The following is a 70789-nucleotide window of genomic DNA, read 5'->3' on the forward strand; positions in this document are numbered from 1 at the left end:
TGTCTCTGGAGCCCGTGAGGCTGTGTGAGTGTGCAAACACAAACCCGGGCAGTCTGTCATTACCCTACTTAGGCAAGCAGTCTGTCTGACCGGCTGGGCTGACTTTGCAGGGTTAAACAGAGAGAATGGTCATTACATCTTTTTACACTTTCATTCACAAAATCCTGTGCACCCACATTCTTGGATTTCCACCCCACGCCTTGATAGCTAGTTTCCGTACTGCTTCCCTAGTATTAACCAAAAAAAGGTTACTAATTGCCTGGCTTACTGAATGACACCCTAATACCAAGCACTTTACAACTTGATAATTTATTGTGAGTAAAATTATTTGTTAATTATTGTCTTTTCTTGGTCTGTCTGTACCATTGTTCCTGGGGCACAGGTATGTGTAAATTGATTTTGCATCATCTGAAAGAAGCAAGTGTATTTCCTTATTTCACACTATTTTGCAGGACAGCTCATTTTAGTGTGTAATTAATTTGCAAACAAAGGCAACCTACTTAAAGTTTTATTAGGCAGGTTGCAAAATATTCTTGATTGTAAGAAAATGAAATATTTTTTTAGGAATATCTTTGTTATTCATACTGTGGAGTAACAATAGGAGTAGTCTGTCCTAGTGTGATCTGAAAGCTACCAGAAATTAATTCATCTGTTGTCCAATTCCTTTTCTCTGGCCCTTCTTCCTGAGAACATTTGCAATTCTAATGAATGGTTTTCATCTTTGTTTCAGGGCTCAAGATTTCAGGTAAGTGATGTCTCAAAATCTAGCTGTTTGCTAAAACCTATTTCTCCTGTAATACATTTTTACCTGATCAGGTGGTCAGTTTGCCACTGAACTTCTGCACACATCAGGGAGAATTTTCTGCATCTCACAGGGTAAGCACTTCAAGTGCCACCTTTTCCCAGCATAGAAAAGAAAAAAAGAAAATACAAAAACAAACAAATGGGGGAAAAAAGGAGGAAAAAGACCCCAACAAGGAATTCTAAGGTATTTTCTTGACTCACGTATTGAAGGAGGAGTCAATCAATCTCCATCACTCCATCAAGTACTTGATTTCCTGTGGGGATGTGTGTGTTTCTGGGTGGAGCAGGGAGTCCTTTGTGTACAATCTTTTCTGAGTTTTACTGATTTTGAAAAAGAAAATAGCAGGATGGGTGGTGGGGAATGGAAAGTACAACCCAGGGATAATAATAGTGCTTGACAGGTACCTGTGTCCTCAGTCAGTAAAGTCTCAGGTAAGGCAGGCAACTGCAACAATGCCCTTTCCACAGGGAGCTCAGAAAAGCCAAAAAACCCAATTTATTTGATCAAAGCAAATGAAGAAATCAGTGTTGCAGAAACAGCAGATGTGTTCAGCTCTTCCCACTGTCCTCAAAAGGGCCTGCCCAGATGCTCCTACAATTGCATTGAAATGACTGTGAATGGATAACTTTGGGGAAAGATGGAAAACGACTTGGTATGTTTTGGTAAGATTTTAATCAAATTTTCCTCTTGTCTTTTTTCTTTCTTCCTCTCCCTTTATGCTGAGGCTGTTTCTGGAACAGAGTGAATGTTCCAACAAAAATAACTGAAATCTTGAGACTTCATGGGAAAACCAAATGCTTCACGCTTTTTGGCACGTGCAATGCAAGTGCATCAAACAGCAGAAAACAGATTTGCTTTCTTGTAATTTTACTTTTTGGTTTGTGATTTTCGACTTTTGATGTAAATGCACATTTTCTCACTAGTGAATCTCCATTTTTTCCCCTTTCCAGATGGCTCTGAAGAATCACGTTTGTGCTGGGAGAAGGGAATTCCAAGGAGATTGGTGGCCCGTTTCACAGAGTAAGCATTTTCCACAGGCGGGGTTATGCCAACCATTAAATGACTAACATGTAATTAGGAGGCTGGATACTTATAGTTGTCTTGTCCCTGATGCCAAGGGAGTCCAGGACAGCTGTGGATGAGTGAGCACCGAGGTAGATGAGGCTTGGCTGACCAAGCTATTTATGTCCATATTTGTTTTTGTGTGGCTCTCTCAGAAGTGACCTAGCGTTGCGGACAGCGCGGTGCCTCTCCGCTGTGGGTTTTACAGTGAGCACGTGGTAGAAGGTGCAGCCACTCAGGGCAAGGCCTGCAGTAGGGATACAAGCTGGACAGAAAGGGAGTGCTGGAAAAGGGAAATCTCAGGCACTTCCTGTTTCGCTGTGGCGAAGAACAAGTCTTCTTGCTTGGGCCGGTTTATCTGCTCACTCCATCTCTGCCTGGGGAGCTCTTTGATGCGGAGCTGATCGGAAGGTTGCAGTCTCCTTATCAACTCCATGCTTACCTCTGTTTGTTTTTATTCTGAAGTTCGTTCCCTCATTTTGCAATAACCCACAGGGTGCTGGGTGTTGCGCCAACCGTGCCTCAATGAAGGATCTTCATTCAACAGCTTTCCCTTCCCGTCACACCAGTCAATGCGACTCCTGCGTTTTTCAGCACCATTCTCTGCGCAGCCCAGACTTTAGCCAAGCCTTCATTGGAGGCCAGAAAGGCTACCAGGCCTACCGGGACCTACCATGGGATCTTCAGAAGTAGGTGGCATGCTTGAACCTGGCAAGTTTAACTTGGAGGTGTAATGGTGGTAAAGGGTACTGTCTATGGGAAAGCTTTAGGGCATCAAGGACATAGATCCAGGGGAGAAATCTGGTTTTTCTGACCTTTTCTTCTCAATGCTCTATCTATGCCTCTTTCATCATTTTAGACCTGGGGTACATCCTGGATCTGTTTGAAATGTGCATTCTGAAAAGAGATGATAAACAGAGGGAAAGCTGAAGAGGAAATTGCAGGATGAAAGGGTGGTTTTGGAGGTTGTGGTCTGGATGAAAAGAGTAACGTGGCTGGAGTGAGAAATGCAGAAGGAAATCCTTCTCTAGCATGGTCAGGAGTACAATGATTTGCTGTCTGTTTAGAAGGATGATGTCAGGTTGACACTTATCTTTTCTTCCTTCTGATCATCTTAATCTGCCTACAGCAGAGTAGGGGAGAAACCAAGAAGCTCTTTTGTCAAAATCAAGTGCTAGTAACATGATTTTTGAAAAACATGGGGTTTGGTCAGGTGTACTTGCAATATTATTTCCCCCAAATCCTGCAAAAAATCCTGGTTAAATAAGTAATGGCAGCACAACTACATAAGGGGAACACTATCGGTGTTCATCATTCTGGTTTTAACCCTTTTATTTTAACGAAGAAACCATGATTTTCAGGAGGAATGATTAGGTGGTTTGCATCAGAAGATATTTCAGGCAGTCAGAAATTCTGGATATCCTTAGTTTTGTTTTACCATAACAATACTTCAGAAAGCACTGGAAAGTTCAGAGTATTTTTACAAAAATAAGTCTTCCAGGTGCAACACTCTGCTATTGTCTCTTGGGTCAGAACAGAGATTGGGTTCTAGATGTACAGTAAATATCTTGGAATTTGTAATTTCTGTTTAACTCACTGGATTCTGGATTCCTATGGCAATAGGGGAATGCTCAGTCTCCCAGGAATGTGGGGTTTTTTTTGTTGTCCTAGCAGTTGATGAAGCTGAAAAGTATGACTTCAGGGACAAAATTCAAAATAAATTGAATTATTTTTTAGCATACTAATGATCTGGCAGGATGGTTGAATTTTCGTGTGTGATTGTTAAAGACTACAATATTAATCTCTCTGTGTTGCTTTGGGCAAATGGCTGTGGATGATTGCAAGATACTACTTATTTTTTCCATCGTCAGTATTTTTAAAAGTTGGGCTTTTAAAATAATTTCAGGGCATGCTGAAATAGGAACATTGTTTCTGGATGGACAAAACTTATTCTTTGTGCCCACTGAAGTGTTGTTCTCATTTTGTGGAAACAATATAATTTTAGTCAATAGTCTAAAATTTGCCAGGAGAGGATGAAGTTCATCTTTGGGCTCTGTGCTGCTTAGTAGTATACCTGCTCAATACCCAAAGATTTTATGCTCCATTTAATATCCATAACTTAAAATATATGCTACTCTATCTGTCAGGAAAAGAAGAAATCCCCATCAGTTGTGATTATCAGTTTGTGTTTATTACATAAGCAGGGAAAACTAAAAGAGAGTTCTCTACCTAACAGAATTGAAAAGCCTTTTTTTTTTTCTAGTTAGATGTAATTCTCCTTGCCATGCCCTTGTGATATCAGCAATGGTGTAAATAATTTTAATGACAGTGTGCTAGAGGGTAGTTAAATAACCTCTGAGTACAGTTCAGTTGCTTCCTATTTAGGAAAGGATTTAATTGTTTCAATGGTTGTTTAAATTATTATAAAATCTAAAGTACATTGGGGGAAATCTGTGTTGGATATTTACATTTGGGAAAGGAGGGAAACTGCCTAGTCTTAATCAAAGCCCCTGTGTGACCAGAATTCTTTGCTGGGCAGGGATGTGGCTCTGAGTGTGGAGCTGTAAGCTTTGCTGTTTGAGCTCATCCCCCTCTGCCTTAGTCCCTTGTAAGAGTGGGGGTTCACAATTAGCTTTATCCAGTTCCCAGATGTCTCTTTTCAAAGCATTTCAAGCTAAGTTGGAACATGTGCTCTGTAAAATCCTTCAGGAAGCAAAGCTGCTGTGGAAACCTGGGTGGAGTAGACGGCCTTGCTGGTCTTGTCCTGCTGTTGTGCTGTGTCCTGCACTCTGGGAAGCAGGCGCAGTGTCCTCTCTGCAGCTTCCTTGTGAAGCTCTCGTGCCCTGGAAGGGTGAGGTGCAGACCTCACTGGTGCTGCATATGGCAGTCCAAAAGTGAATATGCAGGTGGAAATGCAGTGCCACTTGCACCAATTTGTCATGCAGTAGGTGGGCAAAATGAATGCAAATTACAGGCTGCTGAGGTGTAGCAGGAAATGGATGCCAGGCCTGGTGCAAGGACACTCATGTGCCACTGGCATTAGTGGGAGTTTACCTTGATTATTGCAGGAGGCAGATGTGGTTCCTGCATGGTGCCAAAGAGAAACCTATCCTGCCCAGATTGTCCCAGAGCAGATCCTGAATTCAGGAAACTCTAGTGAAATATTTTTGCTTCTGGAACTCACCACACAGCTGATTTGACTCATATTGGAACCATTGATGTTTCCTTGCTGATTTCCCTCAGTTTCTGGCCAATTTAGACAGGAAAACTAGGATGAGACAAGACCTCATCCTGAGCCTTAAAATCTTGTCATCTTCATCCCTGAGCAAGCCCCAGGGTAATCCCAGCAGCTTTTCTGGCCTCTGCTGTTCCTTTTAGAGGGTGTTTCAGAAGTATTTCCCTTTATTGTTTTTTCTCCATGCAGTTTTATAATTGGGCATTTTGGGTCAGCATAAGCTTTGCAAGTCAAGGCATTCTGCTTCTACCACATACTCCTTCCATGTTTGTGTTTTTTTACTAAATGCAGATCCTCCTTTTGAATGAAGCAAAGCTAACACAAAGCTTGGGATGGCTTAATTTGACATGCTTCTGATACTAGACAATCTGAAAGCTTCATGTAGTCTGTGGACAGATTTGGTGATAACAGGGAGACAGATTTTATGCAGAATTGAACACGGAAATTATCCAATTTCTCTGTCACTGGAGAGTTTCCTGGGGTTTCAATATCAGCTGAACCACCTGTCTAGGGACATTTCTCTAATTTCAGCAGCATTTTTCCCATGAAGAAATTTGTCCATCTCTGTTCAGTGAAAATACATTGCTGGATTACAGCATTTCACTGTTTACCTACCCAGCCTAACAACTGTTTATTATATATTGTGGTTTAACCTCACACAGCAGCGAAGTGCCACTCACACCCCATACACACCACCCCTCATCCCAGTGGGATGGGGAGGATATTTAGGGGAAAAAAAGGTAAAAACCAATAGGTTGAGATAAGAGCAGTCTATTAATTGAAATTATTATTATTAATAATCGAGAGGGAACAAAAAAAAATCCCAAGAATGACAACTGACGTACAATGCAACTGCTCACCCACTGACCAATGCCCAGCCCATGTCCCCTTCCAGCCAACCTTCCCCCCATTTATATACTGGGCATGATGCTCTGTGGTATGGAATATCCCTGTGGCCAGTTAATGTCAGCTGTCCTGGACATGCTCCATCTCAGCTCCTTTCCCATCTGCTCACTGCCAGAGTGTGGGAAACTGGAAAGTCCTCGACTGACAGTGAGCACTGCTGAGCCACAACCAAATCATCACTGTGTTACCCACAGTATTCTCACACTAAGCCTAAAACATGGCTCTGTACCAGCTACTAAGAAGAAAATTAGCTGTATCCCAGTCAAAACCAGGACATAAAGTATAAAGCACAGAAATAGGTATTATTATCCAGAAATATGAGCATTTAAACTACAGAGGAAGGTGGAGGCTTTGGGTCAGATTCTGAGTCCACATAAGCTGTCACAGGTGCACACCAGCAGAAGAGCTGTATCAGAGTTGCAGAGCTCCTTGGGAGTGATGTTATGTACCAGTAAAGAGATTATTTCAGTAAACAAATTGAAGCACATCACTGCCCTACTATTTGTGTATTTGTTTTATTACATTGCATTGTAATGTAATATTAAAACTACTGCTATAGTGATTTTTATCTTTTTTTTTTTCCTCAAAGCACCTTAAGAAATAGGTACTATATGTGTCCTAAAACTGTGGTGAAGTTTTGTCAATCTAAGCATGCCTCTCTTATAGGAAGGACGAAAAGCAGAGGACATGTAATAGCCCACAGGAGATCATCTGCAGGTGACTGTTTTGGGTTTGGCTTTTCATCAGCCTGTCCTGTCAGCACCTTTCCTGAGCAGCCACTGCCAGTGGGTGGGTGCCAAAGCAGAGCCTGTGCTCTCTTTCCTGGTGCATGCTGACTTGGCTGGACACTGCCTCTGGCACAGAGCTCACTGCAGGTAATGGAGAACCTCCACTGGTGTCCTAGAGTGCTTCCAGCCCTGGTGAGGAAAATCTTGGAGGCTTTTCCTCTGAAGCAGGCAGTTTGACTCCTAGATGGCAGTTTTAATTCTGCTTCTTTGCAAGAAGTGAAGCTGAATTTCAGTAGGCAAAATATACTAATTTCTTCTATAAACTAAGAGTTTCAGGCTGCAGTGAGGCAAGTGCATTTATGATTTATTTAATGCAATGTTTATCATTTATTAACTAAACATCCTTAAAAACCCAAGTTTGGATATTAGGCAATATTTTAAATTTTCCTTTGAGACTGACATTTTTCTTTTGATACATTTCTGTTACTAAAAGTCAGACATAATTAACTGTGTTTTTCTTATGCCTTCTACAATGCAAACAGGAGGGATCCCTCTGGCTTTGCATTCATTGGTGTGAGCTCCTTGTTGAGGAAAAGGTTCCTGAAAGGCTTCTTTTTGTATGATGTGAAGGAACCCAAGTATGGAATGCAGGGCTCCAAATCACATACCACTGTTCAGGGGAGGTTTCAGTGGGTATTTCTGGGAAAATGTCAGCTGAATTTCAGTTGAAAAAGCTGCGACAATATTGGGAATTACTAGGAAACCAAGAGAGGAGAAAGAAGTAAAATCATTATGTCAGTGTAGACAATTCTATGGCAATTTTTTTTGTTTCTCTTTGCCAGCAAGTATTTCAATCCTCTTCCTCATTGGAAAAATCTTAATCTGCGACATAGCAGTCTTCTGTCAAGAGATGAAATCCAGTCCTTGTTTGCAGTGCATTTAAGATTACTGCACAGACATGGTTTCCTGGGAAAGAGCAGAGTTCCTGGGGAAGAGGGACAGGCCACTTAAGCTGCAGGCAGAAGGGACCTTGTCAGAAAGCCCTCTGAGGTCAGTGGGGAGCTTTCATCTTCAGGTATTTGGTTCAGGCATGAAAGTTCCACTTCTGCTCTGGAGGACTTCAGTGACTTTCCCAGCTGGAGTGTTTTTAGTCTTAGTGTGCATTTCATTCAGTTTCTGTTCCCTTGCTTTGAGCACATAGCTCCCATGGAGTAAGCAAAGACTGCTTGCCTCTTTGTCTGAGAAAAATAAATTCCCCGTGTTGAACTTTTATCAGCTCTCTCCAGAGTGTTCAAGCCCTGACAGGTCATCACATGGATCTCAGTTGTTTCAGTTCTGGCACAATAACTGTTCTGGCAAATAACAAATATTTCTCTTGTGTGTACTGAATACCTGTAAATGCTGTTCAAGTTTACACAGTGGGACATGTCAGATAAAATAATTAATTTCTGAGGAATGAACCTTAGAAAGTGCAGCAAAGCAGTAAAAACATTCAAAGTTAATGAGAATAAAAAATTATCAGTTCAATAATCTTTGTGGGTTTGTCTCACAGATATCTTTGAAAAACTGGATTAGAAATCCTCTTGGTCTGCAGCATGTTTGTGCAGATGATACAGCCTAACCAAGGATGTTTTGCTCAAAAATACCTTTTGTTTTTAAAACAAATTTTCATTTTTAAAAGAAATAAGAAGTGGAGGATAAAATTTAACAGATGTTTCTTGTTTATATATAAAAGGAAGGGGGAAAGTTTAAGATAAAAATCAAGAAAAAAGATATCCAAATCCCAAACAGCACCTCCTCCCCCCGTTAAGTGACTTTCTAAGATTAATTTGTCAAACAGCTTCTTGTTTGAGGAAATTCAGTTTAGAAGCTGGCACTGAAACCCCTCTGCACGTCTTTGAAATGATGTTCTTAAACAGGTTTCATGAATTAGGTGAAAGTCATATGTGTGAGTAGCATTACACGTGTGAGTAACTGTTGTGGACTGGGGCTTCTGTTAATAACAACATGGAACTTGAAATACAAGAAATAAAGAATAAGAGTTACAAAAAGTTTTACTCTCTATACAAGAGAACGTTGAAAAGGTTTCAGATTTATAGTACTCTATTTAACTGTGTCCCAGACCAGACTATTTAACTGGTCTGAAACTGCTGTTTCACTGATGTGATAGGCAGTAATTTCTTCAGGCTCACCCTGCTGTGGTGCAGAGGTGGCATTCAGCCCTTCAAATGGGCTTCTCCAACACAGCATTTTGGTCTGAGGTTATGCCAGGGTTATTACAGCTGAAAGACCTTCCAAGTGTTTTCCTTCTGTGCAGCCTAATCAAGACAACTGCTTTTTAAATGAGAGTATCTACAAGATTATAAGAGTAGGTTAAATTAAATGCACTTCTGTGTTTGTTTTGTTGGCTTTTCTTGTAACTCAGTTTCATTTCAAACATAATAGACACATTTGCAAAGCATTTAGGCCATGCAAAAGACTATTACCTGGAGTGAGAGGAAAAAACCCCAACAAACCATAAAACAACAAATGCATGTTGAACTCACCACTGAGTGATTCAACTGAGTGATTTATGATTTCACCTAAAAGCTACAACTTAGAAATTTTCTTGTTAGTGAGGTAGAGTCCTGACTATTTATACTTCCATATTTTTCATTTCTCCAGCTGAAATTTTAAGGCAATTTTCATACAGTAGTTTCAGAAATAATTTTGGAGGTGCTTATCTCTGAACTGTTAATACGACTTTAATTACAGTCTTTGTTTTTTGGAGGTCTTCTTGGTTGGTCGGTCGGTTGGTCGGTTGGTTGGTTGGTTGTGTTTTGTTTGTCTGGCATTTTGGGGGTGGTTTTTTTGCTATGGAGTCACAAATGAGTTTTGACGCAAACTTGATGAGAGGTTAATGGCTGTCCTACAGGATAGCAGGAGGGAAGGAAACACTAAATAGGACGTGCAGAACAAGTCAGAACAGATCCAAGTGACAAATTATTACTCCATTTTCATTCAATCACGTATCATGATATTTGGCCTGAGTCAGTTGTTTTCCAAGCCAAAGTAATAAGATTGTAATTGTAAGGCATTGCACTGGAATTAGAATGAAATATCAGGATCTGCTTTGCTACTTATGAGCCATGCACAGTGTCTTGCTGTCCTTTTCCTGCACCAGCTGCAGGGGTCACTTGCAATTATTTCAACTTATTTGAATGCATTTAAACTTCTGGCTCGTGAGGTGTGTGCTCTGGGAGTGAGCTGTGTGTACTTTGTATGTGGGAACTCACTGAGGCATCTCACACCCAAGGGAGAGGATCCCTGCAGCCTGCTTTCCTGAGGCGGGCTGCAGGTGTGCATGTCTGCATGGGTGAGGTGTCTGAAACAGAATGAAGGACTCTTTACCAAAAATAGTGGCTTCTTGTTTGTGTTTTGTCATGGCTGATAATAGAAAAATAGCTTTAAGTTTCTTAAAGAAGTCTTTGAGTTTATAGACAAAGACAGAATTTGCTCTAACCAACTTCTTTTTTTGTGTCCATTGGCTTTCCATGAGTTAATTTTGATTAGTACCCATGTAATTAAGAGCACAGCAGAAAGAAGCATCTGGTGAGGTTCCTACTCACATGTCTTTTCCCATCCCTGTCATTCTATCACTTCAGCAAATATTGCTTAAAGCAGTACTTGCCTTTGTGTTTAGATTCAGTCTGAATAGGACAGGAAACACAGGCTGGCTCTCTGAAATCTCTTTCTCTTTTTTGTTCAGCTCTGTTTTGCAGGCTGAAGTGGACTGAGCAGCTACAATAATGTACAGATATGTACTATACAAAGTATGGGGAGCTTTTTCCCAATTTTACTGCACAAAGCAGTTTTGGGAGCAATGATGCCAGTGTGTCTGATAACTGATTTGCTTAACCAATTGAAAGCTGTATACATTGCTGTGTGAAAGTTCACCTATCTGAAAAATAAGTTTTGGTCTTGCAAATTTCTAGTTGGGAGTCACATGAGAATCTTAGTTAAGACTCCTATTTGATTTGGCCCTAATAATATCTAAAACTGTCAAGCCTGTCTGTGTTTGACTTCTAGCACATCCCAACACCTATTTCAAAATAGTCTTGTGTCATGGTTTCATTTTCAAGGGTGTTGGGTGAGAAGTCAATTAGTATTGCTGGGAAGAAACAACTAATGTTGAGGGACAAAACTTTATTTTAATTTTTTTGGGGGGGAGTTGAGGGCCTTAAATAGAAAAGGATCTCTTAATAATCTACCTTTGTTCTTATTTTTCCCCAGAATTCGTCAGTCACCTATCAAAATAAGGCATCTTGAGCCCTGGAAAATCGCTGTAATCGTTATTGGAGCAGCAGTGGCAGCAGCTATCACCATTGGTCTCCTAGTTTATTTTCTGGCATATGGTAAGTTTTGCATAATGTATCACTATTCCTATGCTTAGTGAATTTCCTCTGTCCCTGTTGTACCAGATGACACTGCGAGTTTTCACCAATCTGTCTAAAGCTTATTTGGGGAAAAAACACTGGCTTCTCTAGAGCTCTCTTTCCTTCCTCATTTAGCATCTTTGCAGATCTCCTAGGAACATTTCCTGCTCTGCAGGGTCATTTAGGGCTGTGGTTTCCGTTGGTTTTCATTTACTGTCACTCGTTTCACATTTTTCTCATGATCTACTTCTGGGATAAAGTCAACACACCAGTGTCTGGTCTCCCTTACGTGAGTGCCAAACAGAGCTTTCTGCATGTCTACCTGGGGTCTTTCTCTGTTCCCTTTCTCTGATCACTAGCAGCTTCCTGCCAGGGCTTGGTGTTGAGTGGACAGGCCAGGAAGGAAGGTAACTAAGCAGCAAGGTGCAGCTTGTGTGAGCCCCAAGTGCTGTTGGTTGGCCAGAAATGTCACTGCTGGGAAAACTTGGATTAGATCACCTAACTGGATCAAGTGATTGCTCCTAGCTTTTGGAAGCTGGATTTGAATGGGTTGGATACAGCTGAAGGCTTATCCACTCCCTAGATGTCAGGATATCAGTCAGTGCCATGTGTTTCTCTAAAGTTCATTCATCTTGGTACTTTGAGTATTGCCTGTTCTTCTTCTTTCCCTTACAGATCAGAAGCTGTTCTATTACAGTGCCAATGTAAAAATCACCAACATCCGGTACAAGAATGAATTTTCCAGACAATCCTCAGGAAGGTTTAGAGACCTGAGCGAGAGGGTTGAGAGACTGGTAAGTTTGGATCATTGTGCCTTTCCATTAAGGACTGTGTGATAATACAAGAGTCATTAATGTGAACAGTGCACTTGGGGACCACAGAGTCTGGTGTACCCTCAGTTCCCTGGTGGGCAGACCTAGGAAATGGATAGCAGGAGAGACATGATTATACCTGGCACACCAGGCACTTGCCACTTGGCATCTTCTAGCCTGTCACTTCTCTCTGTCTCTGCAGTGGTGAAGCAGATATTTAACATAATCTCAGCTCCCTCCTATATCACTGGTCATAGGATCACAGAATACTCCCAGCTGCAAGGGTCTCACAAGGACCGTGAACTCCAACTCTTCAGTGAAATGCCCATACAGTGATTGAACCCACAACCTTGGTGTTTTTAGCAACAGGTTCTAATCAACTGAGCTTATCTCATTGTTTGTGTGTGTTCTCTTTCCATGAGTCTGGCTTTGTGATTTGTGTCCCATTGTCTCTAAGGAAAGCATTCTTTTACACCCTCTCCTTTACAGGGTGGGGAACTCTACCTGTTGGGCTGCTACTATGTGTTGAGAAAACAACACATGAGACCTTTTCCTGCGCCTTTGGTATGTTTTGTTGGGAAACCCTCCTACAAATAGCAGAGGTTGCTGAGTGGCTCTCAGTCATACAGTAGCTATGGAAATAAATAGACACATTGCAATTTCCTTTCTTGTTTTCTCTTTGGGACACTACCCCAGAGATGCTAATTACAGAGTTCATCTCTATACAACAATAAGCACGTGATTGTGCTTGTATCTTTTTGTGTTTCATTCATCAGAATCCGATGCATATCTCTTACCTCCTGTTTGGCAACCATGCACAGATACCCAGTTAATAGGACAATACTTTGCCCACCCCTATCATTTAATTTAGGGCAATGTCACTTGTCCACAACAAAATGTGAGCTCTGCTGGACATTGCTCTGGAGAAGTAGGGTGCTGTGTAGGGACTTGGCAGTGCTAGCATTCTTCACAGCTCCACTGCTGAGGGCTTCAGTGATCTTAGTCAAGTTGTGCTCTTCTCTGTATGTGTCTGTTCTCTTTCTGATCTCTTTGTCTAGTGGGACCCATTCCAGATTTCCCAGGACGTACTTCTGGTGCATATCTGTATGCATAGAGTCTCACACGGGCTGTGTTGGCTTAGGTGGTACCACTTTACAGCTATTGCCTAATAATTGCAATAATTTTCACCTTGTGATATAGGACCTTGGAGAGGGAATGTTCTCCCTGACCAAGAAGACACTGTATTGCTGAGGGGGGAGAACAAAGGCAAGGACTGAGAAGGAGGCTGAGGAATAACACTTCACTGTCTACAGTTGTATCCCTTCCTCCCAATCCATTCCTTCTTCATTTTCTTTTAAAAACATGTGCCTCCTTTGGCAAAGAAACACCCATTTTAGCTAAGGAGTTATTTCAGACAGTGTCCAATGCAATCAGATTTCCTCTGAACATGGCTATCAATTTAGATGCTTGAATGGAAGCCAATGCTTTAGAAACCCCCTCTCCTCTCTGGGTGTTGAGCAGTTCTGACAGTAGTGACAGTAAATACCAGTGCAGGTTGAGCAGTGAGAACTATTATATCAGGGCATGTTAATTGCACCTGATAAGTAACACCATAACAAACATACACAGAACTGTGCTGTCTTTCCTTCATTCCTGTAATTTTTCTTAAGAGCTTTCCTTAATTCAGCCATTAAATTCTATGTTCCTCTCTCAAATTTTATGAATTCTTTGCTTCTATAAATGGTCCCTGCTGTAAGTTTGACTTTTTGTGGTTTTAGTTCCAGGTGTTCCATTTAACAAGGATGTATGAGATGGAGAATTGTCTGTAACCTTATTGAAAGCAACTCCATACAGTAGTGAAACAATATGTTCCTTGTAAGTCTGATTTTATAACAGCAAAACTCATCTTGTGGTGATAAAAATCAAAGCAATCTTTCCAGACACATGTATTCTCTTAATAGCTTGACAGACAGCTGTCTCAAAACATTTGCATTTTTATTCTCAGCATCTTCACAGCAACTCTGTGATACAGGAGGAAAGACTTGAGTTCTTTATCACATTTTCTAATTTGCCTGGATTTACCAAAACCCTTTGCAGTCTTTCCCTGGCTGGTTTTGGATATCCAAGCCTTTACATTGTCATAGTAGTAACGATACCCTAAGCTCACGTTGTGAAACAGTGAGTCAATGCAGATAAATGCAATGTCTTTCTCAATACTTGGTGCAAAGTGAACAGAAGTGAATCATCTCTGATAATCAGAAGCATTCAAATTACCTGAGTTAGTGCAACTCCCTGCCAAGTGTTCCCTTCTCTGACTCCTTCCTGATGAAGCTCTCCTTCATTTGTCTCCAGAAAGCTCCAGAAAAGAGCTCATTTGAGAGCTGGTGTTTCATCAGGAAAAATGTTTTTGCTTCCATATGGAAGCCATGTCGTGACTTCCTTGGGACCTGCCACAAATGCCCGATGTTTGCTTCGGTTTCCAGATTTGAATAGAAACACCCATTGTGTGAACAACATTCCTGACTCTTATCTCATTGAAGGTGGGAGGGAATGCAGCCAGATCATGCCAGAGAGCTGATGAGGCTGGTGCACCAGTCAACATCTCAGGGCTGACTGGAAAGTCTGGAAAATGTCTTCTGGGGTGGAGCTGAGGGGACTGAGGAACAGATGATGAAAGGTCTTTGCTCCTTGACTGGCTTCCTGTAAGTGTCTATGAGCGTTTCCTTTGTGCTCTCCTGAAAATCAGACTTGACTGAATGCCACTAGGGAAAGAGAGATTCCAGCTCACCAGAGCCTCCTCACTTTTCGAGTTGGACCAGCCCCTCTTCCCCTTGCCAAGCTAAAATGTTCTGTGCCAGACTGTCTCCTCTTACACTGGATAAAAAGGGCATAGTCTCAGCCTTACAGCTCCTTCTCCAAGGAGTTTCTATTTTATAGTGGGTTCACTTATTGTGTGGCTCCTCTGCACAACTTTTATGCACTATTTTTCTCCAACTCCTTCACCAGACTTGGATTTCCTTTTCTTCTCCCACAAAATGTATTAATTCTTTTGGATTTCCCAAGAATGCCTTGGAGACACTAACTACTCTCTTACTAACAGTATCCTGGAGGAGATTTCCAATGCCCTGCTTTAAGCTTTGCTTCTTCAGCCTCTCTGGCATGCCAAAGGGCAGAGGGAGCTGTGACAATCAGATAGACCTGGGTGATTGGGATGATCCCAGTTGCCTACTCTGGGCAGCTGCAGTCAATGCCCTGTGTGCAGGAAAAAGGGTGGAGGGGTGTTCTGTCTTGTGTAGAAAGTCATCTTTGACCCCAAGGAAAGAGGATGTGCAGTCAGGAGAGCTTGAAATGAGTTTATCAGTCTCAGTGGAAGTTGTCTCAGCTGAAGGCTGGCAAGTTTCTAGCTGTGAGAGAGAGGTGATCTCTGCAGTACATGGCTGGTTGCTCAACAGAAATAGATATCAGCCTTTATCAGGGGTTTGTAAATGTACCTGTTGGCTCTTTTTTGCCACTACCATAAATTTCTGATACTTCCTCCTAGAAGTATGTGGGCTTTCCCCTCCTCAAGGAGAGCCTAGGAACCTTTCTTCCTTCTCAGGCACCTTGTTATCTCCCTGTCTCCTTCTCTGGCCAGAGCTGTTCCCAGCTCTGCTGTGTGGCTGCTTCTCCCTGTCTGAGTCCATGTGTCTCTGTGGAACCTTGTGCTGGACACTGTACCCTTCCCAGCTGTCTTTCCCTACTCACTCCTGCTCCCATGTGCTGGTAAGCCTGGCTGTGAGCTGGGTGGAGGGATGTTCCTCAGGTGTGAGTGTAGCAGGGCTCCCTCCTTAGTTGGTTGGGTGGCTGAGGGAGAGTTGAGGTGTTTGTTTTCCCTCCTGGAGTGCCTTGAGCCATGGAATGGACTAACTTGGGTTTTCCCTTTTGTCTCATAATCCAGAAGGCACCTGGACTACCCCCTTGTCCTTCCACCATCTGAAACTAGCACAGAACTAACTGGCTGGATCTGGGCAGAGGGGTTGGGGATTATATTAAAACAGTACCTGGATGCTTCCACTGAGAAACCACTGCCTATACAAATATTTCTATTGAATTAATGGAATTTCATGAAGTAATTTTCACCTCAGAACTCAGCATTGTGTGTCAGGACATCTCCTTTAGAAACAGATATCTTGCTTCAGCTACTTCAATGACAAGAGAATCTTCTATGTCCTTAAGTACAGGTGTTGGGGGAAAGTTTTTAATTAATGCAGGTCTTGAAGTTTGACCTATCTGATAGAGCTGTATTAGTGTGGGTTTAATTTAATGCCTCTACTGGGTATTGCAGAGACACTTGAGATTCCACTGGAAAATGCTGCACATCAGTTCTTATAATAGTGTCTGTTCTCAGCAGGTTGAAGGGCTCACTGGTGAGTCCCTCTACTGGAACTGGTGAGGAAGGAGGCAGTTTTCTCCCTTGGGAGATGATGATTTTAGAGGTTATTAAGACAAATCTCTCACTGTGAATTGGGTGGAGAAGAAACAGAGAAGCAAGCAGGTGTCATGCATCTCCTTCCCTCCCCCCCAGCTCTGATACCTGATAACCCTGTTTGGTGGAAGGGTTAGCCTTCAACAGGATGCTTGTGACTGAGAGGCTCTCTGCTTTATACCCAGGGATAAGCTTGCATCATCCCAATATTGGGAAGTATCTTGAATCCTATAAGTTGTGAACAGATTACTGTCACATCTGCAGGGCCAAAGGATCAGTCAAAGTTCTGATTAGGGTTTCCATCTGATCTGGACTCCAAGGAAGTCTGTCTGAAAACACCAAGAACACTGGTGAGTGAGCAGATGAAGCTGCTGCTTTACAGCACTTGGCCTTTTAGGGTCACAGATGACTCAAATCTTCCTGGGGAGCAGAAGTGTGTGTATTGAGAGAGAGAGGGTGGTGAAATACAAATCCCTTCAGAGCTCATAGCTGCAAAACCAGGTGAAACTGTGCATGAGGTGTGTTTGTCACACCTTCCTCGTGGGTGTTTAGATAAAGCTCAGAAGTCTGGGGCTTGCCCATCAGTGCCTTATGGTCCTTGGGTTGGGAGGTTAATTCAGTAGGAGCAGATCCCCAAGGCAGCAGGTTTTTGAAACACTCCTAAAGAATATTTTTTCTGGGAGACCAGACTGTGAGGATCATTTTAGAGATAAGTAAACATGCCCTGAGAAAAAGGAGTATGCTAAAGTTCAAGGGAGTCCAACATGAGTTTCCATTTTTACAGCAAATGGAAAAGTGCAGGTATCTACAAATACCATGTAGCTTCATTTGCTGTGTGTGCAAAACCCCCACTTATTTTCCACTATTATTAGCCCCTAAAACAAAAGAAAATTTAATATAAATTAGACAAATCAGAAATTATGGTATCTGCAGCAGCCAGATCTTTCCAAGGACTTTTCAGAGGTTTTCAGCATCCAGCAGACCAAAGTGAGTAAGAATGTTCTGTATGTAATACATTTCAAAAGAGATTTGGTAGTGTTTATGGATAAAGATCCCAAAATCTAAAACCTAAGTCTCTATTTAAACTCAACCATTCCTAGGCTTTATATGTGCTCCCTCAAGTAATTACATAGTACCAATATGAGATAAAAAGAATAGAACTTTAACTAAAGATTTTCTTGTTCATCACTAAAGGCAATTTTATTTACAAAGGCATCTATAGAACAAAAGCCAGAATAATTAAGTTTTTTAAATTTAGCTTTTCAGAGACTTAAAAAAAAATAGTATTTTTTTTTCTTCTGAAAAACAATAATGTAAAATCAGAAAAAAATCTTTTATCTATGTAAAAAAAGTTATTTAAGGAACATTTTGAGAAGAAGAGTACCAAAATAAATTTAGGGGATTTGATAACTTCCACTTCATAACCTTAGTTTTAAGGGAATGATTCTCACAAATAGGAAGCATTGTCCTTGGACTGGTGTGGTACAATCGGGGTGCCCTCTATGGGTGGCTGGGGCTAGAAACAAAGCAGAAAGGATTTTCCATGGTAATTCAGCTAAGAGGGAAAGAGCAGTGGATCAGTGGCCAAGATGACAGCCTGGCAACATGTTTGTTTAGCTCTGGAATTAGAGGTTGACAGCACACTTGACTGTCAGTATGTATATATACAGGTGTGGCCCTAAAGAGGTAGGTGAAATGCTGTGCTCAGAGAGAGGAAATACCTCACAGCAAACACCTGCATCTCACTTGGGATGCTGTTTTTAGAAGTTCCTATTGAAATTAAAAGAAGAAAAAGACAACTGGTGTAGGTAGATAATGCAGAGATTAAAAAACTGCCATACTTTCTTGCTTTTAAATTTTGTTTTCAGTTTTTCCTGTTTCCATGGGTCACATGGAAACAGGAAAAACTAGCACAGGAAAAAGTAACACAGGAAACGAAATTCTGAAGAAAATATAAAGCACTTTTAAATGCTGGTGGGAGTTGATGCAGTGTAACACATGGGCCTATGGCTTAGTACTTTTCATCATCTCTAAGACCTCAAACTTTCAGTGAGCTCTCCCTAAATTTCATGAATTTTTAAAGATGAAATAGTTATCAAAAATATGCCTAATATCGAACTTTTTTTCCCATGTAAATTCACTGATCCTTCAACTTCTTTCATTCTTTGACTTACTAATGTAATACAATTTTCTCAAGTAAAAGGCATGCAAGTTGATTTTTCTTTTTCACTTCTTGGTTCCTGAAAGCAGAAGTTGTAATATGCATGTACAAATCCAGAAAAATCATCACACACTTCACCCCAAATAAACAAGTAACTTTAGTATTGATCCAGTGTGCATGATGAAAAGCTCTAAAATGTGCACAAAGAGAATGGATGAGGAAAAAGGAATTCAAAATAAAGCAAAGCACAGCTATCGATAGTGCGTGTGATTAAGGGTAGAACCTTATCTTAATTATAGACTCACAATCCAGAATTACTGCATTGTTTGCAAGTAATTATATCAATGAAGTGATTCAAGATGCAAACCAGTGATCAAAATCTGGCTGGTCAAGAGAGTGGCTGCTTAGATCCTGGTGTTGTCCAAAGGGGGAAACTAAATTCAATACTGAAGTTGTGTGGTTGATGGTATTTGGGCACTTGTAAGCTGAATACATAACCAATGATTTTCCTCAGATTTTACAAAACTGTTATTTTCCTAAGAGGTATTTGCTCTTGTATTTCAGCTCCTTACCTTTAAGTATTGTTTAAAAAAACCCCAGAATGCACTTAGTAATTTTCCTGGGGAAAGTGTGTTGTTTTGGGAAGAAGAAAATCCCCAACCACAAAGCCCTTCTCTGGATATTGGCACAGATGCCTTTCTCACTAAACCTGATTTTCTCTCCCAAAGTTGGAAATTGCCCCCCTAAGTGGACAAAATGTTAATAGCAGTGTGAAAGTTTTAGGAAGCTAATTATGGATAATTGAAAGCAGGGAGTAGGAATGAGAATACTTAGGTGACCTTAATTCCAGCTGTCACTAATACACATAACTATAATGAAACATTCATGTCATTACATGCCTTTGAAATTGGTTGCACCAAGCATAAGCATGGTACTTTAAATCCTGACGTTATCCCATGTATTAGTCCTCTTAATTTCTTTTATCCGAAAGACCAATCTTTTTAGGAACTACAATTATACAAGGACAATAATTCCTCTTTTGCAGATGTGGCCTCTGGGGAGCATCCAGCTGAGCTCCTTATTTCAGTGCAGTCAGGCAGTGCTTACTCACCCCTCAGCTTTAGCAGGCCTGTTAGCTTAAACCCTGTGAGGAGTTTGTGATGCCGTTTGCTGATGTTTGGGATCACACAGCTCTTGCCCGCTGTGAGACCTGCTGTCCTTGTGTGTGTGGTTTCTGATGGGCAGGTCCTGATCCTCTGGTTTGCTGGAGGCAAGGGGACCATTGAACTTGCTCTCCTTCAAGTCTGTTTTCTTCACCTCAGGCAAGGACTGTGGCTGTAGGGCTGTGGTAGTAATTGGAATGTCTGTTTCCAAGGAGAGTGTGATGTCCACATCCTGGTTTGGAACAGTGCCACATTCTTTTTTTTGCTGTCCCTGTCAGTCTTTCTCTTTGTGTCCTCTCTCAACCCCTTAGTTGAAATCAGGGCAGTAAAAATGTCAGGTTCTCAAAGGAGCAGCTATTGGATTTGTATTATGGTCTGCTCTAGGGGTCTCAGCATGTTAAACTGTAAACTGGGGAGAGTCACTGAATCAAGTTGTATGTTGCAATTTCTATTTATGGTCAAAAAGCTTTAAATATCACTAATAATAGGCTTTACATCCTAAGTAGCTACTGAGGCAAGAGGAAGAATGTGGTATGAGGATAGCTGTTGAAGGACTAAACTGGCAGCAGGCAAAAAAGCAACACTATTGAGCAATGAGAGGCTTTGTGCTCCCATGTCTAATGAATGCTTTGGAACATCCCATGCAAATAACTCAGTGCATCCAGCAAATATTCCTGAGGAGAGTTCTGTCAAACTAGATTTAAGATAACTTTTTGATGAACCTTGTGACCCAGCATGTGGTGGCAGAGCAGTGTGTGGTGGGAGAAAGCGAGGGCTTGACACGGCCAGCCTTGCTGGGGCACTTCCAGACACAGCCACACATCTGGACAAGGCCAGCTCATGTCAGTTCCCACTACCCAGGAGCAATGGGATCCCTGTTGTGACCTATTTCCAGAGTTTGGGTGTTTTATGGGTCCCAGGGAGGAAGGACATATTGTGAGACTCTGAAATCACAAAGATTTTTACAAAAAGAATCACCAAGATTTCAGTAGGTTGCTCACGGGCCTTAGAAGGTTGAGCATGATACGACACAAGAAAAAGAGTATGATGATGAGATCTGGAGTTTTTTGAGACAGAATAGGAAAAGAAGTCTTGTTCATCAAAGTATAAAACAACTTCGGGCTACAAGGAGCAAGGAAGAATTTCCTTTTTGTCTGGGTTTGTACAGTGGGAATGTTTGGCCCTCTTACTGCATCTTTGGTGCTGGCCACTATTTGTTACTGTATTGGATGGACCAGCACTCAGGAACAAAGTCCAGTTTGTCTAAGAAAATTGTTCCGCATAGAGAGAAGTGTAGTAAAAAGTTTGGAGAATATGAAATTAAACTGAGGAAATTACAAATGTCATTTTCTAAATAAAGACTGTCGGGAAAATGCTTCTCACTTAAAAAGGAGCAGGACTTGGCACTTGGTTCAGAATGTACATAGACCTTGTCTGCAGCAACAGCTGTAGCAGTTGAGCTGTTGCTAGACAAGGGCCAGGAAAAACAGTGAGATGCACTTTAACAGTGGTGAATTGAAGGGATCTGGTCATGACAGTGTCACTTTTGAGGGGCTGTAATCAGAGCAAAACATTTAAAATGAGTTTAAATGCTTCTCCCAAGCAGGACCAGGTCACACCTAGTCACTGAACAAAGTCCTAGTTGCTTTTGCTCCAATGGTTGTGACTTAAACTGAAAAGAAAGCTATTAGCAGGCTGGAGAGAAATGTTTTCTGTTTGGTGTGTGAAAGCCTTCACCAAAAAAAGAACTGTAAAAATATAAGGCAGAACATTAATCTCTGAAAGTTTTTATCTGACAGCATCTTCCTTCATACTCTCCTCTTATATAAACTCTGTATGAATATAAAAATTATGTTTAATAATTCAGGTTACCAGAATCATTGTTGAAGGAAAGAAGAGGTTTGGGTCATATTTGCCAAATGAATTCATCAGCAGTTGAGTGGTAGGCGACAGTGCAGAGGTTTGGCTAGGGCTTCTTTCATGATACAACACAGTAGTTTGCAAAAGTAAAAAATGTTAGCTCACATTTGAAGGTGTTAAAGGCCCTGCAAGGTTCACTGAAAACAAAGCCAACCTTCAGTTATTTTTTTGTCTGTGGGTGATGTAGTGCTAAGGCAACACTTAAGGGTGGGAAAGTCAGTGACAGTGTGTAATGGAAAAGGTGTCTACTTTTTCATTCAGATATGAAAGTGTGAAAGAGGATGGAAGTAACACAGATTTGGTATAATTTTAAATCATATGCTTCCTGTTCTCCCCATGAAAATTATCTAACACGCCTTCTGGATTGAATGTTCTGAAAACAGTGTCTGTTGCTGATAGTTTAGTTGTGTTTGGACTCCATAGAGTCTTTTTGTTAAAAGTACAAACAAAAGTTTTGTGAGCCACCACTGGAAGTCCTTGTCTCTGCTGCAGCACATGGTGTTCCTAATCAGACTGAATGGAACATCTTGGAAGCAGTCCAGGCTAAGGAGAAAAGGAGAAAGCTGAACATGTTGGGAGTACAAAAACCACAACCACACAAGCTGCTTAGGCTGTAACATAGATACACAAGAGAATGGATGATAGAAGTAGGGATCTCTGTATCTGCTGCAGAAGTGCAAGTGGAAAGTGTAGCAAAACCACTTGACATCTGAGACAGTAAGGTATCTTGAAGATCCAGCTGTCAGGAGGAGATAAAGGACTTGAGAATGTCAAATGGACACAACCCTCTCTTGCAAGGGAATGTGAATTCCTGCCCTCTTCACTCCCAAGCTGAAAGTCCCTCTGATTTCACTGTGCTTGTTAGCAATGCAGCAGCTTGAGGTGTATCTCAGCCCAGCTCAAGGCTCTCTTTTGATTGCAAAGCACTCCTCAAAGAAGTCCCTGTCCCAAAGATCTCAAAAGTTCTCAAAGACGAGGCAGCTGAAGATAGCACATGCCACTGCATGCCAAAAAGCTGCAGTGCTGCTCAGCCACATGCTTCTGCTTACACAATCACTGGTGCAGCAGTTAACACTGTGACAGAAATGATAAGCAAATGTTATCATTAAAAAAAAACAAAGCAGAAAAGCTCCCTTTTTGTCTAAGGAAACTGCTTCCAATAACCAGGGGAGGTTGTGGTGGAACAGGATGTGGAGTTATAGGAAATAAAACTCTTTTTAACTGGATGCATCATCAAATGCAGTGGTAGCAGCAGGCAATCTGCAAAGTGAGAGAATAAAAGGCATTCTGCCTATCTACAGCAGCTTGTTGTAGTTGAGATGTCTTTTTCCATAGAATTTTGTCTGTTTAAATGTCAAACTAATTGCAGATAACTGCCAGTAAGAGCAAGGTACAACATCAGCGAAATGCATGACCATTAAAAATGTTTCTTTTTTTCCTTACTAATGTATGCTTAAAATCACCTTAAAATAATAATTGTGCAGTTTTCACCTTATAATTATTCTAATTAAATATCCCTGTGCAATGCCATGAAGCTTCATATTGTGACAGCCAAGGCTGGAAAATAGGGGGTTTGTGTTCCTTGGGAGGAATCACCCCCAGATTTCATGCTTACATGCTTGTTTCTGTATCTGACATATTTCCACATATGAATAGTTTGAGAACCATTATTTTTTTCTTTCCTTTGGAAAACAGAACATCTTGAGACTTGGCTAAAATAGACTGCCTTTAAGGGCTAAAAACAAAAAATAAGAGACAGCTTACATGATGTTGCAAAGCATTTCTGTGCAGTTTTTCCTGTCATGCATTTGATGTTTACAGGATATGTACAATTTACTGGGTCTTGCTGGTAGGAGGAGTTGCTGCATAACTCACCAGTGACTCTGCTATTTCTCAATCCTTCGGTGATCCCAAGCCATTCCTGGCAGAATTTCATGCCATGTTATATCACACTGAGCTGTCTCAGACTGATCCTGCAATCTTGAGATGACATCCTGACAGGATGTAGTTGAGCAGGAACTGGTAAAGATGTTATTTGGGGATCAATTCCTTAGGATTCCTGGATTTCCAGTTTCCGATGAGAATTGCTTGACAATTGTCCAAGCATGTGGAAAATCACAAGGGTGATAGTGGAACATGATAATCCAATAATAACTTGGAATTATTGGTGGCTTTACTATAGATTTCTGTAAGACCAAGGGTAAAGGCTGTGTCAGAAAGGACCCCGACAAGAGAGGCTGAGTGCACTGCAGAGCACAGCATGCTGTATCCATTCTGTGGGCAGTCTTCAGGAAGCTGTGCTTTGGAAGAGTGCAGCAGTGTGTTCCAAGGATGTTCATGTATTTTTCATTATGCCTGGGAGTGGATGAGACAGCACTGCAGTGGCACACTGATGTAGCCATAGGACATTTAGAAAAATGAGCTTGCTTTTTTATGATATGCCTTAGGTGAAAGGGGAAATGATTATAAAAGATCTGGGACAAATATTATCTAGAGGCTGGGCTGCTCTATGTTTCTTGGCTCTGTAACCTGTGAGTTTGTTACTGAATGCTGTTTTCTGAATGCTCCTTCCAGCTATATGTCCACTTCCCTCCTTTTTTGTTGTTATCTTATATTTTTCTTTTTTCAACAGATCGACAAGACATTTTACAATTCCATTTTAAGGAAAAAATACATCCGTTCACGCTTAATCAGAGTGAGGTATGTGAGATAATAATAAATGCACGCAGCTGAGATAAAATTAAATGTACACCAAGCCCAGATAGATCTGATTCAGTGAAGTGTATTGTGCGTAAAACCAGAGCATAATCCCTAACTGAGCATAATCTAGTTCTGAACCTTGCTCTCCTTTGGATCTTAATGCAGAAGATACCCTTCAGTCAGTCCAAATTCCAACAAGTTTGTGTTCAGATTCTGAACAAGCTTTAGTCATTAAAGCAGAGATAACTAAAGCTATCTAAAACCAAAAAGGATTTTCAAAACTATTTCTCACACTGTAATGCAGATGTCATTTCTAGCATTTCTATTGCACTGGGCTTGTCAAGTAAAACCAGGCTGTGCTGGCTCAGAAAGTCCCACTTATCATTGTGGCTCTGAGAATGGGCATAAGTAGGTGCCCAGGAAACAGTAGCAGCACGGCAGAGCTGTGATAACTGCTTCTTGGTATGCTCCCTGCCTCCAGGTATTTACAACTTGGGAGTTCTTGAAGTGGCTGTGGTTTGTTTAGCAGCTCTCGGTGGCGTTATTTCCCAAGGACTTGTCTGTTGTCTCCTGGGCTCTTGAAATCCGTGCACCTCGGTCCTTAAGGAAGGAGAAACTTAAGAAGAGCCACCTTCTTTGGATCATTCAATGACCCCTAGCTCTTGTGCTGAAAGAGATGATAAAAAGTTGATCACTACCCTCCTCTCTGTGCATTTACTGATACTGGACACTCCCATCATATTTTCTCTCTTGTATACAATAAGATCCACTCTTTTTTAATTTTTCATTTTTCAGTTGGAAATCCCAGTCTACTCAACCTTCTTTGCATTTCAAACTGTTTCTTATCACCCCATTCCATACATCTCTCAGGTCTGCTGTTCCTGCTTTTTTGAGATGAATAGGTCAGACCCATAGTTGAGATTATCACTGAGCAATGTGGAACTTTTTTTCCTCTTTTACTCTCTGTTCAACTGCCAATAATACATAATGTTTAATTTGATTTTTTTAACTACTGTTAAGTGCTGAAAATTATCTTTTTACATAACTGTCTATTGTAGTACTAAGATCTTTCTCCTGAGTGACAGTGCCCAACACTTTGCAAAGAAACCTTGAATGTCTTCATAATCATAGACTAAAGCTACAAGACTAAGATCTAAAGTGCTGAATGTACTCCTCTTTGTTCTTACATGGTTTGTGACATCCTGCCTCTTCCTCTGCCTTAGCTTAATCCCCAGTGACATACAAGCTTTAAGGATATTTTTGATACTGTCTAGAGTGTTGCAAGCATAGGCAGAGTGATTTAGGGATCTGAGAGGCCAATATATAGGGATAAGTGGTATTTTTCATTGCTTCTTTTTCCCAAGGACAGACTGAGGTATTTGTGATGTTTGCTATGTTGGATGCAAGATTTGCATGCGCCAAAGCTTGTTTGCTTTTTCAGATATACACTCTTTATGCCTCTTCAAGGGCTCAGACTGCAAGTTCTTTTGAGCAGGGTCATGGTTGTGAATTTACTTGGAAAGGACTGTGTGTATCTTTTGGCTCAGTATTAGCAATGCATTAATAATAATGCCACTGCTCACTGAGAAAGACAATACTAATCTTGAAAAGGTGTCCTTGGCTCTGGATCTCTGCTATATAATAAGTGAATCAGGGTGGGCAGTACTTACCTGAGGGTTTCGAGAGGTGTGGTTTGCTTGCAAGAGTTGATATGGTAATTCCAGTGTGGCATAGCACAGGAAGAGGAGTGGGGGGAGAGGTGAGGGAACACCTCAGAAATGCAGAGCAACACCCACAGTTGGATCAGATAATATCTGGAAAATAAATGAAGTGGCAATCACGCTGAAGTTGGAACAAATTGAAAAAACAGTCTGTTGAAAACTTCACATACAACTTCTCAGTCTCAATTATGAGATCCTTGAAGCAAGGAGTGTGTCTTTCTGCTCACCTATGAACCACTTGGCATGCCTTGGTGTGCTTAAAGCATATGGCCTTTTCTTTCCCTTCACTGGCAATATCAGGAATGTCTGTTTCAATTTTGCACATGTTCCCTTCAAAGATTAAAGCCTGCTTGCATGAGTTCTGGATAAGCTGTCCATCTTCTAGTTTTCCTTTATGTAATTACAAATTTCCAAGACGGTGATATATAACTAGGAGATCTTCTCTTTTCCTTTCCTATCCAAAGAAAGAGAAACCTGCTTTAAGTTCTCCCCCTGTATGAAGTAACTGTGATTTCATCTGTTGTGGCTTGTGTCTCATTGCTTCTTGGTTCAGGTGGGAGGAGGCACAGGAGAGAAGGTTCCTGGTGCAAGCTCTTACCTTCCCTTTGTGATGACCAGGGATAAGACATCTGCAAGTACAGAGCAAGATTTACTATGCCAGATTAGTCAGTTTGATGTTTGTAGTCTATCATTCCATCTCTTGCAGTATCTGATGCTTTAAGGAAAATGAAATACAACTACCAGGTGAATTCAATCTGTTACAAGACTTTTCTCCCTTTTTTTCCTCTGATCTTACATTAATATTGTGGAATTATGTGTCTCAATGTGTGTGCTGCTTGAACTTTTCAATGAGGCATTAAAGGCCCTTTTGTGATCCAGCTCTTTGACTTTAATAAATATGCTGTGGGCATGTTGCCAAGTTTCATTTATTGTTGCACAACATGAGGCTATTAGGAACATTCTCCAAGAGAGTGCTATGGTGGAATTAGGTTGTGTGGTCTCTTCTCATCTCCCAAAAAGGTCCAAGTACCTTTCTGATGATGATTGTAAATTTTTATTCTGTGTATGTGCAGGGCCATTGAAAGGTCTGTGTAGATACTGTTAATCATCTACCTCATGTTTCCAAGTGCTGTTTATCCAGCTTTTCATTGCAATCAAATTCATTCCTTCCTCTCTTCTGTCTCAGGCATGTAGTCAGCGACTGCTTTTTGGACTCTATTATAAAATTGGTCTGGCCATTTGTTCACAGAAAGCATGATGCTGTCTTCTAGCCTATGATGCATTTGACCATTCAGCATTCTTGGATTTCTTTTGGAAATTCCTTCTCACAAATGCTTGAAAATGTATCTAATCTTTTATGTTACATTGCCATTGCTAGAGAAGCTAAGATAAAAGCTAAGAAATGCAGAAGTGGGCTGGAGGTAACGAGACTCTTTCATTGGTTTGTAGCCCAGATACTGATGGTGTGATGGCAGAGGCTTTGCTCACATTCTGGTTCTCCGCTACGGACTCTAGAGAAGCACTGCGGGAAAGAGTTGGGAAGATCTTACGGAGGGGCCTGAAAAGATACACAGGGCCTCTGAGGATAAACGTCCGATCTTCCTCCATCTCAAGTAAGTATGTCACATTTCTTTTAAAAGTAATTCTTTCCATTTTCTGATTGATGGGACTTGGGTTTTTTTCCGTTTTGATGATAGCTTTTGATGTTACTGTGTCTGAATGGTGGTCTTTCATGCTCCTTAAGTTAGACCAAAATCAGTGGAAAAACCTCTCTAAATCTTAAAAAAAATCTTAAATACAGATAACTGGGAGCAGTTACTTTGTGGTTTCTTAGTACAGCCTCAGCCTTCCTCCAAACTGCAGTATCAACTTTATGTTACTGTCATGGAGCCTGAAAGTGCAGGAAGTATATATGGATGACAAGGGGAAAGAACCAATGCACTGAAAAAATAATATTTGGTGTGAGGATCAAAAGCCTTGCAAATTCCCCAGAGGAAAGGGAAAGAAAGGCATAATGTTGTTATCTACATGACTTCTCAGGTAGGGATTTTCCCTTTTCACAAAGCAGACATAAATCTGCAGGATATGACCATTAACTGCACTACCTTCTACACTTTAGTTCCACTACAGAATTTTTGTGCAGGCTTAGAATTTTGTCTCTGTCTTGGCTTCAGTTATATATAGTCAGCAATTTTTCTGTGTGTCAAACTTTTCAAGGATGAGTTCCTGGCTGACAGCTAGGGACAGATACTTGCTCCATTTGTTTTTGCAGAACTGCTTGCTCCTAAGTGCAGGGGTGAGAGTACAGTAATAGGGTGAGTGCTTGCTGCTTGCTGTTCCACACTAGGCTACTTGAACCAGCAGAAATCTGCAGAGGTTAGACAGCTGTATTTAGGGAACAGGAAACCTCAGCCAGATTCCATACTGGATGGATCCAGACTTCCTCCCACACAGAAATGAGCAGGAGCAACTTCTTGTTCCTCCTCTTGGTGCTTGAACTGGGCACATATTTGCATTGTGGTAATGCAATGAAACTCAAATATGAGCTGTCACACTCCCATTGTTTCTTGATGGGCCAACCAGCCTTCCCCTTTGGAATGGCTCAGGATGACAGGTGACATCCCTCTGGGCAGGTAATCACCATTTCCCTGCAGTGTTGTTTATATGCCAGTAGTTCCTGTTCAACAAAGTGTACATGTAAATTCTCCCAGATAAAAATACTGTGTGGGTATCAGAGAGATTCGAAGAGATTTGTTTTTGTTTACACAGTTGGGGGATGAGTTGGTGAATTTTGAATCTTCACTTTAATTTGATGCTTTACATGAAGGATAAAATTGGAAAGAGTACACAAATTATTGTTAAAAAAGGACTGTGACCTAATCAAGTCAAGCTGCTTTTATTCAGTCTGGAAAATGTGGGAAACGAATCAAAATTGTTTTAGTTGACCTTGAACTGCACCAGGAATGTTACAGTAATGCATTAATAGCTAATTAAAAAATTGGCTAATGCAATTGAATTGCAATGTTTTCATTAAATAGTCCCACTAAGAGATGGCATCTGTATTACTTTATCCAAGTTGTGTGACAAACTTTGTGCTGCTTTTCTTGGCTCTCCCAGCCTAACCATAAAACACTGACTGCACAGGTCAGCTACTCATTACAGGACTAGCATTGTGCAAGGGCTATGAGTGACACAAAGGAACATAAACAATACCTTGGCATTTCTAAGACACAACAATAAAAGGCTGTCCAAAAAAAATTTTTGATCTTTTTTGCTAATAGGATTTCAGCAGTGGTATGAAGCTTAGGCCAGATCCTGAACAGTGTTGCCATTTCAGGTGGACTCAGGAGAACAGTATAGAATGGAGAGCTCCTATGCTTTTAGAGGAGGTGCTGGTCTCAATTTATAAAACTCATTCCTCACACCAGGGAGAAGTGACAATTTTCAACAGATCCTAGAGGTCCAGAGAAGAATCTAGGTTTTGCCTTTTCTACTTTTCTCTCCCCACAAGTGGAAATATTTTGTCCACTATTAGTATTTAAACCATAAAACCTAAGAAGCCCTAGATATTTTCCATGCTCTGCAGGCAGCTTTCTAAATATTGCTTCATTGTACCTTTTTGCCAGCTGGAATCCTTATTTATCCTAAGGCATTTTAAGAATTACATTTTCATAATGGCTTGTAAAAAATCATTAACCTGTTCTTTGTAACCACCTTATCAAAATATTCTAATTTAGGGGCCATGATATAGCTCATTTTAGCTAAGCATAGCTCACTAGTTGAACAAATCCAGGTCAGGCACTTATTTATATCACATGCTAGGGGGAGTCTGATAAAGGGAACCTCCTTAAGTCTTCCTCCCCTGAAATAATCACCTTGTTGTTCAACACCATGTCTCAACCTGCGCTTCACTCACAAGTATTTGCCTTGAGAATCAGTTCCAACAAACTCTTCCAAACTGGGTGCCACACCTGGGACATTCAAGCTGCAGTTCAGGGCAGCACTACAACATTAAGATGCCAGACCAGGGTAGAACTTGCTTTACCTCTGCATTCCTGAGCATTGGGAATAAAGAGGGGATAAAGTCTACACTGACAATATATTCTTAGTTTTTTTCTTTTCTTTTTTTCTAAAATAGAGAGAAGCTTGATCATACATACGTGAGAAAATAGAAAATGTGCAGAACTTCAAGGAAAACAGCACAATACTGTCTCTGGTTTTTCTGTCACTAAACTGTAGATGTTCTTTACATAGGACTGCAAAAATACATTTTTGTCAGAGTACCTTCAAATGTATTATTACTGAAGTTCCTGCTTTCTTATTTAGCTAGACATCAGAGTCCCCTGGTCAAGGATGGTTTACATCCACACATTCTCTCTGATTTTGATAGAAAATAAGAACTGATAGAATTCTTTGCACTGGTGTACAAACCCCACTAGAAGCCAAATTTTCAGTGAAGAACTAAGCAAACCTTCCCTGAAGAGCAGTGCAAGGGCAATCAAAGTGAGATGTCAAAGTGTCAGATGGCTTGGAAACACCCATGTTAGGACTTGCTTTTCCACTGGCACTGAAAGAAGATGTTGCAGTTTGGCTTCTATATAGTTCTGGCAACAAAGAGTTCTACAAGGCTGATTTATTTTCCTGAGGGTTTCTTGGTTAGAAGTAGAGTCACCTGACAGTCTGGATCCGTATTAAGTAAAGTGTAGAGCAGCTTGCCAGACTATTTCCCTTTGTCAGGTAGGTTGGAGGTATCCCAAAATGTATTTTTGGGAATGTACTTCTGATGTCAGAAAGAAGCTGGTTGCAAGATCACTGGCACTGTTCAAAGTGAGTAGGAAGGATTCCCATCTGTTGCACAGCCAAAGGTTTTGGCCATGAATAATGAGTCATGAATTGGTTTTGATCAACAAGCCAACTGTTATTGTTTCTGTTCATCTGGAATCTGGGGCTTGCTAAAGCTCCTAACAACTACAAAGTACAGAACCTGGCAGACAGATTCTTACTTCTTTATCGAGTTTTCTGTGGGAGTTATGCAGATGAGTGTCTGACAGGGTTGATGAGGAATGTTCTGTGTCAAATAATGTATGGAGCAGTCTGGATAGTTGCCCTTTATCAGCCACAACAGCATCTCTGGGGAGTGGAACTGAACATGCATCTGTACGTTGGGAAACAGTGGAGATCTGATATTCCTCCACTTTGAGGTCACTAGTTTGGCACAAGGTGGTACATTTCAGTAAGAGTCTAGAGAGAATGATTGAAATGGGAGGGACTGAAATGTATTTTAAAATTAGTATTTTGCAAGGATATGCTTGTGATAAAGGCATTAAGCACAAAGTCATCTTGACCTCTCTTCTCATGACCCAGATACATTAATTTAATTGATTTTCTCACTCAAACCTTGGTTTTCCCCTGCCTTGTCTGCAGAGGTTGAGAGCAATTTGGGCTGCCTTTACTGTACATTGATTGCAGCTCAGGCATGAGTGTAGGTCAGGAAGAAAAGTAATGCTAAAATTCATATCTATTTTGATGCCTGCTACAGAACTGGTACATAGCAGATCCCTCCTCAGGCTGCAGGACAACCAGATGGAGCTGTGAGGTATGGACCCATGTCTGCCTCATGGACAGGATCAAGATGCTGATGGGGGACAGCGGAGGGAGTGACAGATGTGAGGACAGGGGCAGTGAACACCAGCAGGGAGGGAACAGCTGGGTGACAGGGACAATTAGAGGCACAAAGCAGTTGTTGTGGCTCTATCAGGTTACTCTACTCTGTTGAAGGAATGAGGATTGCATCACCTGTTTCTAAGCCATGTTTTGCTACTTCTACAAGGGTGCATAAATCTGGAGAGGTAATTCCTGTTGTGAGCAGTGAGAATATTGCAAGGTTAGTTGAGACACATTTTAGGATGTATGAACTATGTTACCACACAACAGCATGCCTTTCCTGCTAAACCCAAAGCTCATGTTTTGCCATCTTTCAGGAAACTCCTGCAGTTCCTTTAAGGTACAGTTTTTGGAGCACAACTGAATCTGCTGTTCAGGGCTCTCATTCCCATCTCCCCCAGTACTTCAGACCTTTGTGGTCTTCACTGTAATTAAAGAGCATTAGTGTAGAGCTGATATCCCCACCTCTGTCTGCACTGCAGGACATGCACTCTGTGACATTGCTCTCAGCTGCCCAGTTTGGTGACCTACTAAAACTTGCCAGTGATCCTCTTTTTGTCTGCATGTGTAACTGTTACCCTGCATACCTCTGGGTGAGGCCTCTGTTCCTGATGTAGCTGAGAATTTTGTAATTCTCACTCCTTTCAAGAAAGTTGTTATTATAATGTGATGAAGGGCAGTGGGAAAGATGCTGTCTGTGCTCCCTGGTGCATTTCCCAAACTTGTGCTTCAAATGCATTTCCAAGAATTCGTTATAAGTATTGAAGCACATACTCTTTCATTTCCTCCATTTATTTCCCTTTTAAGATAATTTCTACCTTACCTTCTCTGTGTGAAAAAACATCTTAGACCAGCAAGATGCAGGAACTTGAAATAGTAGAGGATGGAACATGCAGTTTGCTTTTGAGACTAGAAGTTATGTTTTCACATCTAGAAAATCTGCAAGTGTAGAAACCTATGAAGAAAAATCAAGTTTCGTTTATGAATCAGCACCTGTGAAAAATTATGTAATTGAGTAAAACTGCATCAGATTTTTAAAGCATGTATCATCTTTAATTTTGCAGCCATCTGGCCCTTTCTATGCTGAAAATGCATAATATCCCCTAATAATTAATTTGGTTGCTTTGCTTGCACTATGTCAGTTTAAGGTCTGATACTCTTACATCATAGAGTTCTGTCTGATCTTTTCCTTTTAATACAAACACTGAGCTCTGTGGATAAAATGAAATGAGGCAGTGGGCACACGACTGATTCCTCTGATGCAGTGACACTGACAGTATTTAGAGATGTAGCAAAGTGAGCACATTTTTTCATAGGAACCTCTGAACCCCTCACAGATAAGATGTCCCATTCACTCTGCAGTTAGCTATAAGCATTTCCTTCCAAGTTTGCTCAGACACATATGCTGAGGAGTAAAAGAGTTTTTTACTGATTATTTATTAGCCTTAATTAAGTTAATCAGAAATTAAGAATTTAGGTGTGTTTTAGAGTTATTTTGTTTAATAAATATAAAAAATAACTATATTAAAAAAATTGCTTGTCCAGTTGGAGAACAGAGCCCTCTTCTAAGAGATGGAATCCCTAAGCTGCATTTCAATAGATTGCTGCCATTTTAATTTAAACATACATTTTATCATTAAAGTTAAGCAAGCTTGAATTCATTAGCAAGCTCCATTTTACAGGTATTCAATGCAGGTTCAAGTCAAACTTGTTTACAGTAGAATCTTGAACACTGTTTTCCTAAATGTGGCACAAAGAACTACTTTTGCAGCCATATGTGGTTAGGGCAAGATACGACACTTTAATTGTTACTAATTGATGCTTTTTCTTGGTAGTGCAAACAACCAGGGCAACTAGTAAATGAGCAGGGCAGCGAAATTTTCTCTCGTGCCTTACAAGCGACTGCTTCAAGGCAGGGCTTGCAACATATAGGCTAGCACAATATGAACATCTGTGCTCTTCAACAGGCCAAAATGTGAAGCTGGTAACAAATGAAGGCAAGCCCCTAGCAAGGTAAACCAGTAAGGAACTTTATTTTCAGTGGTGTCATGGAACCCAGAGTGCTCCCTGCTTTTGATCTACTGTGAGCTCAGCTTATCTGAAAATAGGGTCAGTTACTTCAGTTTTCCAAACACATGCATGTGCTCTGTGTTTGGGACCCTACCCTAGTGAATACAGCACTGAATTTTCTAACAATAATTAAAACAGGGTATCACTGGCCTTTTTCCTTCAGCAGTGGATGGGTAGGAGAGTATAGCAGTTGCATAGTAGTGATATATTATAAGACATGCTGACATTCAGAGCTGTACAAACTGGAAGTGTGTGCATGGAAGGCTTGTTTCTCCAATTACACAGAAGTTGATCCAACTGGAAGCAATGGGTAAAATTTTCGCCATGTCAGGGTTCTACTTTTTTCTAGGTGCCTGATAAAAAGGCAAACAGAGATAGATGCAGGTGCCTTGCAGAGCACCTGTGACTCACAGCAAAACTCGATGCAGTGGGAACATGCCAATTGAATTGCTTCCGGCACTGCACTTGAACAAGCTGGTTGCTCCTTTTGTCTTCTCAATGAGCTTTGCAACATAATGTAAGTGATAATAATTGGCTGCAGGCTTTATAATTATGAATTATGAGGTAAATGTCTCTCCACCCAGAGAAAAGCTAAAAAACACTCTTGTCAGTATTGTACTTAAAGGCAAAAAGTTCTCTTTCATTGTGAATTACATTTGTTGGTTTCTTACCAGTTTATAAAGTAGTGGTGTGACTCAAATGATGAACTAGTTCTGAAGATTGTTTGAATTTCTAGGAAAACACTGGCTCATCATAGTTGAAAGAAACTAGTAGGGCCAAATTTTTCAAAGCACTTCTAGCCAATATAAAGGTACAGGGGAAGTGGCCAAAGCCTTAGTACAATTTAGCAAACAGTAATGTTTATACCACCGCTGAATCCCTCTGCTGACCTAGCTTTTGCTCTGTGGTGTTATTCCATTTTGATGTAAAGGTTCTAGGAGGCAACCAACCATATAATCCAGGGAAATTCACATAATACAACTAGTGTTACTGAAATGCAAAAGTAGTGTATTTTTAATGTTTTCTTCCTTTTTTTCATATGAATTGAAAAAGTACAAATGAGCATTTTTATTTGAAAGAGGACCTTGGAAGTTGTGTCCTGCCCAGCAGTGAAATGTAATTATCTTCATCATGTGAACAGTTCCTGTTCATAGTGAATAAGACTTCAGTTCCTTCTACAGTGAATAGACTGTGCTGCTATATAAATGTCCAACTTTAACTCATCTCCCATCCTTATAAAATAAAGCAGTGGTTGCACACACACGTCAGCCCTAGCACTGCCTTTGGTCTGTAACATTCCCTGCAGACAATCTGCATGTGTGCTGGAGTTCTGCTTGTTTCCTTTCTTCTATCACAATCTGCTCACTGTCACATTAAGAAATGAGTAAGCTCACATCTGGTACTGGTGGATTGCAAACAGACAATTCACCCAGCATACCCGAGGGAGTGTCAAGCCTGCATGCAAAACACATGAGATACAAACCCAACAGGTGACAAGTGTGAGCCAGAGCCCTTTGCATTCAAAAGGGACTCCTCCTGACTTGGTGTGGGTTTAGCTGAAAACCAGCATATTATTCTGTGTAGCAGTAAAGGGAAAGGAAGGAATTGATAAGGATAGGGATTTGCTGAGAAAGCCTATCCAGACACAATATATGAAGTTGTTGACACCAGTATAGAATCACTATATGAATAAAAAACTACATTGAAATTATGATTTTTTAAAAATTAGTAATATTTTAAAAATGGTTTTGAATGCTGGAAACTACAGTGGTAGCTCTAGTGAAAAACAGCATTCTGGAAGAAAAGGGATAGATTTAAACCCTGAGCCAATGCTTGCTATTGTCAGCATGGGTATGCCATATTTTCAGTGAACACACAATATGGGTGTTAAAGGAGGGAACGTATTGCTAGCACCTGCTGGGCCATGCAATAAATTGCTATGAACTATCTATTTTAGTATTATTAGTGTACCAATAAGATAGGAGAAAGGAGAGTGAGCCACTGCTACTGTAAGCTTCCATTGCTACAGTGAAGTTAGTGCCTTCTGATCTTGAAGAGGGCATAGAGTACCAGGTCTTCTCTGGCCCTCTCTTGGATGTAATATGTGAACTCTTGATTTTTTTTTTTTTGCAAAAAAGAGGAGCTTCAAAAATTTCCACCATAATAATTTCTCCCCAACAAAATTGTAGATCTTGAGTAATACAAGATTTTTTTTGTCCATACTCCCCTCCAGAAACACTGAGGGGCAGCAGGATGGGCTGAATGAGTGCCTGGTCCTCAGACAACACTGCAGAGGAGGCCAGCAACCAGCACATGAACATGAACACATATGAGCTACCCTGGTTTCTCCAGCAGCTCCCACAGCCATGCCTCCTGTGTGCCCTGTGCTCAAACAACTGTCAGAGGGATGACCATGAGGATGGGGAACCTTGTCTGTGCTGGCCTGGCCTTACCCTGACTGTCTGTTTCTTTGTTTCAGATGTGGAGCCAGTGAGAGCAGAAGCCATCTTCAATGACAGTAAGTGAGGCTTTTTTTAAACATCAGAAGTCTCATCTCTAGCTTTTAAAATTAGCGTCAAGAGTCCCTGAGCACTCTTCCTGGCCCTTAAGAGCCTTTTCTCATCCTTCTGTCTAATGAATGTAACCTTGTACTCTCAGAAATTGGGACTTTGTCATTTGCTTTAGCACGCATTGAAAGGAGAGAGGTACCACAAGGAAATGTATAGAAGTTACATCAGCCTGTGATTACAATCAAAATGTTCTGGAATTTGGAATGGCTGACAGCAGATAATTGTTCCTTGTGGAAATATATGGAAATGTGACTGGTCTTCTCAACACATTGCTGTAGGGGTTAGATAGAGAGACCTTGTTTTAGAGATGTTTTTTAAGTTTTCAGAGAAAGAGGTCAGCTTGCTTGGAGATAATATAGTCATAAAAGCTATCTTTGCTTACAAGTTGTGTTTCTTTTAATTCTGAGAAGGTTTGATCAGGTGCTTAGCAATAAGCTGTCAAACAATTGAAGATTAAATTACTTTTTGGGTCTGATGGTGCTGGTGTTCTGGGACACTGATAGAACAGAGTTTATTCCCTGTGTTTTGAACATTGACTGCTCAGGTGGTTGATAGGATTGTGCAGTTTTAGGACCAGTTACTGGGGGTTACAAAGAGCTTTCAGGAGGAAAAAATGTTTGTTCAGACAGTCTTATGAACTGTGGTATATTCTGAAGTTTGTCATTTAGACAAAACTTTTGAACAGGTTTCACTGATTTCCTTCATTTTGGTTTTAAATATCAGAAGAGGGCAGACTCTACACTGAGCTCACGAACTCCTCACTGTGGTGTAACTTTTCTTTCTTTTTCTAAATTTATGAACAGTTTTCAGTCTGCTGTGGTATTCCTGCCGCTTTTGACCATGAAGTACTGTTAACATAATGTTGTGCAGATCCTAGCAGGAAAGGGATGAGATAACACTCTCTGTGGCTCCAGTTCTTAACTTCTGAGGACTTCAAGGGCCCTGGGGCTGGCAGCTCCTCAGTGATGAATTACCAAGTTCTGTGTTGGCCCCCTCCCAGGTCACTGTCTGGGAGATGAGCCATGCAGCAATGGTTTGGACTGTGTGGTCACTATGCAAATAATTCTCATCCCTGTTTCTTTTTCAATTAATTGGGATAGCCCTGTGTGTCAAGGGGCAGGAACATGGGATGGTAGCTGTTGGTAGCAGTCTGCAGTGGCAGCAACCCCATTGTAACACAAAGCATTTGTTTAAGAAATGCTTTCCTAATGTCTAGCTGAAATTGGGACCTGGATGAAAACTAGTGGGTCTTGGTCCAAGTAGGATGGATTTGATGCTGTTTGGATGGGAGAAGACGGCTGAAGTAGGTCTGTTCATTGAGGAAGTTTCTAAAGCTATACAAGAGCTTCAGCTACTCCTGAATATCCTGAGTTTAATAGCTGAAACTATGGATATTTCAATTTCTCTCTGGGTTTGGATAAAAATGCTCGTTTTGTGTCATGCCTGTCTCCAGGTGACATCTTGCTGATGTAATCTGTGTGCATGCATGGTCAAACCCCACAACTTAGATTGTACCCATTCTAGGTTCTGCCTTTTTCATATTTTATCCTATGAGAAATTACCTGAGACATTAAAGTTGGCAATGCCTCTATTTGGGAATTGTCTTGGGTGCGTGGTGAAGGTTTTGATTCCTGATTCAGGCTGCTCACACAGCTAAGCCTGAATGTTTGACAGTCATGGCTTTCCATGATAGTCAGTTGTGCATGGGTTGTGCATGAGGAGCTCGGATTTGGGGGCACTGGTGGAAGGTATGTTTTCTTGTTGATGTCAATACATTTTTACAGAACACAGGCGGTGTGGAATTTTTCATATGTTTTCCACAGCCATTCACAGGATTTCCTAAACAAAAGAATAGCTAATACTGTCTTTGTCCTTTCTGACAGTCTGTGGGTTACGGCAGAACAGATCAGTCAAGTCCATGGCAAAATCCTCATCGCTGCGGATTGTTGGCGGATTGTCCTCTGCAGAGACCGGGGACTGGCCGTGGCAGGCCAGTCTGCAGTACAACAACATCCATCGCTGTGGTGCGACGCTCATCAGCAACACATGGCTGGTGTCTGCAGCGCACTGCTTCAGAGAGTAAGTTCCCACCTTGGACTCTGCAGCACAATGTGCCCCTTCTGTATCAAGTTGTGTGGTTTTGCAGATTTGCACCACACCCCTGACTCTTTCCCAGACAAACAATTTTGGAAGAGAAAAGTCAGAGTGAAGTAGGCCCATCAGCTGGATGTTTCAATGAGAAATCAAAGACTGGCCCTCAGGAGCAGAACTGGCAATTTTATGAGTGAAAATCAGTAGTCACTTGGCTTACTGACCAAAAAAGTGCAGAAAAGGCAAGGCGAGCGAAATGGTGGAGTATTTGTTTCCTGTTATATTTTACATTTCTTAAACAAATGCTTTGGGGTTGCTGCCACTGCAGACTGCTACCAACAGCTACCATCCCATGTTCCTGCCCCTCTGCTCACCCATGCACTCCCAGCATTTTTTGTTTAAAGCATGGCAATTGTGAAGCTGCAAGGTACTTTAAGATGGAACAGTTGGTGGAACAGATTATCAATGTGCAAAAAGAGTGAGGGAAATGAAGAGTTTACAGCAGAAGAGCTTTTGGATTTGATGACACCCTATGGCCACACAATGGTTAGATAAGGGACAAGGAACAGGGGACGAGTACAAGACTATGGCTGAGGAGAGAATGCAGGAGTGCCCTCTTCTAGCAGCAGCCCACAGTTCTGTTATTGAAAGTGATGGATGCCACAACTGTCTAGTAGGGAGCTAGCTTGAAGGAGTTTTACAGTAAAGGCACTCTGCAAATTTAAAGTCCCAAACACATATATACAGCGAAATACTTATAGCACTCTTACCTTTTTCAGCATGACTCACCCTCAGAAGTGGACTGCTACTTTTGGAGCTCTTTTGAAGCCCCCAAGCTTGAAGCGATCAGTCAAGACAATTATTATCCATGAGAAGTACCTGTACCCAGAGCACGACTATGACATTGCGCTAGTGCAGCTCTCCAAACGAGTGGAGTTCACAAGCAGCATACACCGCGTCTGTCTGCCAGAGCCATCTCAGACCTTTCCCTACAATACTTATGCTGTCATCACAGGCTGGGGAGCTCTCACCAATGATGGTGAGTTCTGAGTCTGCCAGGTGACCTGCATGGGCCATAAACAGCAGCTCTGGGTGAACTGATATGACTTCTGTGGCCTCATGCGATATCACAGCAAGCCTAGGTTTGTTTAGTTGTAGGCATCAATTTCTTTTTCTAAAATTTGAGTGGATAAAGACAGAACTAGAGTCCACTGGAGCAAAAAAAAAGAGAAGACTCTTCTGTTTTCCCAGCCTTTCCATTTCGTATTGTAAATTCTTAAGACAGGTAGTCCAGCCATGCACATGTTTATATAGAACCTAAAAAACTATTCTGCCAGCACTAGTCAGAAGCTACAGATAACTGTGAGCTTTCAGGTAAATGTGAGTGAGCTGTGCATTACCCAAGCTTACACTCTCACCAGACCACAGTAAGAGCACATTTAGCAATGGAATCAAGATGTCTTTATTTTGTATCATCTGCTCAAATTGCTAGGTAATTTGTGTTCCATGGAACATGGAATTTGTGTTATGGAACATGTGTAAAATATATGGCTTTACACTTAAGGCACTGTGTACCATGCGATCATTACTTCAGTCTTAATGGTTCCTGTGATTCTATGTACTTTCTCCTTAAGGGCCTGACCTAGGCAGATCAACAAGCAAAACCCCCACATTAAACCAAGTCAAGCTGGTGCTCCATAAGAGGACATTAAACACTCCTACTGTACATTAACTACTGCAAAGTAATTATGTTCATAAATACCCAAATTGTATTTTCTTTCAGGTCCAGCCCCAAATGCTCTTCAGGAGGCAACAGTGAAACTTATTGACTCAGATACTTGCAACAGAAAAGAAGTGTATGATGGGGACATAACACCCAGGATGTTGTGTGCGGGATACTTGGAAGGAGGAGTAGATGCTTGTCAGGTAATTGTAGCTGAAAATTAGGAAAACTATTTTAATGCTGATTGCAGTATCTGGTTGACCACATCTTAATGGACAGTGTATTAGTCCTTTAAATAGGCTCCAAGCAAACAGCAGTTTAGGTGTAAAGTAGAATAGCATTTAGCACTAAATGCTGTTATACTAATTATGAGCTAAAAATTAAATGTCTTGAGTAGCTAACATCAGACATCTGTAGAGATGAGAAGGAAGAGGGTTAAGAAGGTTAAATTACCAAAAAAAATGCACTGTCACTCACTGAAATTAAATTCTGGACTGGATCGTATCATAACAGATCTGTTACAATGTGATCTTTGGTAACAGACTTTGCTCAGTGAAAGGAAAACTGTCTGAAGCAAAGATAACTATAAGGAAGGCAGGTGTAAAAGAATGGGAAGGAAATATGCATGCTGCAGGTTTGCAAACATTCCAAGGAAATGCTTATGTTCAAAGAAAAATATTTCCATAGTGTTAACTTTTAAAAACATAATTTCTATTTATGTTATTTTTAAAGATTTTGGTCTTAAAGTGCTGATTTAATACAGACTCTTCCCTTAATCCCAGTCCTATAGATTTTTGCCAAAAACAAATTCCCTGCAGGATAAGCCAGGGAAGCTCATTCCTCTGTTCCTGGCTCAGCACAGAAAAGACCTAAGCAGAAGGGTGCAACTGCTGTTTAGTTCAGTAAATAATTTTGGTGAAAGTTGGGGAATTTGGTCTGTTGTGTGAGGATTGCCTCTCAGTCTGTAAGGTTTCCAGTTTAATTATTATTACCATGTCATACTATTAACAGTATCAAAACTGAGCCTTGGAAAGTGGATAATACCTTAAGGAGATATCATCTGACTAGAAGACCAAGTTCTTGATGAAAGCTCAAAGCAAAAAGGAGTTCTAAGCTCATTTTTTAATGTTATTGCTTAAAGTGACTAAAATTGTTTATTTTAAGAATAGCAATTACTATTAAAACCTGTTAAAAAAAAGGTTCATGCTCTCTTAGATTGCTGCCTACACTGGTGTTTCCATACTCTGTACAAGGAAGAAGACAAGGCAGGTGGGAAGCAGTGTATCACAAAACAGAACAGAAGCTTTTTGTTAGGTTTTTTTAACCAAAACAGAGGTCAGGAGGTGCCCTGGCAAACAGGAAAATGCCACAGACTTCTGACTTGAGTTTCAGAAACAGTCTGGATTCTGCACAAATGGCTTCTCTTGAAATACTGCTTGTTAACTTCTCTTATAGGACAGACACTCCTGTCTATGGAGAGAATTGTATTTTCTCTTCTGATCAATTAAATATTTCTTCCCCCTCCTCTTTTTCTAGGGGGACTCTGGGGGACCACTGGTTACTCCAGACTCTAGACTGATGTGGTACCTCGTGGGAATAGTGAGCTGGGGAGATGAATGTGCCAAGCCAAATAAACCTGGAGTTTACACACGAGTGACTTATTTCCGTGACTGGATTACCACAAAAACAGGCATCTAATTCCAAAGTAAAAAATGGATTTAACTACATAGACTACATGTAACTCATATTTGTCTCTAATTCTGAATGGTTATTTTTTTAGTAGATACATTCCTATGTAATTTTGTTTGAAGCAACCTTAGTTCACAGCAAGCGCTATCTTTGCTGTCAGAGACGCTAACCCCTTCTGAACTCATGCTAAATGTATGAAATTGTCTGCCTCATCTTTGAGCTGTGAAACTTTCTCCCTTACCAGAAATTATGAACTGGCATCATTAAAATTACATTTAAAAGCTACCAATTTACCTGCTTTATAAATGCAAACATTTTCCAGTGGGAAAAAAAAAGAAAAACCATATTTTTCTTCAGCCACGGGCAAGGTCTGCAGCTGAATCTTCCTCCTCCAATGAAGCAAATGCTGTCACAGCTGTGTTTCTAGCAAAGTGGATCCTTGATGATTATTCTTCTTAGAGACTATCATCTGCACTGACTCCAGCAGAGAACCTGGATGCTCACCTTGCTCTGTGGCCTTGGTAACTAAAATAGCATCAGCAGGACTGAGGTTTGGTCCTAGCTGAGGAAAAGAAGGATTTCTGTGCTTGCAGGAGGTTAGAGGGGGAAGGAGAAAAGCTTGATATTCTTATTGCAAAGTACATTTTAAACAGGAATGTTTTTGTGGATTCTGTGAAGTTCAAGTTGCTTGAAGTTGCTATTGTCAAAGTGCATCATCACAACATTGTGCTGCTACCCCTGTACCTGTTGTCTTCGAGACCTACTCTGTTCAACACACAGTATGCTTAAAATGCAGAAACACAAGATCTACTCAAACTGGTTTTTTTTTCTTTTAAAGTCTGTCCCCATGAACAATCTCACTAGAAATAAATATGGCATTTAAATTTGTTCCAAAGGAAAAAAAATATTTGCCACAAATGAACTGGGAACTACCTTTTTTGATCAAGAAACAGACGCTTTTCCAAGGGCATGCCAGCCAGCAGAAACCATCTCACTGCAAAGCAAGTGATTACTGATACTTCACTGATGGATTCATCTCTGCCATGAATGAATATGATCCTGAATATGAATGCCTTATGAGGATGAAGAGTAATTTCATATTGAAGAACAATTCCAATAAGAACTTCAGAGTAAAGGCAGTCCTTACATATTGGTTAAGCAATTTTCCTACCCCTGGGCACAACCCCTCATGGATTGCTGGTGGAAGGGGGGTCCTTTAGAGCCAAGGCCTCAATGTGGGGATCCAAAATGCTACCTGTAGTCTTCAAATGACCACTGGACTGCTTAGGCTCTGAATGCAGGACTCACAAGGAGTCTGTACAAGACGTAAATGAAACTGCAAGTCCCACACCTGCACCTACTATAGCTGAATATTCTGCTGAAACATCCTGCCTCCCCCACTGCTCAGGACTGGATCTCTCCTCAGCCTTCCTACTGTGCAAGCTCTTCAATAATCAGCATCCCTGGGAATGAGATGCTTGCTATTTCTTGAAAACTCATACCCTGAATTACAAGTCTACATATGAATGCAAAAACCTATGTTTAAGACTCGGTGGTGTAGGAGGGCTTGTCTTGTTATTGGGCTACTTCCAGTCATTCTGTATATCTTTTGGATTTTGGTAAAAGACAAGTTGCCTTATCTCAGAAAGAAATCTACTGAAGATCTTAGATTAGTTTTAGTTTTGATATAGTAGTACCTTTTTTCTGATTTTCCATGTCATTGTAAAAAGAAAAGGATCGTGGGAGTGTTAGGAGGATAGTTAGATGCAGCAAATCCATGTCCTTAATTTATTGATGAAGTTTGTAATTTATGCACTTTTGAGTTGCTGCTATTTTTCAATTAAGAATTTACTCCAGGCAGGGTTCAGTTACAAAACAGAAACTTCATGGAGCTTTGAATTAGATAACCTGAACACATGGTTTTCTTCTAGTGCTAAAGTGCCCTTTTTTCAAAGGCATCCTTGGGGGGGGGGGGGGGGGAATTACACCTAGTTTTTTGTGTCTCTTATTGGTTTGAGGGTGAAAATCATGAGAAGTGTCCTTCACAATCAGCTGATGAATTGTGATTGAAAATAAACAGCAGTTCACTTTCATAGACAGCTAAAGCTTTGTTTTGCACTTAAATCTCTTTTTGCATAGCAAATGGAGGGGCAACAATAAGGAGGTGAGGCCCAGATCCAGCCCCTAGAAACTGGTTCCTACCTCACACAGCAAGTGACATGTAAATGCAATACCTTTAAAATAAGAAAGGCAGCCTTTATTTCAGATTTCTCATGAGTGGCTAAATAGCCAAGAGGTGTGTGGGAGAATGTCTACCTTACTCAGGGAGTCCTGAGCCAGCCAGATGCACTTTTCATAAACTTTTTAGCAAACTGTCTGGCCTGGGTTTGTCTTATATTCCATGTCAGTGTTTTATTTATGATGACTCTGTTTGTTTTCTGCCTTAGAGTAAAACAATGAGGCTACTGTGTGATTAAAGAAAAGGTTTTTAAAAGCCTTTTATTATTGTTGATGTTAAGATTTAGCAAGGATTTAAACAAAATAAAGGCAACATGTTTGATAAGATTAAATGTATTTAAAAACAACAGATCTTTTTCTGTCCTTTTTCGTTGCATAATAATAAGCTAAAGTTTGAATATGATGCAAAGTAGACTAATCTTCCTTATTTTATATAAACCTATTCTAAAACTACAGTTTGCTGTCCATTGCCTGTCCTAGGAATCGTTTTGTTATTAACGGTGGTTCAATTTTACGTGTGTTTCAGCGAAGAAAAGGTAAGATATTTGCTTTTCTAAAATACTCAGAGGTGAATTTCAGTTAAGACAGCACTATGCAAATTTGAGAACAGATCTGAAGCTTCATTCAAGGATTCACCACCTTGCTTTTGCCCTTGAAAAAAACCCGTGTGTGACGTTCCATCCCTGCAAACTGGCTACGGGGAGCTCTATGCTGCTAGCACAAATTCTCCTGAGATTTCCCAGGTAGATTTAAAGCATCAAGAAATGTGCTCCAAACCTCTGGTTATTCCAATTGAGTTGTCTGGGGCTTTCTCAATGCTAATTTTCAGCTTAGAGCTGAAGCAGGAAAGAAAGAAGAGGCTGATTGCACAAGGCCTAATCATGTGAGGAGGTCTGGTTGAATGACATCAATCTGTCATCGGGATTTCTTATGTAAGTAAATCTTGTAGAAAATCCCATTCTGTAGCTGCTATTCCTGTTAACAAATTAGATGAGCTGAGAGCCAAAAGTCATTATTTAACCCCAATGAATGTTTATCTGGCAACTTGCAGCCTGTGCTGCAGATTCACAGGCATGGAAAAGCTGGCTCTTCCTTTGGAAATACATTCATACACATCTCAGTGTGAAATCAGCTTAGGTAATTGGTGCCCTCGTTTATCTGGAATTATCAACATTATTAACATGATTTCTAGGAAGGTGTCACTTGCTAGAGCAGTTTTAAGTGGCAAGGTCCTTCGGCCCATCCTGGTGGGAAGCTGGAGTCCTTTTAAATATGCCATCAAAACACTCCTACACAACATGGGTTGCCAAAAAGGGGAGACAAAGCCTTGCCAGTCAGCACCTTGCTCCTGCAAGAGGTGAGGGCAAACCATAGCCTATGAAAGGACGTTTGGAAACCTACTGAAAGATGTTGATGTAGATTTATGGTAACTTCTGGACTGGCCTATGTGCTAAACTGAACTGTGTTTGCCTTACTATTTTAAAATAACACATTTTTAGGGAAAAAACTACAAGAGTTTTGTCTGCTGATTTGCTTATTAACTAAATCAATCAGGGAAACAAATATATGTCCCCAAATCTCCACTACGAAGTCCCCACTAAGAATGTGAAACTGCACCTGTAAACCAGGAAATGAAAGACTAAAAATACCCAATCGGCTTGGATTTTCCCAGCAGATGGAAAGAAGATTTACAGCTACTTCAGCTTCAGCTCCATTTGAAAATACTGGCTCTAAAGAGATGTATTCAGTACCTGGATGCAGAATGAATCTACAGTGGTGCACATAAACTGAAGCTGCAGAGATTTGGGACATGAATAGGCTCAAATTTGGAGGTGGTGATGTTCTCCTGGTCACAGCCTCATCCCACTTACTGCTTCAGCAAGTCTGTAAACTGACAGCTCTGCTTCCTACCTCAAAGCTATAGCTGACTCTAGCGTGATGCAAATAAGGAGCTGGGATTTCCTTTAAAATTAATTTATTTCACCAAATTTACTAAGGTTTAATGTCATATGTAGTTTTTAAGAAGAAGAAGACTATGGGGGGGGAATCAAATTACTCCAGATGTTTCAAATTTTGCAGTCTTAGAAAGGTAAGGGAAAACGTGTATGTTTTTTGATTTGGTACCATCAGCCTAGAGAGTTCCTCAGTACACCTGCTAATTGATACATTTGGAAACTTGTTTCTTGGGCTTCTGGGGTAAATAGAATCTTTTTATTGCATGTCTTTGTGGCATTTTATCTTAGAAGGTCCACATTCATGGTTTTGCCAACTGTTAGTGTTTACCTCCTTACTGTTAAAGGGTTACATGAGAATTAACTGGATGTTGCTGTTTCTCCACTTAGGCAAAAGGCTTGTCATTATTTGCTGTGACTATGCAAAATCTATTTCATGTGAGATGACTGTATCAAAGTGGACTGGGTCTTGAAAAATGTAATGACCTGGGCACAAAGATGGTAGGTAGCAGATTCTTTTAATTATTATTTTCATAACACTTTTGATGGGTAAGTACTTGAAAATAAGAATGGTTAGGTTAACCTTGAAAAAAAAAAAAGATTAATTTTTAAGGAAAGAAATTTTTAAGGAAAGAAATATAATGGTAAAAATCACCGACAAGACAAAAATTGATGCAAGTGACAAAACTGAAGCTAACTTTTTTTGGTGTCTTTCAACTCTTCTTCATTTCCCCCCTTCCCCCCTTTTGTCACTGGGACTCCTGTTAATTCCGTTCATTAGATACATGCCCTGCTCTTTGAAATTACTGTGTTGAAGTAATGAAAGTTATTCTTCCATGTCCTGATTTTTATGTATTATGTGAAAAAGCTACAAAGCAAATACTAGCTTGAGCATCAATTCCTTTACATAAGGGTCGCAGTCGACATCCAGAATGGCTTTCTCCGATTATCCCGTCTGGGCTTTCCATTCGACATTCCAGACTTCTAGTGGCCTCTAGTGGCTCTCCGAAATTTGCCCACATCTCCAATTATTTGTGCGTGAAAGCAGCGGTATAGCTGGCAAGAGCCTTCACCGTGATCCTGCCGAAGCACAGCCCACGTTTGAACGAGCACAGTGTTGTCCAGCTGCTCTTAATCATTGTTAATTAAGTACAAAGGCTGTGTGCACTCTTGGATTGAGGTGTAAATCTTGAGAGTTGCTAGAATTCTGTTAAAAGAAATGCCAAAATAATGTACTGGATGCTTTCAAAGAGCACAAAACTTGGGTCTTCTTACCCTTACAAGTTCCCCTTAGTTGGTTGGCCTGTTTGGATTTTTTTTAAGTTATAAATATTTTAAAATACAAGGTGACTATTCTATATTCACTGTATGCAAGGACACTTTTGAGTGCTTGAATCCCTCCCATTCTAGACAAGATGTGCTAATGGTATCAAGAATGATTTAAAGTTGTCTTATCTACTCCAGTGATCGGGATAACAAAAGGGAATGCAGGGTTCAAGCTGAAGAGAGACTAAGCTGGATGATGGGAAGGTGGACTGTGCTAGGATCTTAATCAAGAGTCTGGGAAATGGGAGAGAAAATACTGATGGGAGGAGATGTTGGGTTTACTGGGGTGGTGTGGAGTTGGTGGTGGAGGCAGCGCAGTGGCCTCTCTCCTGCTTGGCTTGCCCTCTCTTGCTTAATCACCACCAAAAGAAGAGGAAAGGTTTCCACAAGCCTATATACCACTCCGGCACGGGCCGTACTTTGGTTTTGGTAACTCTTTGCGGCCTTGGCTACCTTCTCGTATTTCGCAGTTGGCTCCCTAGACCCTTTCGATGAAGTTCCGCCTGTTTGCGCGGTGACATCTGCTGGTGCTCCCCTGCCAGATACGCAGGAGCAGGGCCCGGGAGTGCCCTTCATCGCCTAAACTGGTCATGCTTGAACCTAAGGAGTATTTATTGATTTTATTATTCTTAACAGCACGGTCTGGTGCTTTCCTGGCAGAAAATGGCGAAGATCTCAATGGCTTAAGCGGCTCCGGCCGGGCAGCGGGTGAGCAGCCCCTTCCGCTGCCGAGTCGCGGCGGTCCCGCCTCCTCAGGGCGGCACCGGCCCGGCCCCTCATGTCGGCGCAGGCGGGGAAGCGCCGCGGCACCGGCGCTGCCGCTTCCCACCCCTTTCCTGCCTCTTCCCCCGACGCCGGCGGCTGCGCTCGGGCCTGGATCGCCACGCCAAGGCCGCCGCGGGGTGAGGAGAGCGGGCGGCGGCGGGGTCGGGGCCGCGGGGGCGGGCGGGGCACGGTGAGCCGGGGACGGGCGGACGGCGGTGCCCAGCGCCGCGGGAGCGCCCCGGGAACGGCGAGTGCAGGCTGCCGCCGCCAGGCTCTGCTGCGGTCGGGGCGGTTCTGAGGCAGCCCGCGGGCTTTGCCGGGGCTCCCCGCTGCAGATCCGAGGTGCCGGTGTTCCCGCATTAGCCCGGCTGGGCAGGAACTGGGTTTGAGCCTCCTCTCTCTCTGCTGCTGACTGAACAGGGAGCCTGCATCCACTGGGATCAGCCCGGGTAGGTGGGATGAGTCCAGGCCTCCTCCGTGCCATCCCGGCGTGCTGAACAGGAGTAGTGAACGCTGCTTCAGCCTGCGCTGACTCGGAGGTGAGAGCACTGTGAAACCAGCGCACCGCTACCGCTCCTGTGCCTTTGCTGCTCTTCAGAGCATCTCAGTCCGTCCTGGTAACATGTGGCTTCTCGGTTTGTCCCTGGGTTATGTCATGCAAGCAGCTGAGGCTTTAAAAAATGAAGAACATTACTTAAACAGTTAAATACAAGGCTGACATTAAAACTGAGTGTTGGCTTTTAAAAGGAAACAGACAAGTGTGTAAATGTTAAGCCTCTGGTAAGAGCTAGGACATAATGTTAAAATGACTTTTTTACATGTATTTCTTTGAAACAGATTCAATACCTGTATGATGGAACAAAAGTGAGAAATAACTTGGATGCAGAAATACATTAACCGAGTTTGTCCTATAGTGGCTTGACCATAGTGTCACTAAATCCTTGTGGAAGGAGGTGTTTTGCTCTGCCTGATGGGTGCACTGGCAGCATCTCAGTGCTGTAACTATCACTGTAGGAGGAGAATGAGGAAATGAAAAGTATATTGAAAGAGCCACTGTCAAATGAGTCTGTGTGAAACAGGTGGCTGAGTTTCTCTTGCCAGTTGATCACACTTCCTAGTTGTTTACAGAAGACTGTTTGGGAGAGCATGGAGATTGAGATGGCTGTTAGCAACCACAGCAGTGAAGCTGAGCATTTTTATCCAGGCATGGGTCAGCTTCCCCATCTTAGTACTGCAATCCTTACATGTTGAGTAGTCCCAGAGTGCCAGTGCTGTTTGTGGAGGCTGGTTGTGGAGGAGCAGAACAGCTCTGGTCTGAGATGGCTTGCTTTGAAGGGCGCCTCCAGCCTGGTGTCTCAGGCAGTGGCTGAAATGAAGGCCCTTATTTAAGCAGGGACTGTAAGGTGTGGTGTATTGCACTCTGGCTGGAGACCTGCCTGTAGTAAAATGGTCATTGCTTGTCTTCAGCCCATGTGGTGTCAAGGGCGTGGGAGCTGCTCTGAAGTGGCTGGTGGTGTGGGCTGTGGTGGAGCTGCTCATGCTCACTGCCTTGAGTGCTCGCTGAAGTGCAGGAGTTAATGTCTATGTGGTGGAGGAGCTTTGTGGATGAGATTTGTGGCCTGTGTCCAGTGTAACTCTGTCCCTTGCTGTGCTATTTCCGCACTTTCTAAAAGCCAAAAGGATGAATTTTGGGTCAGAATGTTGCAGTCTCCACATTGTGACAGACTGCAGGTACCATACTTCTGAAATGTTGAAATGTTTGCCAGAGTCACCTGTACAGTGAATAGGAATTATATTTTGGGTAGGTTTGGAAGCTATTTTAGAGCATATCTGTGCTCTCCAAAAAAAATGTCCTTAGTATGTCTGGGCCCTTATTTTCAGTCTCAGGAGAGAGGGTTGTCAGCTATTGTGTAGTTTGCAAGGCAGTTTGTAGAAAGCTGAAATGAGATATGTGACCCAGAACATCAGTTCCTATCACTACTACCAAAGTACACAGAGGGTCTATTTTTGGTCATCCTGCGTTTGGTGGCAGTCACCTGCCAGGTTCAGGAAGCACCAGTTCCCAGTGGGCATAAGTAAGAAACAAGGTGCCCAGGGGCAGTTTGTTCCTAATCCTGGTGCTTAGTTATCACCAACTTAACAATGAAAACATCCTTGTTAATGGCCAAAGGCCTTTATAGCAAAGGTTATGTGTTTTCTTACAGTCCTATCAAACAGTCTAACTGCATGTTTTAATTGAATGTTGCAGCAATTCAGATCGTCGGGTGTTGGTTTCTTCAGTTAACTGAAACACTTGTTTCTTAAGGGTTTTAAATTAACATAGAAATAATGCAGCATAAATGCCTATTTCTGGCCATTCAGTGATCTTCTATCTTCTTTTCAAAAAAACCCCACTGATCAGATGGATGCAAGTTGATCAGCTTGGAGCTCTTGATGTAAAAAGAGTTGCTCTTTCAGTAAATCTAACTGGGGCAAATATAATAAGTAAGTTTTGCATTTCCTCAGTGAGGAAATTAATGTCTGTTTGTATTTTGAAAGTATTTATTGAAGATTTGTGGGTTTTTGTGTTCTGGCTGGTGTGTGTTTTCCTCATCCATGTGCTATGATGTTCTTTTTAATGTTCAAAGTGATTCCTGTGTAACATCACTTTTTTTATTTTCCAGTTCCTTTAATGCAGAACTGAGTGGGACAGGGAGGGGGTGCCAGCTGTGAAATTGCAACTGACATAACCAGCTCATTTCTTTTTGTAACCCTTCTAGTGTAAACAGATCACATTGAATCATGGCAGCAGACTCTATGGAAATTGATGATGCTTTGTATAGGTAAGATTGTCTCATTTTTAAGCATTGTTCCTGACTTTTCAGGAGCACTTACATTTGCATGCAGTAATGTTACAATTTCATTCATCTCTCGCCCTTTGCTGTGCTTCTTGGTCTTCATCATCAATATGTCTGTTACCCTCCAGACCTCAGGGTATTGGATTTGTGTAGATTAAAAAAAAACCTAAATATTTCTTTTGGTTTAGTTTTGTTTTAATTTGTTAGCTGGGAATGTCTTGAGATCACTTGGCATGGTAATTGTTCAGAAAGTCTCTACTGGGACAAATAATATCCCTGTAAAAGCATGGTGGGATGAAAAGCTTCTTTGTACATCAAAAAATAAAAAATAATTTAAAAATTGATTGTATGCAGAACAAATAAGGCTTCTTTGTAATTCAGTGCAATACTTCTGGTGTTGTGTCACTTTACTTTCTGGTAGTAGCCTCATGAAAGTTGTTATTTTCCTTGATGAAAAAGGTGATATTTAGAATGGTATATGTTTAATTGTACAGATGGATGTTAGGACTCTCCCAGATTTCAGAATCTGACTACAAAAGCTGTGTTACCCTCTGTTCTGAAGATTTCTGACAACAAAGAAATTCTTTTGTATGCTTTTGTCTTCGATAGTTAATTCCAAAAGTTTTGTTTATCCTGAAGAAGTTTTGCACTGATTTAAAATTATAACTTTATTTATCTTCTCTAAAACCTGGCACTGACAAGGTCTGACTAAATGCATTTCACTGTATGCATTGTGAGTGCAAATCTTATATTTGATTGATAAACATTTCAGTTTTGAAGAAGTTTTTTAGTGACTGGGAATTCCTGACTTGCTTTAATATGCTCTTGACTTTGTATCTTGTTTTGATGTGAATTTGTCTTTGCTGTAGTCGCCAGAGGTATGTTCTTGGAGACACAGCAATGCAGAAGATGGCTCAGTCCCACGTGTTCCTGAGTGGTATAGGTGGCCTTGGGGTGGAGATTGGTAAGTTAGGTAGCATTTGTTTAAAAAGACACAAGTGTGTGTTAACATACTGTCCCAGAATACTTGTAAACCTTAAATTTAAATATAATATAATGTCTGAACTGTCTGAGTGAATTTATATGTGCATGGTGCATATTACTAACATTGCAGATGCAGGAAAGATCCTGGATTGAGTTCTTATTTTACTAGAACAGCATTTCAAATTTTACTTTGAAATGTGCTTCCATGAGCCAGATTGCTTTACCCAGATCTTGTCCTAGATGAAGGTTTAGGATAGGTAATCCAAATTACTCTTGTAGGCACCAGTATCAATGGATGTATTATGGGAATAGCTATAGCCCAAATTTTTCCCATGTATGAAATGGGAGAGTGTGTGGGGAGAACAGAGCTATTTGGTGAAAATGCATAACTGCCCTGATACAAGAGGCTCCTTAACAATTTCCCTTACTCCTCATGAGCAAAATGATCTTGTTTTAGCTGGTTCATGCCTGGAGTGTTACTCCTTCAGTTGCCTCTAGTGGTTCCCTGCATCAGATGCCAGAACAGTCATGGGGTTTTGCAGTTTGTTGTCATTACTGTCTCTGTAATCACAATTGTGGCATGAACAGCTGACAAATGACAAATGCAGAGAATCTTTTTAACCTTGCTTGTGTTATTTTGCTTTCTGGGGTGCCATAGAATGCTTGAGCCAAATGTAAAAGAGAAAAAACCCTTAAGCTATGAAGTTCTTAACAATGAAATACTGTTGTTGTCCACCTGAATAATTATCTAATTACAGATTTGCAAGTAACCTGCAATAATCCCTCTCTTTGTTTTTGCTTTGTTCTTATTTTTTCAGCCAAAAACATCATTCTGGCTGGGGTAAAGGTATGTAAAACAATTCTGCTGTTGGGTATTCTTGGGTAAGCATGAGAAAAAGGCAAAACACTACACAGTAATCTAAAGTTTCTGAATCTGTTTCTCAGTAGAAGGGTTGCAAAACATGTGAGAACCTAGGGGTGAAAACTTTCAATAATTTGGAAGTTCTAGTGGTACTGTTAGACTCTCACGTTAATGTCCACTGTGCTCTGAAATATCTTGTAAAATGTTTTAGCCAGCTGCTGATCAGATACTCAATCCTTTTGTACAAACTGGCTTCTCCTAAATGGAGTGGTCCAAACTCAAAACCCAAACTATTCAAAATACGTTATCTTATTTTGTCATCCATGAGAATCCTTTTGTATAGACATTAGAATGGTTGGGTGTTTTAATCCAACAGCTGTTTTTGTGCTCCTGGGATTAATTTTATTAGCAAGAAGCCTTTTAAAACTCTTCTTTCCAATAGAAAAAAATCAGGTGAGTCCATTAATTTTCAGATTACAATTGCCCTGTCTGGCAAAAATCATCCTTGATATTTAAATGCTGTCTGTTATCACTGCAAACTGGGAGGAAAATGTTGAATGAAGTACATGTTGTCTTTTGCTGTCTCAAACAGTAAGAGTTTTCTTGGGAAAGTGGTTGGAAGAGCTTGTTCTTATATGTGCTACAACTGAATCTTCTGCAGTGTTAATCCTCCAACATTTTATGGGGCTTAATCCATCCTTTTGGGTGCTGTGACCTTGTATATTTCTTCCAACAAATGCTTTTTGACAAACTTTCTTAGGCTCTTACAGTTCATGACACCAAGCACTGCACAAAATGGGATTTGGGGATCAACTTCTTCATCCATGAAGATGATGTTACCAGTCAAAGGAACAGGTCAGTGAAGTCTTTGGAGTGAGAGCCTGATGGTCTCATCAGTATCAAAAATAGCAGTTTGTTGTCCAAGAGCTGGTAGTACATATCATATACCTGTTAAACCCTTTCTCTGGAGTTGCTGGGTGTGACTACAGCGCCCAGGTAGATATTAGAGGAGGTCTAGATTTGAGACTGAGGTTCTGAGTCACAAGTGTCACTGCTTGTTATGCAAATTTGATAGTGGGGGCCAGCATGCATTTCTTCCTTGGGCCTTCCTTGTTATCCAAGACTGGATAACAGCCTTGACAGCAGACAATCCTTGAGTCCTGTGGGATATTGGACGCAGCAGTTTTCCTCAGACCTGCTAGGAACTGAGGTGTAAATAAATGGGTTGTTGTTATTGCCAGGAGACATTGTGAGGATCTCTTGTAGGGCATGTGTAGTATGAAATTCTATATTGAAAATACAGTTTTGTAGATATGTAAAAAATTGAAAATTGTTTTTCTTTCAGGGCTGAGGCCACACTTCCTCGTATTGCAGAACTCAATCCATATGTCCATGTAGCAGCATCAACTGTGCCACTAGATGAAACCACAGATCTGTCTTTCCTAAAGCACTACCAGGTATGTCACTCTTAAAGCAGTTGTATGTGTATTCGTGTATTTTCTTCAGAGCATACAACTTGGATTTTTTATGTAAGTAAATAGAATAAAGAACTTCAAAGTACATGTTGAGATGGTGTAAATAAAACAGTAGGTCTTGTATTTAGACTGTTGAAGTGTTGTGCTTATTTTTTTCAAGACTGAAACAGTGGGTTTGTGTTCCCACCACTTTCTTAGTACACTTACTATGGAATTTGCTATGACAATAAATAGTTAAGTGGGGTTGCTGTACAAATTTTTTTTATTTGAAGGTGAAACTGTGACCTTTGCAGCTACATAGCACAGATGTTCTACATATATTCTGTGTGCTGTATTCCAGGCAGCAGAGGCTCAGGTTGTATGTTTGGATGATTCATGTATGTATGTAATGAAATGTAAGTGCCTCTGTGGTGGAGTGAGGGCACGTGCAGTTGTTCAGTCAGCTGTCTCCTGCCTGTGTGCATGGCTCAGTCTGAGAGCCACACCTTTGCTGTGTGCCTGACATACAAGCACACCAAGTTTCTGAATGTCCCAGCTACAGCAGGCCAGTGTAGCTGAATGGGTTGCAGTGCATGTGCCTTGGAGCCCAACACTGTCCTAGACATTAAAGGAAGGTGTGTAGAAATTCTGTGTCTGCAATTTTATGACCACAAATACTGGAAGCCTGTGCAGACTTCTTGGTGAGCACTGATGAGTATTATTTATGTTTGTTTGCTAGCTTTAATCCTAAAATCCAAAAATCTACATTTTTGCTGAGATTATCCATAACTGTTTTGGTAAATATTCTAATTGGGTATTGAATTCCACAGCTGTGGTCAAAAAAAAAAAAACCAAAACAAAAACCCAAACAAACAAAAACCTGGGAATTTGCTGTTCCTGTTCTTACTCATTCTGTTTCCAGAACTTGTGGGGTAGTAACCAATCTGCTTTAATGAAAAAACTTCCTAAAGACTGCTTTCTCTTAAGGATAGGAGTCAGGACACTTACATACTTAAGTAACTTAGTCTAGGTACTAAGGTTTACCATAGCCTGAAGAGACTGATTGCTTTCAGTGTCTTAGAAGTATTTTTGTTCTTGTTCACAGTGTGTCATACTGACTGAAGTAAGTCTATTGCTGCAGAAGAAGATTAATGATTTCTGTCATGCTCAGCAGCCACCTATTAAGGTAATAGAAAAAATGCAACACATGAATAATCTGTACAGTGGGCATTCTGGACCTCCAGGGTGTTCTTTCCAGAAATGGAGAAAGCTGGTTATGAGGTATATAATTCAATGCAGATGGCATGTTGATGCAGCAGCAGGAGTTCTGGGAATACAGTGCTGCTACTGGTATTATCTGGATACCAGCACAGGTAACCACAGCTTGGTCCTTAATTAAAAAGCAATCATATTAAAGAAATAGTTTTCACTGTTAACTCAAAGTGGTTCTGAAAGAATGTGCTGGGGCTGAGGGATGTGCTGAGGCTGAGTGTAAGAGAAGCAGAGATGGCAGCATTTCACTGTGCAGTGCTGTTACTCCTGAGTTGTGCATGGGCTCAGGAATGCTCCCGCAGGTTCAAGGTCTGTTGTTGGTGCTGTGCTGCGTAGTGTGGCCTGAGTACACAACAGGTTTCCACTGGAGAATCAAACCTGCTGGCCTTCAACTGCTCCAGTGTGAGCCATCATATCTTTGGCTTGTGCTGTTCTAGGGATATTTTCTTCTTTTTTTTACTTTTTTATTTTACTTTCTCTTGTAGTTCATCAGTGCAGATGTGTATGGAGTATGTTCACGTTTGTTTTGTGACTTTGGTGATGAATTTGAAGTGCTGGATACAACAGGAGAGGAACCAAAGGAGATCTTCATTTCAAATATAACGCAAGTAAGGGATAAAAGTCATTGTATTGCTTTAACTGTGTTTAAAAGGACTCATTATTGGCTCTTTGAAAAGGAGAGTGGCAGAGTGCTTCACTTAAGCAGCCTGCAAGGCAATTTAAAATTGGTGCTATAGGAGAAGCAAAGTTTCTTTGGTTACTTTGTTCTTATCCTGGCCTCCTGGTTGTTAACTTACCATGCAACACACAAGAATGATTTTTTTTTTTTTATTGGAGAGAGAGCAGGAGAAAGAAATGAGGGGATGTAGAAAGAAAAGGATGTAATTTTGGTGTGGGAATAGGCTAAGTCTTGCGAAGAAGCGTGAAAATAGGCATGAAAAGAGCCTTTTTATAAGAAACGGCAGCACTTACAGGCAGGCTACTGGAATAATCAAGGGAATGGAGAGCATATTTTGAAAAGAAATTTAAAGGTTTATTTTAACCTACCAAAGCAGAGCATGAGAAGGGCATATTAGTGCTAGTACTTCCAAGTGCAGAATGTAAGGATGTCCATTTAATCTTGTATTATTGTTTTATAAAGGGAAATTACTTTAGGTCCTTTTTTCAGTTCTGGAAGTCCAGACAATAAGCTCACTCATCCAGCAGCAAGTCTTTTGTCCTGTCTTCAGTCTAGATATAAAATAACCAATCTAGGAGGGGTTGTACAGCAGGTTGGGTTTGGTCTGGATTAAAAACTTATGATATGATGACTTGGGTAGCCTGTTCCTTGGTGCCTTTAAAAGGGAATGGATGATTTGATCATTCTCATTAATTACATAAGGAGTATGTAGGGGGATAGAATATAAGAAAATAAAGATGGTGTAGAAAGTAATCTTACCCCTAAGGAGTTGCAGCTGGGCCAATTATCAAAGATTAGGAACAGGCCTGACTTTACCAGGCCACAGCTGTGATCAATGAGAAGAAGAGTGCTGTAGAAGAGTGGGGTGGCTGGTTGAGAAGGGAACTGGAGTCAGTTGGCTGTTTTGTGAAGAAGAAGTAGTCAGTGCTTGGAGGAGCAGCCCATGAGAAACACCAAGAGGGTATGAAACTTTTGTGATAAGGAGATAAAAGTATGGCACCCCTGCAATACGATGACAACAGGAGTATGTAGCTGAGTTTCATGGCTTGTGCTGATTACCTGCCAAGTCAAGGAGTGAATATATATTTGTATATATGCCCTGTCTTTAATAATCTAATACTTAACTGTAGTTGTATCTTCTTCCACTCTGCAGTGTAAAACTGATGAGAATTAATGCCATCAAGTGCCTCTTCTTGTCCCATAAACAGGGTCAAGGTGGTACTGGTGTCCCTAAATCAGAGCAGAATTTTCTCCAGTCAACTCCTTTCATTGTCCATAGAGAATGTAGTCCACTGTAGTTAAGTCCTATGCTCCTTAACTGGAATCTTTCTTATACTGGAGACTCAGGAAGGGATGAGAGGAGACTTTACAGGCCCGGCTTGCTTGCAAATCCACCAGGTTACAGCCTGAGGTGTAGCACAAGGTCTTGATGAGCTGTGTTCAGACTGCAGTGAGGTCTCTGTGTGCGTGGCAGGTTGGCATCACATCCCATAACAGGATGAGGTGTTGTCTGAGATTCCTGAAACTGTAAGCTTGTCTGTGTCCTGCTGAAGCTGTCTCTCCTGAATGCTGTCCAGCTTTTTAAGCTTCCAAACTTTCAAGACTGAGTTTGGATGTCCTTTCTAAGGTGATCAGACAGAAAGGAAGCATGGAGTAATAAGCACCATTTACAAGACTTTATTTTTAATGCCTCTGAAAATTTCTTTGAACATGGGGATTATTTTTAGTTTGGAAAAAGGGGATAAATCTGCTACCATTTTAGAACATAACAATGGGTTAAACTGCTGAGAGCTAGGAAATGCAGTTTGCTAACATACTGAGAAGTGAAAACAGTGAAAATGAGAAAGTTTGTGTTGTAGAAACACTGTTAAATTGAAAATCGTAGGACTGAAAAAGTTGCCATAGGTAACTCTTGCTGTGACAGAAATGAGGTGTTAAAAGTATTAGAGACTGCAGTTTCAGTAGACAAAAAGCTATGTGCCTGCAATGCAATGTGACCCCTATGCACGAGAGACTTCCCTCCTTGCTGACTGCCATTTTTTATTTCAGTCAAATCCTGGTATTGTCACTTGCCTTGAAAATCATCCACACAGGCTTGAAACAGGACAGTTCTTAACCTTTCGGGAAGTGAATGGAATGTCGTGCTTGAATGGATCCACACACCAAATAACAGGTGAGCTGCTGCTGGCTCATTTGCAAGGTCCTTATTTGCTGGCCTGATTTAGCCACTGCAGTGTTACTTACCATAGTCAGAGGAGTGCTGGGTTTTTGCACTAAAAATTGCTTTTTGGTGCAAAGGTGTTCCTGGTGTTGTTTTAGATGGCATTTAATAAAGTCTGCCTGAATTCATCTTGCTGCTTAAGGAGCCAATGGAATTGCTCAGCTCAAAGTGTGGGATCTAGTTAGCAGCCTCTGAGCTGACCATCCTTCATCTGCTGATGAAACTGATTTGGTATTTGGAGGGTCCCATAATGCCTGTGCTTCTGTCATGTTTTGGATGCCACTTGGTGTGTCACTGTTTGCCTTGTAGCTTTTTTGGGTGACAATTTTAAGTGTACAGGGATTGCATTGACAATGTTCTAAGAATGCTTTTGAGATTATTTTCATGATTTACATCTACCCTGCTTTGTTCTACTTTATGCATGTCTCAAGGTATTCTACATGGTTCCTTTTGGATGCTGGGGAATTTTTCAGTTCCCAGGTCTGAATGTCTGTTTGTTTGGAGCAGAAGAGAGAGCAAGTGGGTGGGAGTTGTTTGTTTGTTTTTCACTGTTTTGTGGTCTGAGACAAAACCCAGTACCCTTGAAACATGTGCTTGAATCTGTTTCCACTGGGCCCTTGCATTTTGCTGGAACTGATGCTGCAGTCAGTTCATTCCTCTATTCATTGCTTAGCTTTTGGTTTTAGTTTTCCATGAATTAACAGTTTTTCTGTCTTTTTGCCTTGCCTGAATGATGCTTCCCATGTATGAGGGGAAAGATGTGACCAAATGCTCCAGCTGCCTTTTTGATTACCTGTAGTTCTTATCCCAGGGCTAAAGTCCTACTCAAAGGAGTTTATACTGGACACTGCTGTGCATGTTCTAAAGAAAATTACATGTGATTTCATTTTTGTTAAAGAGCTGTGGTCATTAGAATTCTTGTTAAATCTGCTGCCACTTAAAAAAGCTCATTTCATAACAGATCATGTGAAACTAATGCTTTGTCCTTCTGCCAGTTTCTGGGTTAATCCTGTTAGAAGGATCAGCTGTGCTTATGCTTTCAAAATAAGGTTGCCCACTGCAAATTGCAGCACTAAAAGAAAGGACAGGCAAACCCCCCCCCTTCATTGTATACAGAACTGTAGCATCCAATGACACTTAGAATTATCTGTCACTGTTTATTGTCTTTTTTCAGTGGTGTCACCTTACTCCTTCAGCATCGGTGACACATCAGAGATGGAGCCTTACCTGCATGGAGGCATAGCTGTGCAAGTGAAGACGCCCAAGATGTGTTACTTTGTAAGTGTGTGCTTGACAGAGCTGGCTTCTCAGGCATTAATACTCTGAGCACTGGAAGCAGAGTTCAGCATGTACATGTTTCCTGGAATTATAGAATTTGTTTGGAGGGGACCCACAAGGATCATGGATTCCAGCTCCTGGCTCTGCACAGGACAGCCCCAGAAAGGACACCCATTTAAAGATGAGTCTTGCCACTAGGATGTGAAACATCTCTCTGACCATTTTTGATAGAACTTGCAGTAGATAATTAATTTTAGATCTAGTATGGTATGAATAATGAAAAGAGTGCTAGTCAGAAAGTATATGCATTTCTTAATCTCTGTAGGAGGAGTATAGTTTTGTCAGGTAGCAGTGGCTGTGGTGTTCTTAAGTGATACATTGTTGTCATGAATTCTGTTTTTCCAGGAACAGCTGGAGAAGCAGATAACAAACCCATTATGCCTTGTTCCGGATTTTAGCAAGCCTGAGGTAATTAGCACGTGGGGATTTGGGCATAAGTGCTCTAATAGCAAAAATACATGAATTGTAATCTGTAACTTTGTGTTTAACATAATATAATTTCTAATTTTTGCCCTTAATGCTGGGCTTTGTTATTGATGTTTGGCAAAATGCAATGCATTATAATGTCTAGTTAAATGAAGATTACTACACTTTCCAATTTCAGCTCTAAATTCTTTTGGGGACTCCTCAGTTAGACTTAGTTGAAGTGGGTGCTGAATGTGTGTAAAGTTGCATTACTGAGCAACACTTTCTAAAGAACATCAATAAAATGTATTTTAAATTCACTTTTTTAAGGCCATTTAAAAACTTTTTTTGAGTGTTGTGCTTAAGAGACAAGATATGAAATGGTAACAGAAGAGTTCAGATAGTTGTTTTTGTTTACTTCATTTCTTCCTAGTTTGTAACTGATCAACAGCTGTTTTTGTCTTAACAGGCACCTTTGCAGATCCATGTTGCCATGCTTGCCTTGAACCAATTCCAGGAGAACTTTGGTCGTGGACCAAACATTGGGTAAAGCAGCAGTTCTGTGTTAGCCTTGAACCAGACAGATCTCTCCTTTTGGTGTCATTCCTGGGTGGCTGTGCAGCATGGCACCTTCCCTGTCTGGTACCTGATAGACCATGTAGAAATGGAAAGATGAAAAATGTTACCTGATGTGTGTTTGGGGCTGTAACAAGGCTTTTCCAATATAGCAATGACACTCTCTGGGCCCAGGCAGACAGGAGATACTTCTGGAGGGAGGCCTTCTCTGTTCTAATTTTTTCACATTGTGGGACTGATATGGAAAAGTTGTTTCAGTGATCCTCAATTATCTTGTAGTTCATGGATTTAAAAAAACCTAAATGATTTGGGTTTAATTTTCAGTGTTTTTCATTCAGCTATAGTTCTTGATGTGCGTAATTTTGAGTTAAATGAGACAAAATTACTTAAGAAGTATAAATCTTAAGACTGTACTTGCACATGGGCTTTTCCACTGAGACTCCTGTTCTTGAACTAACCCTAACATTTAGAAGTACATCTTGAATGCTCACTGTTAAGGATAATGTGAGATTCCGTACTTCCTACTGTATCCATTGCTTTTTTTCTGCCATTGATTGTGTTTCTAGAAGAACTCTGGAATGTTAAAATCATCATTATTGTTTCTACCCTGGTGTCTAGATGCCTTCAAGATGCTGAGGAAATGCTGAAAATAGCCATTTCTATAAGTGAAACACTGGAAAACAAAGTGCGTAAGGAACCATTATCATTATGACTCACTTTGTACTTGCTTATTTACTTGCCTAAAAGTCATGCTTTTGCCTAAAAGTCATGCAACAAGTTGTTGGTCCTTGTTCTGGCCTTTGAGTCCATCTTTAGATAGATCAGCTGGCTGTCTGAAGGCCATGTGAGGAAACAGAATGGGATTTCAGCATGGGTTCAACTGAATGTTGACCTGACATGATGGCTGGTCCTGTGGTGATGTCAATTCAGTTTTTAGAGGAATGCATGTGACAAATGCAGGGTATATGGTGGATCTGTCTTTGCTGGAAACATTTTCCTAGTCAGAGTGAAATAATCTGTCTTTTACTGAAGAAAAATGGACTGTGAAACTGTCAAACACTGACTTGTTCACTGGGGGGGTAAACCTGTTCCTGTGTCTTACTTTTCAGCCTCAGGTGAATGGAGATGTGGTGAAATGGCTGTCTAGAACTGCTAAGGGATTTCTACCTCCTTTGGCTGCAGCAGTGGGTGGTGTTGCTAGCCAGGAAGTCCTGAAAGCTGTAACAGGAAAATTTTCACCATTGCAGCAGTGGGTAAGGCTATCTTGGTTTTTGATGGTTATTTTGACATTTATCAAGGGATGGTGTGTAAATGCTGTATGATCAGAGTAGCCTGAGCAACTTCTATAACATGGAACTAAAAGAAAATAAGAAATTTGAGACTGTATTTAGAAAAAGTAGTGGTTTTATGAGCACAATAAAATTACAGCCAGTTTTAGTTAAAGTTTTTGTATTTGGGGTTCAGATAATACATTGTTTTTCCACATTAGCAACAAGAACATTGACTTGTCACTGCATGGATGCAAGGGTGTGATATAGTGCAGATAGCAGCTTAAGCTACTGTGTGTAAGATCAGGGCTTTTAGACTCCCAGGATAAATGTCAGAGTACAGTTGGATTAAAATTTGTCACAATCTTCACAGTTACCTATGGAGGGGTAACATGCCTGTCAGGAGTCAAAAGTTGCAGCTCACCTGTTTGAGTGAATGTTTTCTCCCTTCTGTGTCCAAATGCTTTTTCCTGTGAATTGTGAACTCTAGGGTACCAGATGCTGTGTAGTCTTCCAGTAAATACTTAGTGCTCCTACATTTCCAGACTCTGTTGTTCATAGAAAGTACTTAATTTTTAAATTAAAATAACATGAATGTTTTTCATAGGTGTTTAATAGATTTTTTTTCCTTTTTTCATTTTTTTACAGCTATATATAGATGTTTTAGACATTGTAACACCTCTAGAGAAGGTGGGCTCTGAGGAGTTTGTCCCACGGTAAATATAACTACAAACTGCTGGCTTATGTACTGTTCACATCTGAGTCTCAAGCAGGCACAGATGTCTTTTAAAGTTAATTCAGTGCTGTTTGCTGGAGGGACAGGTTGGGGGTTAAGAATGTGTGTCCTATTTCAGCATGAATAGGAATTATACTCTGACTTTCTTAGTTCATGTCAAAGTGTAGTTTGGCATCAATGGTACCCCCATGATAAATAGCAGCTTGAAGTCTCCTGTTTTTGTCTCCTGTGCCTGCATAGGGGAGATAGATACGATGCCTTGAGGGCTTGTATTGGAGACTCTCTGTGCCAGAAGCTCCATGATTTGAATGTGTTCTTGGTGAGTATGACTGACACTGTTACACTGTTTGCAAATGCTTTGTTGGTACAGCTAATGCCCACTGTCCCCAGAATACATGAGGGCAGCTCTGTGATGTGCCACTGCAGAATAAATGGTCCAGAATAGGAATGGACTTGTCTTTGTTGTTTCCACTTAACATTTCTGATTCTAAAAATGTAATGTTCTTTAGGTTGGCTGTGGAGCCATAGGCTGTGAAATGCTAAAAAACTTTGCACTTCTTGGTGTTGGTACTGGGCAAGACAAAGGATTGGTAAGTCACCTGTTAACCTTACTTCTCATTACAAGCAGTGTGACAGGGAAGAGTTAAATAATTAGACTACTAAAATTGTTAAAAGCTTAAGTCTTACTTCAGGTTATGTCTGTGCAGAGAATACAGTGGCCTTGGCATAGAAGGGTGTGCAATTAGAAGGAGAAAACACTTGAGCAGTCTTGCTGTATTTTGATTTTAATGTAGTCAGTCAGTGTAAGCAGAGCTTTGGCCACACTGGATGCCAATAACAGTGTTTTGTTTTGACAAATGTTTATAGAAGTTTCATCAAGATCATTGCTCAATGTTGCACTTAAATTATAACTTCAGCTGTTGCTTTTGTCCCTTCTGACTTAGGTTACAATTACAGATCCAGATTTGATAGAGAAATCCAACCTGAACAGGCAGTTTCTTTTTCGACCTCATCACATACAGGTAGGCTTTCTTATTTAGTACATTTTCTGGACTACTGTGTTTCCCTGTCCTGTGTCCCTGCAGAGAGCTGAACTTGAGTGTCTGTACTGTCCAGAAAAGACTTAAAGGCTGTAATGAAATCTAGGGGTTTTTTTAAACAGTGCCTAGAACTCCAATGGCATCACTAGTGTCAGTTAAGTAAAATTGGTTGTCTAATCTTAATTTGTACTGGTGTTTTTGACTAATGAAATCTCTCAAATTTGACAGTTGAATGAGTACTGTATTGCTTAAGAGCCTGCCATGTGTTACTATGTCAGAAATGCTCTACTATGCCATTGAAATTTGGGGAAAATAAAACAACAAAAAATAGAGGGTGCTGGCAGAAGTCTTCTTGATAGAACTCAGTAGATAGAGCTCTTGATAGAGCTGCTGCTGATGGAACTTGACCAAAGCTGGTGTCTTTTGACTTAATTTAGCTTTCACCAAGCTGGTAAATGGTTTGAAAAAGCTCAACATGAACATTCAGTAAATGCATAACAGAGAAGCTGTTAATTCCTTAGAAGCAGAGAGAACATCCCAGTACTTGCAAACACAGCACAAAATAATAAAGGTGGCTTAGATCATGACAGCAGTGTGGAAAAAGGCTTCCTCTGCCCAAAACCCAACAGTTGGATTTTCTGCCTCCTGTTTATGTGTAGCAAATCTGGGAACAGATTGTGCTTGGGATGGATAGATAAATGGAAGGTGAACCCTGCAAGCTTTTAGAAGCCACAGGCTTGAATGCTGATCTCTAGATAATTGTGGCATGGCTAAAAGTGTGGAGTAGGTCAAGAACTCTCAGTTTAGCTTCTGAAATTGGTTTTGTGTGGAATGCCTTGCACTAATGTGATTATTCACAGGTGCTTGATGTCTGTGCTACAGAGTCAGAGTTACTGATGGGTTTATTCTCAGTGATGAGCTGCTCCCTTCTTTTGAAGAAATTCTTACGAGTGGCAGCATGTGGCATCAGTTTGTTACTTGATAAACCATTTAAGCACTTCTACCACCACGTCCTCTCTGCAACACTAAATAAAACAAAAAATAAAACTAGATCAATAAGGTATTTATCAGTGAGGGAGGTATATGAATAAAAAAATGTTTACTGTGTGTTTTGCATACTAACATTTCTATCAGTGAATTTTGTCTGATCAGTAAATGAAGTTGCTATTTTTGTGTCCCTGATGTTCTTTATCTACATATTGCTGATATCTGTATTTATGCTTTCAGAAACCTAAGAGCTACACTGCAGCAGAAGCAACTCTGAACATCAATCCTTACATAAAGATTGATTCAGATATCAATAAAGTTTGTCCAGCAACTGAGAACACTTACAGTGATGAATTCTACACCAAGCAAGACGTGATTGTGACTGCTTTGGACAATGTTGAAGCCAGGAGATACATTGATAGGTAGGGGGTGGAAGGGAAGCCAGGGCAACTGTTAACTTCTGATGATGGTGAGGATACTCAGTCAGTTTTAAGATTATTAAAGCATAAAAATATGCATTTAAATTTAAAAGTAGAGATATTAACATTTAAAAATAATTTCTAATGCTTATAATCCACACATGTTGAGGTACAGGGTATCTTGATCTAACCTGAATAATTCTCAATTAATCTCTTTTTTTCCCTAAGTTTGGTGTAAGCTTTCCACTCTTCTGAAAGTGCCTGGAGACAACTCTAGTTGCACTCCAGTAATGTTTGCAAGGCAAGAATGTAGAGATTGTTCTGTACTCTGATAGTCTGTGTCTTTCCATGTCAGTCGTTGTGTAGCAAACCTGCGTCCTCTTATAGACTCTGGAACTATGGGAACCAAAGGACACACAGAAGTTATTGTGCCCCATCTGACAGAGTCCTACAATAGTCATGTAAGTCTTTCAAGACCATTGCTCACCTTCTGTAGCTTGTCCCATGATGTCCTCTGATTCTTTGATAATTTTTGTGTCTTTCTAAAGTAAGTGGCCTATTTGAGCTGCTGCAGAACAGTACTGTTAGGAAATAATTGCTTCCTTTGTTTCTGAAGAAAAACTCACAGGAAATAAAATTTGAGCAGTTCTTTACAAGCATACATAATAGTTCTGTTTGAATGGGAGAGGGGAAAATGAACCTTCAGGATCTATTGCTGATAGACACTACCTGCAGTATCCCTCTAAGTTCTTATGGAGAAATTCACTGGTTGAGAACACCATGAAATAGGGCCATGTGGACACAGAGACAGGATTTTGAGCATCCTAGTTGTCTTGTTAGGGTCCATAAAGAAGTCTTTCTGGCCTTGAGTGACAGGGCATGAAAAACTTTCATGTTGAAAGTGTACGTGAATGCCAGCTCCACATCTTGGAAAACCTGTCTGGCAATTTCGCCTGTCATTTATGTTTCAAAGTTCAGTTTTGCTTTCCAGTGTTAAGTTTAGATTATTCCTCGTAAAGAAGAATTGACAATACTAGCTAGTGCTGATAAAACAGATTTCTAAGCATAAAAAGCCACTTTGTATTTTATAACAGCAGAGTTTTTAACTTATACAGTGTACATAAGTGCAATTGTTAGCAATTAACCTGGGTAAGCCTGCATTGACACGTAACTCTCTTTAATCACAGCGGGATCCACCAGAGGAGGAAATACCTTTTTGCACCTTGAAGTCTTTCCCAGCTGCTATTGAGCATACGATACAGTGGGCAAGAGATAAGGTAATGAATTAACCCTTCTGGCATTCAGCACAAATCCATGTGTGTTTGGAAGGGTGGCCATCTGATATTCTTCTTGCATAATGCCATGTTTTTCCTTTTTATTTTACAGTTTGAAAGTTCATTTTCTCACAAGCCCTCATTGTTTAACAAGTTCTGGCAAACCTATCCATCGGCAGAAGAAGTTTTGCAGGTAAGGGAATGTTGCCAGGGTAAAATAGAGGGTTTAAACTACTGCTTTATGGATTTTGTTTCTATTTAAGGCCAGTGAGATTACAGTTAGTTTCTGAGTTTTTTCAGAAAACTTGAAGACTGGCCAAATCATTAGTTGATCATATGAACAGTAGTGTCTCTTAATTAAAAGTTTCTCTAGCTCATGGGCTCTGTACATGATGTAGAAATACCAGAAAGACTGAAACACTGCTAGTGTGTGATTAGTGTGTGTCACACTGATGTGTAACTAGCTAGGAAAAATGAAAGTAAAACTGAGTTTGAAGTGATTTCAAGTAGTAATAAATTAGATTAGAATTGTTTACTGTCTTTTTATTTTCAGTCTGTAATGGCCTGTGGTCCAAAGGGCTGGGAAGTAAATGGGGAAAAACCCCAGTGGAGAGGGGCACATAAAGGATAATATTTCATGAAGTGAACCTCTGTTTCCTCTTGCTTGTGGATTACTAAAAACATATTTACTGTTTGACTGACTGGATTAGAAGGAATCTTGTCTGTTTTAACATTTCCATGTTTCTTTCTCCAGCGAATAAAGTCAGGAGAGAGCTTGGAAGGTTGTTTTCATGTCATTAAAACTCTCAGCAGAAGACCCCGAAGTTGGACTCAGTGTGTAGAACTAGCAAGAGTAAAATTTGAAAAGTATTTTAGCCATAAGGTAGGTAAGACCTGTAAATGGGGTAGTATGATGAGAATTTTAGAAAACCTCGTGGCTCTAATAACAAGATGTCCAAGTCTTCGCACTCACTTCCATCTCTTCATAAATAACAGACTATACTTGAAACCTAAAAATGCTGCATCCCTTTCTACTGTAGCACTTCTAGGTCTGGTTTATTAACTCACTCTTAGTACCCAGTTCAGTAGTCTCCATTCAGTTTTCTTGGCATTTTTCCATTGTTTTCCAAAGTATCAGGATTATCAGATGTCTTTTATTAGGCAGTGGGTTTTTGTTTCCCACACTAAACTCCCGTTACTGAACTCACCTTTGTAACCCTGATTTGCCTCAAAGATTTTTCTGAAATAAGAGCCAGTTGTTCTGACAGTCTGATCCACAGTGTTGCTTAAAGTATGTGTGTAATTTTGTAGGAAAGATGGGATTGGGACGTTGTGGATTAATAAACGTTCCTGTGTATACAGAATCCCTGGTGGTAGTTGTCACATTGAGAAAATATTGCATTCCAAGTTGTGAATCCATATGCAAGAATCCTAAAGTGGCAATAAGGTGGGGGAGAATGCTTTGCTTCTTGGATTTAATACCTTCCTTGAGCTTTGTACAGATGAGGTCACATTGTCATCTCTGTTCTGTGAATGAAATGGGCAAGCACTCTGTCTAGTAGTACTTGGCTTTAAGCTGTCCATCTTGACAAAGGTGTTTGATGATTTTCCTAACTCTTTAAATTACTTCAGCTAGTCAGGCTTGATTTAGTATGGTCATGTCAATCTATGTGACAAATTACTAAAACCTCTCTGGCTTTTCCTCTAGGCTCTTCAGCTCCTTCATTCATTTCCCCTTGATACACGATTAAAAGATGGAAGTAAGTACAAATGCCCCTTTATGCCTGTTGGCATATTCATGGCATGTCATGTTGCTGCTGCTCCTGGTTCCTTAGGATTTCATCTTAAGTCTGTTTTCCTACCAGGTTTGTTTTGGCAGTCACCAAAGAGGCCTCCTTTCCCAGTGAAGTTTGACTTCAACGATCCTTTGTAAGTATGGTACTGAGCCAGATGCATTGTATAGCATCCTACAAAGCCCACCTTACAGAAGTGCAAGGCAGTGGCTTTATAGCCCTGGAAGTTGGACTGGGATCAATAGCTGTTAGTGCGCAGTCTTATCCTGTGGCAGATTTGGTGAGCTGCTGAATACTTTCATTGCAGATAATTTAACTTTCACTGATATGGGATTGGAGGGTGCTGTTCTGACAACATCTAATGTGAAATGGCTTAGAACAACCCATTTCATGTCCTATATGGCTGCAGAATTACTGAGTTGTTGCTGTCACACCTCCCTGCCCCCACTGTCCACATCATAAAATGCAGGATGTGCCAAATGACCTAGTGAAGGGACTACTTTTCTTGTTCATTTCAGTTTGGGTCTGATCTAGATGGCTTGGGTATTACAGATAATTTTAAAAATGGATGTGGTTGATGGATTAAAAAGCTTTTATGTGCTGTATATTTACAATTGCTTTGAGAAACTGGATCACCCATTTTTGGTTTGAGTGAAAACTGACATCATGGTAAATATCAAAGTAATTCTGAGGTTAAGCTTTTTATCATATTGATGTCATATGAGCAATTGTAATTGTTTGCTTGACTGCAAAGGATAAGGAAACAGGGTTTTCATTAACTCTCCACTCATCAAAATTTACTTAGTTTTGGGCACAACTTCTGAGTCACTCAAAATGTGCTGTTTTGTACTGTGTACACTGAAGGATGGAAATCCTGTTTCTCAGTATGTTTGTTCAAGATCTTGAACTGATTGCAAACCTTTGGGCAACTGAAGTAGAAAAAACGACCAACCAAAAATAATTCTTTTTTTCTTTAGGCACTATGGTTTCATCGTGAGCACAGCAAAGCTCTTCGCAACAGTGTACTGTGTTCCTTTTACAGAAAAGGTAATCCAGACTAACAGTGTTCCCTTAACTTAACCTGGTGTTCAGTTTGGGCCCATGTCCAGCTGCCAGTTCTTTTCAAGGGCTGATTAAAGTGATTCTTACAGTAATCTGTCCTTCAGCACTGTCTGTTTGGCAGTTGCTTATGCTTTCTTTAAATCCCTAACCTGGAGAAGAAATGAGTAGTGTAATGGATATTTTCAGTAAGCACTGAACTTAGTAATTATTATTTTGATGCTATATAACTAGTGAACTAAATGAAAATCTCTTTAAAGCTTTTTAAAAAAAATTTAGTATCTTAGGTATGCTATGGAGGTTTTATTTTTTTTACTGCTTACCACCTCTGCATTGCTTATCTTTTTTTTCTTGTTTGTTTTTTAATTGGACCTTCCTGTAAGTCAGGTTTGCACTTCTGTTCAGTTTTCAAGTGCTAGACACTTCACACTGCTCTGGTTTGCTGTGGCAAATGAATTCTCCCTTGGTGTTTTAATGATGATGTTTAGCTGAAACATCACTGAATATCTGTGAGACTTTTTGGGTCTAGTATTCTTTGAAATCCTATTACACTTACAGTCTTTTTGTGGAGGCCTTTTTGAGTTGATGTGGATTTAAATTGTTTTTCATCAAAACTATAACAGGACTTGTCAGAGGAAACCATTTTGGGGATTATTTCATCTGTGAAGGTACCGGAGTTTAGACCTTCAAACAAAGTAAGTGTAATATTTAATTTAAAGAAAAAAATAAAATATTCTACAAGCAGTGTCCCACATCTCCAACTACTGCATTGATGCTAATGAGAAATAAACACAATTTATAATGTGTTCTGGGGAAATAAGTGTGTTAAGGTTAGAGGGAGCCCCTGAATAACACTTAGTTCAATCCTCTTGCTTAAACAGGGGCAGCTAGAGCAAGTCATCAGGGACTGTGTCCCACTGGGTTATGAATATCTCTGAGAATAGTGACTCCACAGCCTCTCTCTGTGTCAGTGTTCAACCATTCTCACAATTTTTCTGGGATGCTTTTGTTTGTTTCTTTTTCTTTGAAGTATGTTTGTGTTTCTTAGGGAATTTTATGTGCTTCAGTTTGTGCCCTTGTGCTGTCACTGGGCACACTGTGCTGTCTGTACTTTCCCCACATGAGGTACTTGTACACATTGATAGGATCCCACTAACCCTTTTATTCTGCACTCTGAACCATCACAGCTCTCTCAGCTTCTCCTCCTATGAGAGATGCTCCTGTCCTTTAATGTTCTTAGAAGCTCCTGGCTGGACTTGATCCAGTAAATCCATGTCTCTATTGAGCTGGCGAGGAAAGCCTGCAAGGAAGACAGGAAATTTAGTGCACTTGACAGCTGCACTGTATGAAGTTCATGTATTTTATTACTCAAGCACTGTGCACACTTGCAGGTTGTGCAGACTG

At 40.7% G+C, this 70789-nt stretch overlaps 2 protein-coding genes across 3 annotated transcripts in view; both read left to right on the top strand.

Annotated features, from left to right (window-relative positions):
• Positions 1 to 2392: 2392 nt before the first annotated feature.
• On the top strand, positions 2393 to 41909 carry LOC128950791 (transmembrane protease serine 11E-like). The gene is made up of 10 exons (XM_054295757.1): positions 2393 to 2556; positions 11009 to 11130; positions 11827 to 11945; positions 24305 to 24372; positions 27543 to 27706; positions 36307 to 36345; positions 38281 to 38476; positions 39268 to 39527; positions 40272 to 40414; positions 41748 to 41909. The coding sequence occupies exons 1-10, from the start codon at positions 2393 to 2395 to the stop codon at positions 41907 to 41909; spliced, it is 1437 nt and encodes a 478-aa protein (XP_054151732.1).
• Positions 41910 to 48221: 6312 nt separating this feature from the next.
• Positions 48222 to 70789, top strand: part of UBA6 (ubiquitin like modifier activating enzyme 6) — a 27943-nt gene continuing 5375 nt past the window's right edge. Inside the window, exons 1-29 of one of the 2 annotated variants that reach the window (XM_054294793.1) lie at positions 48233 to 48318; positions 48602 to 48720; positions 50941 to 51003; positions 51888 to 51982; positions 52821 to 52849; positions 53625 to 53719; positions 54210 to 54321; positions 55424 to 55504; positions 56076 to 56198; positions 58319 to 58442; positions 59665 to 59768; positions 60174 to 60236; positions 60703 to 60779; positions 61428 to 61494; positions 61919 to 62062; positions 62726 to 62793; positions 63054 to 63132; positions 63323 to 63403; positions 63758 to 63835; positions 65081 to 65262; positions 65615 to 65720; positions 66447 to 66536; positions 66646 to 66726; positions 67288 to 67416; positions 68242 to 68293; positions 68399 to 68462; positions 69304 to 69373; positions 70009 to 70080; positions 70777 to 70789. The exon at positions 70777 to 70789 is cut by the window's right edge and continues 105 nt beyond it. In XM_054294793.1, the coding sequence (XP_054150768.1) occupies positions 50963 to 51003; positions 51888 to 51982; positions 52821 to 52849; positions 53625 to 53719; positions 54210 to 54321; positions 55424 to 55504; positions 56076 to 56198; positions 58319 to 58442; positions 59665 to 59768; positions 60174 to 60236; positions 60703 to 60779; positions 61428 to 61494; positions 61919 to 62062; positions 62726 to 62793; positions 63054 to 63132; positions 63323 to 63403; positions 63758 to 63835; positions 65081 to 65262; positions 65615 to 65720; positions 66447 to 66536; positions 66646 to 66726; positions 67288 to 67416; positions 68242 to 68293; positions 68399 to 68462; positions 69304 to 69373; positions 70009 to 70080; positions 70777 to 70789 (2320 nt within the window). In that variant the 5' untranslated portion in view covers positions 48233 to 48318; positions 48602 to 48720; positions 50941 to 50962. Of the gene's footprint in view, positions 48319 to 48601; positions 48721 to 50940; positions 51004 to 51887; positions 51983 to 52820; positions 52850 to 53624; positions 53720 to 54209; positions 54322 to 55423; positions 55505 to 56075; positions 56199 to 58318; positions 58443 to 59664; positions 59769 to 60173; positions 60237 to 60702; positions 60780 to 61427; positions 61495 to 61918; positions 62063 to 62725; positions 62794 to 63053; positions 63133 to 63322; positions 63404 to 63757; positions 63836 to 65080; positions 65263 to 65614; positions 65721 to 66446; positions 66537 to 66645; positions 66727 to 67287; positions 67417 to 68241; positions 68294 to 68398; positions 68463 to 69303; positions 69374 to 70008; positions 70081 to 70776 lie in introns of both variants that reach the window. The other variant, XM_054294802.1, reaches the window with a different exon arrangement.

Source organism: Melozone crissalis, unplaced genomic scaffold, assembly GCF_028551555.1.
Source record: "Melozone crissalis strain CALT ecotype California unplaced genomic scaffold, PUWL_Pcris_2 ptg000006l_1, whole genome shotgun sequence".
Taxonomy (NCBI): domain Eukaryota; kingdom Metazoa; phylum Chordata; class Aves; order Passeriformes; family Passerellidae; genus Melozone; species Melozone crissalis.

Bases quoted from the DNA above. Each gene is read 5' to 3' on its own strand.
- LOC128950791 (XM_054295757.1), top strand. From the start codon at position 2,393: ATGAAGGATCTTCATTCAACAGCTTTCCCTTCCCGTCACACCAGTCAA. The intron at 36,346-38,280 runs GTAAGTGAGGCT...CCTTTCTGACAG, and splicing joins AGAAGCCATCTTCAATGACA to TCTGTGGGTTACGGCAGAAC. The intron at 40,415-41,747 runs GTAATTGTAGCT...CTCTTTTTCTAG, and splicing joins GAGGAGTAGATGCTTGTCAG to GGGGACTCTGGGGGACCACT.